We start from the raw sequence: 72,089 nt of genomic DNA on the forward strand, positions 1-72,089 counted from the left end.
TTCAGCTTTCAGTGCTCTCACATTTTGAATGACAATTACATGTCCTTTTTTTTCACACAAATAGAGCTTTCTTTTGGTGGTATTTAACCACTTAAGCCCCAGCCCTATTTCGGACACTTTTTATTTACAAGTTAAAACCAGTATTTTTTCCTAGAAAACTAGTTAGAACCCCCAAACATTATATATATATTTTTTTTAGCAAAGACTCTGGAGAATAAAATGTCGGTCATTGCAATATTTTTTGTCACGCGGTATTTGCGCAGCGGTCTTTAAAACGCCATTTTTTTGGAAAAATTTTGAAAAATCACATTTCACTGCATTTAAAAAATACTAAACAGTAAACTTAGCTCATTTTTTTTGTATATTGTGAAAGATGATGTCATGCCGAGTTACATGTTACATGTTACAGTTTAAAATTGCGCCCCCCCCCCCCGTGGGATGGCGACAAACTACTATCAATAGAGATCTCAATAGGCGACGCTTTAAATTTATTTAACGGTTACTAGTTTAGAGTTAGAGTGTAGCTCTTTTTTTTAATTATTGCCCACGCTCTGGCGATCGCGGTGATACCTCACATGTGTGGTTTGAACGGCGATTTCATTCGCGGCTCGACTTCCGTATACGTTTAAAAAAAAAAAAAAATCTGATCACTTTTATTGCTGTCACAAGCAATGTAAACATCCCTTGTGACACCAATATGTAGTGACAGGTACTCTTTATGGAGGGATCGAGGATCTAAAAGACCCTAGACCCCTCCACTACACTTCCATGTATGCAAAACGCCGAAAACGGCGTTTTTTCATACAGCCGTTTTTTAAATTTGCCGCCTTTTGCAGCACAGTAACCCGGAAGTGACATCATGGACGCCGCCTCCGTGTTACGTCATCAGAGACCCCATCGAAGCCGTTTCCGGCTTTGATCGGGACTCCACCCAGCCGGCGGATGTGCCGGCTGGGTGCTCGGGGCTCCCGGTGGGACGGGAGCCCCGAGCAAAGTCACGGAAGGCGGCGGGAGGGGGGGACGTCCCCTCCCGCTCATCCGGGTAACAATCGAGCGGCTCCCGAGCCGCATCGGTCATTACCGACGGAAAGCTGACCGTTGGCACTAAATCACGGTGCCGGGATGATGTCTCTAGCTAGAGGCATCAACCCGATATACTACCACAAAGTCTGCCAACGTAAATATACGTTAGTATGCGGTAAGTGGTTAATCGTCACCGTTGTTTTTTTTTTTTGCGCTATAAAGGAAAAAAGAACAAACATTTTGTAAAAGAAATGCATTTTTCTTAGTTTCGGTTATAACATTTTGCAAATTTAGTAATTTTTCTTTATAAATTTTGGCCAAAAGTTATACTGCTACATATTATTATAAATAAAAATTTAACATAAAAAATATGAATACATAAAATACAAAAAAGTTATTTCTCATACATTGCAAAGGCATACTTGCAACTACACCCCAAAATACATTCTGCTACTACTCCTGAGTATGGTGATACCACATGTGTAAGACTTTTACTCAGCCTGGCCACATACAGAGGCCCAACATCCAAGTAGCACCTTCAGGCGTTCTGGGAGCATAAATTACACATATAATTTCCTGACAACCTATCACACTTTTGAAGGGCCTGGAGCACCAGGGCAATGGAAATGTCCACAAAATGACCCCATTTTGGAAAGCAAACACCCCAACACATAATCTAGGAGGCATTATAAGTCTTTTAACCTTCTTAGCGGTATTCCCGAGTGTGGCTCGGGGTTAAATTTCAGAGCCAAAAGTGGTAACCCCGAGCCACACTCAGGGTACCGCCAGAAGCATCGCTGGATCCTGTAAGCAGGGTTACTTACCTTGTCACCGGGATCCAGCGATGTATCCCGGCGTTGTCTAGCGGCGGTTCTTCCTCCCAATCGTCTCTGTGCCCCAGCTTCCGTCTCCTGCGACGTGACGTTCGCAGGGGGGTGGAACCGACGGCAAATTCAAATAGTAAAACACACAAAACACACTGATACAATTCAAAATAAAATAAATTCACATTAGTTTGCCCCCCCAGTGCCCTTTCCTGCAGTTTTGCTGTACTTTTTATGTATGTATGTATATATATATATATATATATATATATATATATATAGTTATCTATATCTATATATATATATATATATATATATATATATATATATATATATATACGTATATATACGTACATATATATATGCGTATATATATACACGTATATACTGTATATATATATATATATATATATATATATATATATATATATATATGTGTATATATATATATATATATATATATATATATATATATGTATATGTATATATATATATATATATATATATATATATATATATATATATATATACAGTGCCTTGTGAAAGTATATATATATTGTGACAGGAAGTCAGGTAAATCTGGGAATGTAGTCACTGAGAGGAGACACATTCCCACCTGCTTTGAAAGTTCACTGATACTATAGGGTGTTGGCTGCAGAGAGAGCCAGCAGGAAGTTGAAAACCATTCAGCTGTTCAGAATGAGGAGATCAAGGACTCTATAATTTGTCCAGAGAAAATCTATTGAGTGCTGCCTCCTGTCGCCGTGTAGGCTGGGAGAGGAGGACAGACATACGTGTACCTCCCGACGCCGTGTGGGCATGGGAGAAGGACTGCTGCCGCCTGTCGCCGTGTGGGCTGGGAGAGGGGGACAGTCGGATGTGTGCCTCCCGACAAGCTGGTGAGCATGGGAGAAGACCCCCTAAAGCGATGTGAAGCTAAGGAGGGTAACCACGAGTGAAGACGTCTCAAAGGTGAGAAGACAAAGTGTTCCATGTGAAGAGTGTGAAGAGAAGTGTTCCATGTGAAGAGTGTGAAGAGTAAAGGGACCTGTTAAATGAACTGTGTTCCATGTGAAGAATCTGAAGAGTAAAGGATCCTGTCATAAATGAACATGTGCTGTGTGAAAGAAAACAAAGGGACATGTTCAATGGACAATGTTTGTGCTGTGTGAAAAGCAAACAAATGGACATTTGAGTGTCTGCTGTAGGATCAGCAGTGTCGGCCCAACAGTAGGTTGGAAAGACTTCTTAGGTAGGTTCCAGCTGTGAGAAGGTAGCCGCCCACAGAGGCAAGGATTTATTTTGTCTTTTATTTTATTTTGGCTGTTTTGATGCTTGCAATTGTGTTAAGTAAATTGCATGAATAAATCAGTCTTGTTTTTCAACCTCTAATCGGCTATCTCTGTGAAAACGCACCCCCAAAGGGGTCACCCATACGCCTACCACCGAGCTAATCCCTCACATATGGTGGAGGTATGCAGTGGGCATAAGCAGAGATCCCTGCAAGGAAGTGCAAATGTTTGATGAACTTTATCTGGTGCATGAGATTGCACAATCTATGTGTGCAGGAGAGAAGATCCTGACAGAAAAAAAAAAAAAAAAAGTGTTTTAAAGAGACAGCGGTCTCAAAATTTTTTGATGAACTTTGTTGTGTCTGGTGCAAGTGACTGCACAAACTGTGTGCGCAGGAAAAGAGATCCTGCAAGAGAGAGAAAAACTACATGTGTTGAAGAGACAGTGGTCTGAAAATTGTTTGCTGGACTGTGAAAAATTTGTTTGTGGAGTTATTGAAGATGGGGCGGTCCAAACGCCTGAAAAATGCAAAGATAGATGAAATGAGAGACCGGATTCTTTGGATGGAGGGGATGTTGCCGTCTGAACCAGCCCCATCCATGCCTAAAGAGAGTCTACTAAAGAGGAAGGTTGTTGTCCCTAGCAACACTGATGAAACTGCTATGGAGACGCAGTGTGCTCAGATGAAAAGTAAACTCAAAATGGAGGAGATGTTGAAACATCTGATTATATCAAATGCAGCTCAACAGCAAGCAAATGCAGCTCAACAGCAGGCAAATGCGGATTTTCAGCGGAGCTTTGCAGCTCAGCAAAAGGCTCACCAAGAGAGCATGGCAGGCTGGAAACAGAGACGCCAGCAGCCAATGGAGGCCATCGGTTTGGAAGAAACCGAGTATGTGTGCAGGGCTGAGTTGGATGCCTTGCAACGGAAAATGGAAGAAAAGGAACAAGCCTTGGAATTGCTTAAAATGGAGCATAGAAACTTGCAGGAAATGAATGAACTACTCAAGTCTCATGTGTTACAGTGGGAAGAATCCACTGCTCTTCTTTTGGTCGAGTTGCAAAAACGCAGAGAGACTATAATGGAGAAAGATACCATCCTCATGGAAAAGGAAAGTGAAATTCAGACTTTGCAGAAGCAAAGTATGGCTGATATGTTGGAGTTGCGTAATCAGCTGGAAAAAAGTCTTCAGTGTTTGGAAGTTACAAAAATAGACCTGCAGGAGTCGCAGGAACAGAATGTTGCTCTGAAAGCGACATTGTCTCTCAACGACAAAGAGAAAAGTGAAAGAGAGGCTAAATTACTGAGTACTGTGTATGAGCTCACTACTTTAAGCAATGTGGTAAATGAATGGCGTGCGGACTGTGAAAGTTGGAAAGGGGAAGCCCAACGTGTCCAGCAGCAGTTAAAGGAGAAAGAAGCCTGTGTGGCAGAATTACATTCTTATTCCCAGATGCTAGCCAATGAGGTGAAGGCTCTTATGCAGGGAAAAGAAGATTGTGAACATAAGAGGGAAAAAGTAGAGGCACAGCTTCTGGAATCGCAAGTCAAGGTGTCAGAAGGTGACCGATTGTGTGCTAAGCTGTCAGAGAAGGCAAACCGACTGCAGGTTGAGTTGGACAATGTTACAAATCAGCTTTCTCAAGCAGACAGCAAATCTAGAGAAATTGCGGAAGATTTTTCTATCTTGGAATCGCAGCTGCAAGACACGCAGGAACTCTTACAGGAAGAGAGGTGTCAAAGGCTGAGTTTTAGCACAAAGCTCAAACAAATGGAAGATGAGAAAAATGGCTTCCTGGAACAATTAAAAGAGGAGGCGGAAGCAAAGAAAAACCTATCAGAGCAAGTCGCAACATTGCAAGCTCAGATAGCGGATATGAAAAAACGCATGGAAGAAAGCGTTGGTTCATTACAGTGTGTTGAAGATGTGAAAAAGAAGTTTGATCAGATGCTTGGTGAAGAGAAGACTGTGTCTGCAAAATATGCAGAAGAACGCGCCCGTGCAGAAACGGAGGTGCGTGATAACGAGAGCAAAGCCCTGTTCTTGGCTCGCTCTTTGGAGGAAGCTCTAGAGTGTAAGGCTGAACTAGAAAGTGTTAACAAACAGCTGCGTACAGAAATGGAAGAATTGGTCAGCTCCAAGGATGATGTTGTGAAAAGAGTTCAGGAGCTAGAAAAGTCTAAGCGAGCCTTAGAACAGCAAGTAGAAGAGATGAAGATTCCGTTGCAGGAACTGGAAGAGGAATTCCAGGCAACAGAGGATCTGTCCCAAAGAGGGGATAGTGTGCCTGATGCAGTTTTTAAAAGGATCAGTGTTTTGGGGTCTGTCCTGAGTGAGCCTCAGAAATGTGATGACATGTGGCTTGAATCACCCCTTTGGAATAAACCGTTCCTTCAAAAACTTCAAGCATTGGAAAATGTATCATTAGAGCTTCAGCAAACAAAGGAGCTGAGTAAGAAATGTGATGATTTCTCAGTTCAGGCTGAAAACCTAGTGGGGAAAACTAAGGCTGTTGGTGAAAACGTGAAGCAAATGAATAAGTGCCTTTCAGGGAGTGTTTCCAAAATGGAACTGGTGAAAGACGGGTGGCAGAAGTTTGATCGTGATCTTGAGATGCATTCCATGTGGAATTCAGATAGAGAAAAAGAACTAGGTGACCTTGAGCGGTCAAATAGTTCAGCAGAAAGTGCATTGAAGAAACCTGTAAAAGAATGTGTTGCAGTTCCATGCTTCTTCACTGATGCAGAGAGGAGGTCTATAATGGATACCACCCAGATCGCTGGGTTCAACTGTGTTGTTGCCTTTAACCCCTATGTTGGTGTAAGGAAAGTTGATGATGTTCTGGTTGACTACTTCTGTGAAGAGTTTGGCAAGAAATATAAACTGAATATCAAATCAAATAGTAGGCCTTTACTGCGACTCGCTCAGGAGGGCGAAAAGTTTAAGAAGTTGATGAGTGCAAATGCTTCCGATCTGCCTATGAATATGAAATGTTTGGTGAATGATATTGATATCTCTGGGAAAAGGAACAGGGGTCACTTTGAAGAAATGTGTGACAGCCTGTTGTCTCAATTGGAAAATCCTCTGCACAGCATCTTAGAGCAAGCAAAGCTCAAGAAGGAAGATCATTCCCTTTTACAACAAAAAGTCAATGATTGTGTACAGATGTATGGAGAGGCAACTCAAGTCACAGAGGGATGTCAAGAGTCCCTACTTGGAACAAAGCTTAGTGAAGCAAAGGTTCTCAAAGTTTTGTGGAAAACATTTATGGATTGCAGAGAGAGGCGTCTTAAGAATGTTGAAGACATTAAGACTAGCCCAATTGAGTTGCCTATGGATCACGGTCCTCCATGGTGGATTGGACAGACGGTTATGAGGGACAAGCTGTCTGACATTTATGAGAAAGCTGTCAATGAAGATGACAGAAACGAGAAGGAGCAAAATGATGCCAAAAATGCAGTTGAAGAATGTGTATATGAGATGAGAGACAAACTGTGTGGCATTTATGAGAAATCTGTCAATGAAGATGACAAAACAGTTTCATCCGGAAGCTTGAGGATAATAGGAGGCTTATCAGTGAGTCAGCAGTGCCTGACACATGCGTGCCTGGAAATATGTGTCCCAACCCTAGGGTTGAAACAAGAGGGGGGGGTATGTGACAGGAAGTCAGGTAAATCTGGGAATGTAGTCACTGAGAGGAGACACATTCCCACCTGCTTTGAAAGTTCACTGATACTATAGGGTGTTGGCTGCAGAGAGAGCCAGCAGGAAGTTGAAAACCATTCAGCTGTTCAGAATGAGGAGATCAAGGACTCTATAATTTGTCCAGAGAAAATCTATTGAGTGCTGCCTCCTGTCGCCGTGTAGGCTGGGAGAGGAGGACAGACATACGTGTACCTCCCGACGCCGTGTGGGCATGGGAGAAGGACTGCTGCCGCCTGTCGCCGTGTGGGCTGGGAGAGGGGGACAGTCGGATGTGTGCCTCCCGACAAGCTGGTGAGCATGGGAGAAGACCCCCTAAAGCGATGTGAAGCTAAGGAGGGTAACCACGAGTGAAGACGTCTCAAAGGTGAGAAGACAAAGTGTTCCATGTGAAGAGTGTGAAGAGAAGTGTTCCATGTGAAGAGTGTGAAGAGTAAAGGGACCTGTTAAATGAACTGTGTTCCATGTGAAGAATCTGAAGAGTAAAGGATCCTGTCATAAATGAACATGTGCTGTGTGAAAGAAAACAAAGGGACATGTTCAATGGACAATGTTTGTGCTGTGTGAAAAGCAAACAAATGGACATTTGAGTGTCTGCTGTAGGATCAGCAGTGTCGGCCCAACAGTAGGTTGGAAAGACTTCTTAGGTAGGTTCCAGCTGTGAGAAGGTAGCCGCCCACAGAGGCAAGGATTTATTTTGTCTTTTATTTTATTTTGGCTGTTTTGATGCTTGCAATTGTGTTAAGTAAATTGCATGAATAAATCAGTCTTGTTTTTCAACCTCTAATCGGCTATCTCTGTGAAAACGCACCCCCAAAGGGGTCACCCATACGCCTACCACCGAGCTAATCCCTCACAATATATATATATATATATATATACGTATATATATATATACAGTGCCTTGTGAAAGTATTCGGCCCCCTTGAACTTCTCCACCTCCACTGGGTGGAGCCTACGGCAACGCACGCCACACGCGGAGGAGACACGGCGGCCATCTTTCCGGTGGGATGCAGCGCCTTCTTACCATTAGAGGAGAGTGACACACAACGCCCAGTACTAGCGGTGATCTTGTAAGTTATTTTTATTGTCTTTGGGCCAAATAAATTGTACAAACAGGCTACACTATGTGGAGGTGTTCTGCGTCTTATTTTTTTGGGCTCTTTGATGAGGATGTGAGGATCGCTTGCTAAATGCTGAGGAAAATGAGTGGATGATCCTTTTTTGCTTTGCTGGGAATAAGGAAGTGGAGGAGCCTATCTGCCTTTGATATACACGTTATATGACCTTTGTGATGAGGGTCATGTACATTCGGTAAGAGTCAGTGTGTACTGGTGTTTGGTGGTGGTTCTTTTCCCACTGAGGATCTTCACTCCTACCCGTACAAGGATCTTCACTTATATTGGCCACTTTGGGACTGTGGTTTTCTCTCCTGAACTTATATGAACATTATGTGCAAACATTTTTTTGATTAGCGCCACATTTATATATATATTTCAATATTATCGCTTGCACAGTGCTCCTTGGGATGTTTAAAGCTTGGGAAATCTTTGTGTATCCAAATACGGCTTTAAACTTCTCCACAACAGTATCCCGGACCTGCCTGGTGTGTTCCTAGTTCTTCATGATGCTCTCTGCGCTTTAAATGGACCTCTGAGACTATCACAGTGCAGGTGCATTTATACGGACACTGGATTACACACAGGTGGATTCTATTTATCATCATTAGTCATTTAGGTCAACATTGGATCATTCAGAGATCCTCACTGAACTTCTGGAGAGAGTTTGCTGCACTGAAAGTAAAGGGGCTGAATAATTTTGCACGCCCAATTTTTCAGTTTTTTATTTGTTAACAAAGTTTGAAATATCCAATAAATTTCGTTCCACTTCATGATTGTGTCCCACTTGTTGATTCTTCACAAAAAATTACAGTTTTATATCTTTATGATTGAAGCCTGAAATGTGGCAAAAGGTCGAAAAGTTCCAGGGGGCCGAATACTTTCGCAAGGCACTGTATATATATATATATATATATATATATATATATATATATATATATATATATATATATATATATATATATATATATATATATATAATAAATGTATACAGTTGGTTTGGGCTGCTCATTCACAAGAATTACATGCAAAATAATGGTACCGCTTTCAGCATCTAAAATCCAAGAGAATCATACCGCCAGGGAGGTTAAACGTGTAATTTTTTTCCACAAGCTTTTGGAAAATGTGTTAAAAAATAAAAAACACATTTTTTTTGCACAAAGTGCTCATCCGTGCCTCATCCATGCCACATCAGTGCTCATCCGTGCCACATCAGTGCTCTTTCATGCCACTACAGTACCACTTCAGTGCTTATCAGTGCCCTGCAGTGCCTGACAAAAGTGTAATCGGTAGTCAGGAAATTAGATTTGTAATTTTATGTCCCTAGAGCACCTGACGATGCTCCCTGAATGTTGGGGCTCTGTAAGTGGCCAGGCCAAATTAGGTCACCCTGCGCCATCCTCCAGGGCGACCTGCTTGTATACCTATCCTGCTGGTTAGTGGGAGTACCCTACTGCTATAGCTATAGGCCTCCGAGCCTGACCCATTGATCGTGACATGGCCAGAGAGTTGGATGAACTGTTAAACTAGGATGTGTGGAGGAGGGGAGGACAGTCAGAGGTATAATAAATAAGGGTCAGTAAATAAACGTCAAAGTGTCCAAGTTTTTTCTTTAAAAACAAGACTTTACAATCACTTTGAGCATGGTATACATGGTCCAAATGTCAGGTGGCAACAGCTGGTTCAATAGAAACTGGCTGACATTCGGCCCATGTGTACTGGAGTTGGCCTGAAATATGACTACCTGGAGGTGTTTTGTATATAGGTGGTGTACAGAAAGCCCCCCAGTTATGTCATTTCCTGCTTGTGTGATTGGCTCACTGATTTTCCCAGAAGTCTACAATAAGATACAAGCCAGATTTTTGGCATCCCTTGCAGCAAAATTGGCATTTTCGGTAAGATACTGTCAGGAAAGGGCTCACCTACTGGTGGCACTGAGGCTCCCAGATCTATAGGTTGCAGTTCCGGCATCCACCAGCTGGTATCTCTCAGCAGCCAGAAGCTCATATCATTTGGTGTAATCAGTCATCACCCGATGCTCGTTGCAGTATGTATATTTAAACCTTGTCTGTGCTTCTCCTGTTGCCTTGGTGATCTGTCTCCCTGTGCCCTTGACCTGCGGTCCTGCATCCCATTCCTTGACCCTGACCCTCACTCTGACCTTGCAGCCTGATCCCTTCCTGCCTGCTCTCTAGGTCTCCTGTTACCCTCTCCATGTCCTGTCTTGCTCCCGCCTCCTTCTGCTTGATCTCCCGTGTATGACCCTGGCTCTGTGACAACTATGCTTCACATTCCCAGCTTTCTGTATATACTTGGTTTGGGCAGTTGTTTATTGTGTGTCACTGTTTGTTTGGTTCTCTGGTTTGATTTACACAGTTTTGGTATATTGGAGGTGCGTTTACAATTATGTTATTCACTTATTTTTAAATAAATGATATTCTTTTAACCACTTGCCGACCGCCACATGTACATATACTGTGGCGGTCAGCCCCTCCTGGGCAAAGTGTCGTACCGGTACGTCACTCGCCCACGAGTCAATAGGGGGGAGCGCGCACTGCCGGAGGCACGCTCCCGCCCCTGCTCGTTCCCTGACATCCCCGTGCGAGTGACCGGCGGCTCCGATGTCCGCCGGTCACTCGCGATCTCCCGCTGGAGAGGGAGAAAGGCAGGTGGCTAATGTAAACAAAGCCACCTGTCATTCTCCCTGGTGTAACAGCAGAGACTATACAATCCTGCTATGTAGGATCGTATGTCTCTGTGGTTGCATCAAAAGCCACGCCCCTTGACAGTTAGAAGCACGCCCCTAGGGACACACTTAACCCCTGGATCTCTAATAAAGTTAACCCCTTCCCTGCCAGTGTAATTTTTACAGTAACAGTGCATATGTATAGCACTGATTACTGTAGTAATGTCACTGGTACCCCCAAAAGTGTAAAAAATGTCGGTCAGGGGTCCGATCTGGCCACCGCAATGTCGCAGTCCTGCAAAAAAAAAAAAAAAAAAAAACGCAGATTGCCGCCATTATTAGTTAAAAAAAAAACCAATAAAAATGACATAAATCTTTCCCGTAGTTAGTAAACGCAATAACTTTTGCGCAAACCAATCAAAATCCGCTTATTGTGATTTTTTTTTTACCAAAAATATGTAGCAGAAAACAAATTGGCCTAAAATGTTGAAAAATTTTGATTTTTACTTTTTTTTTCCGAGAATTTCATAAAAAAAATTTGAAAAATATTGTTATTTTTTCAAAATTGTCACTCTTTTTTTGTTTATAGCGCAAAAAGTAAAAATCGCACAGGTGATCAAATACCACCAAAATAAAGCTCTGTTTGTCCGTTAAAGTCACGCAGTGCCGAATCACAAAATATGCCCTGGTCTTTGAGCAGCCAAATCCTCCGGGGCTTAAGTGGTCAAACTTTACTTGTGCCTGGTATTCTCTGTGGCTGTCCACACATTTCTGGTCACACCTATGCCTGACATAACACCAACGCCAGTCCTGAATAGAAGTGGCTGCAAAGGGAAGCCATTTTTCTCTGCTGTTATTTGTGGTAAGATGCATCCTGAGGAGGTTGTATACTTACTTTCATTTGCTAGTGACAGAGGAAAAAGAATACTGCTGCCAGATATTGAAGGAGTGGGCCAGAGATCAGCTGTTAGAATGCATTTGTCTTGCTCATTCCCTAGTTGATCAGGGCAGGATGTTGTTTGGTGAGGTTCAGCCATTGATTCAAGTTTGCATAGAGTTGACTTTGACCAGTATTCCTTAAAGTAGAACAACGGGCAAAAAAAATGTTTTTATTTGGGATAGAGCAAGGGAGAGTAATAACCCCTGTCAGATTTTTTTTTTCCTGCCATCTATGTCCCATTGCGGAGATTTCACCTCACTTCCTGTCCCATAGCCAAACAGGAAATAAGAGGAAATCCCTGCAAATTAAGGGAATTCCTTGGGACCTCCAGGTCATCAGAACTACGTCCCCATTGGAAGATTTTCTCCTCTATTAATTTTCTGGAGACAACCCAAAATTTGGGATTTTCTTTTACTTTCACTTTCAATGATAAGGGTGAACAGGACAAATAGAGAGGGTGTATCTCCCTTATGGGGGCACAGACAGCAATCAAAACAGACAAGTGTTCTAATCCCTCTCCACCCTATTCAAAACCAAAAAAAAAAATGTTTTGTCTTTAGTTTTACTTTAAGGCAGTGATGACTTTTCTCCCCCCCCCCCCTTCAGTATGGCTCAGACAGAATCACTGCTATGGTTATTGGAGGATGACTCGGCTTATTTCTTTGAGCACTATTCAGCATGTTCCCAACAGGTGCTAGTGGGTTGTATTAAGGCAGTGCAGTCTCTAGTCAGACAAGCAGAGTATAAACTAAATTTTGTTCAACCATTACTACAAGCATGGTCAGATGTATTGTATTCAGCCGCAGTCAGCTTGCACTAACCTACTCCTCCTGCTAGATACCTGTCTTAGTTTTCAGGTATCTCTCTCTCCCTCACCCACAGCAACCGCAGTTTCAGCCCAGTGTACCCTGCTTCCAACTATTTGTCAGTTTCCTGTTTCCACTCGCTGCACCTACCCTGCCTTTTAGAAGATTACCTCTGCGGCAGTCCCTCAAAAATCCTTCTTAGCAAATGCTCCCTCTTTTTCACCATCCTTTAGATCTTTTCTTCCATCAGCTGCACCCCCTGTTTACAGCCCTTCATTCACATGTAGAACTTCAGTGGCTAAACCCAAGAAGAAACAAAAGTTTTTTTCCAACTTGCACAATCCTGACACTATCAATTTCCTGCCTCCATGCCAGCGGATCTTCTCCAGTCTGCCTCCACCCCAGCAGATCTGCACCAGTCTGCCTAGACACCAGCGGATCTGCTCCAGTCTGCCTCAATGCCAGCGGATCTGCTCCAGTCTGCCTTGGCGCCAGCGGATCTGTTCCAGTCTGCCTCGGCACCAGTGGATCTGCTCCAGTCTGCCTCGGCGCCAGCGGATCTGCTCCAATCTGCCTCGGTGCCAGCGGATCTGCTCCAGTCTGCTCCAGATTCGGAACCTGATGACCCACCTTACCTTGCCACTCCTGCTGCCCAGCCTGATGGTCCTCTGCCTGCTGCCCAGCCGAATGCTCTAGTGCCTGCTGCCCAGCCTGGTGGCCCAGTGCCTGGTGGTCTGGTGCCTGGTTGTCCAGTGCCTGCTGCCCAGCCTGGTGGTCTGCTGCCCGATGCCCAGCCTGGTGGTCTGGTGCCTGCTGCCCAGCCTGGTGGTCTTGTGCCTACTGCCCAGTCTGGTGCCTGCTGCAAGCTACAAAATTTTAAGGAGGCACTTTGGTGTCAGGGTTCCGATATTTTCACATGACCCCGGGGCAAAATTTGCAGACAACTCGTGGGACCCCAGCATTGGGGTAACTGCTGTTTTGAGGGACTCGGAGTATCAAAAGCTGTATATTTCAAAGAATCTGGCCAGCAAGACACCCAGCCAGTTGCTTGACCCCAGCGGTGGGGTATCCAGTCAGTCACTTGACCCAGGTGGTGTGACACTTTTCCTAATATTGGATCTTGGCAACAGGGTATCTCACTTTGTCACTTCTTCAACCTACAAGGAACTTTTACTCTGGACTTGTTTAATGAATGACTATCTTTTATAGAATCGTTCAGCTATGGCTGTTTGGAGTGTCCAGAGGTCGCTACTTAAAGGGGGGGTATTCTCAGGGAAGGGTTCACCTACTGGTGGCACTGTGGCTCCTAAATCTAGAGGCTCAGTTCTGGTGTTCATCAGCAGGTATCTCTCAGCAGCCAGAGGCTCATATAATTTCATGCAATCGGTCATCACCTGATGCTCATTGCTGGAAGTATATTTAAGCCCTGCCTGTGCTTCTCCTGTTGCCTTGGTGTTCTGTCTCCATGTGCCCCTGACCTGCATTCCTGCAACCCGTTCCTGGACCCTGACTCTCACCCAGACCCAGCAGCCTGATCCCTTCCTGCCTGCTTTCTCATCTCCTGTTACCCTCTCCCTGTCCTGTCTTGCTCCCAGCTCCCTCTGCTTGATCTCACGAGTATGACCCTGGCTCTCTTACGACTGCTTTACATTCCCTGCTTTCTGTATTTACTTGGTTTGGGCAGTTGTTCATTGTGTGTCACTATTTGTTTAGTTCTCTGGTTTGATTTACACAGTTTTGGTATATTGGAGGTGCATTTACATTTATCATTTTCACGTCACTTTTAAATAATTTATATTATTTATATTATTTGTGCCTGATATTCTCTGTGGCAGTCCACACCTTTCTGGTCACACCTGTTCCTGACAGATACTCCCAAAAGGAACGTGTCTAAAAGAATGCAGACCCAGCAATTTTCCTCATTAGAGCCCTGCAGGTGCAGCAGTTGATTGATAATTATAAACCACTTCCATACAGATTTACTTTGCACATGGTCACAGACAAACAAACAGCTACTCCTTCAGAATAACAAAATGGGTAATAGATACAATGGTTAAATTTAAACTGATCCAGGAAAGCATCCTTTTACTATGTGTAGCACCCAGGGCTCGAGTCCTGCAGGAACGCATGGGAACGGCGTCCCCACACTTTTTTCACAGCAGGAATGCCGTTCCCATTGCGCGCGGCCCTGCAGGCAGGGCCGCTGTCAAGGGGGAACCACAATCCCCCGCCGTGCAGAAAAAAAATGTCTCCGGGCCCCCCTACATTCCACGGGAGCGGGTAAAGTCAGTGGACTATTTTATCAGTTTCGGGTAGGCGGATTAATCCGCCACAGCGCGCTATTCAACTCCAGCCTGGTCACCTGCCTTCAATGTGAATAGAGGCTAGGAACGCTGTGGCGGACTAATCCGCCTACCCGAAACTGAAAAAATAGTCCACTGACTTTACCATCTCCCATGGAACACAGGGGAGCCGGGCCGGCGCTGTGGGCAGTCCAGGGCAGTGGCGTACCAGCGGCGGGGGGGCCGGGTGTCAGGCCGGTGTCCTGCACGGCGATGCCGGGCCGCCTCTCTGTGTGAAGGAAGCTACAGTGCCACTGTGACAGCTCCTTCAGTCCGCGCTGCTCGCAGGGGGTGGTGGCGGCAGCGGAAAGAAGGTAAGTGCCTGCTGTCATGCTGTGCAGCCTCCTGTGTGCTGGATAGGAGGGGGATGGGGCAACTGCATAAAGAGGAATTGATCTTTATGGAATTGATCATTCCATATTCGGCGGCTGCAGGAGGAATATGGAAAGATCAATTCCTCTTTATGCAGCTGCCCTATCCCCCTCCTATACAACTTATTTTGCTGCTCCCCCAGTGCTCTCTAGCCCCTCCTCCCAGTGCGCTCTTTAGCCCCACCCCAGTGCTCTTAACCCACCCAGTGTCTTAGCCCCCTCCTGCTCTTTAGCGCCCCCCTCAGTGCTCTTAACCCCCCCCCATGCTCTTAACCTCACCAGTGCTCTTTAACCCCCCCTGCTCTTTAACCCCCCATGCCCTTTAGCCCCCCCCCAGTGCTCTTTAGCCCCCCCCCCCAGTGATTTTCATCTCCCCCCACGCTCTCTGGCTCCTCCAGTCCCCCCCCCACCCAGTGCTCTCCAGTTCACCCCCTCCCCCAATGTTCTCCATCCCCCTGGTTCCCCCCCCCCCCAGTGCTCTCCACTCCTTGCACCTTCCAACCCCCCTGCAATGCTTTCCAAACCCCCCTTAATTCTCTCCAGTCCCCCCGTGCCCTTCAGTGCTCTCTGCTTTCCCTGGCCCCCCCTTGTGCTCCTCTATCTTCTATCATGTCTGCAGTCCCTGACCATCTTTTATATCACGTCCTCAGTCTCTGACATATCACATATATGCAATGACAGACCTCACATGTGATGTGCAGCGCACTGCTGTGCAAATCACATGTGATGTGTGTGCGATGCAAATTCAGCCATACAGATTGCATGACTGAATTCGCATCGCATTGGGACACAACTCGCACAGGACCCTTTTTTGGGTCTGCACCAGGATCGGATCGCATGGGTGTGAACACGATCCGATTCACGTTGCAACTGACAGTTCGCACTGTGATATGCGAACTGATCTGGGGATGTGGTTAACTTTGTATTGACAGCCCCAGCAATTTGTATATGGCAGTGTGAACTGCCTGCGAGTTGAATGCGATGCGGGACCCCGCAGTAGATTTGCAGGGTTCCCGCATCGCATATATGTGAACTGGGACTAATACCAAGCACATTTGGAGTGACACATCTGAGGGGCATTGCTGTAAATTAGGGTACACTAGTGTTGCCCTCTGAAGAGTGAACCACAATGGATCACTTTTCAGAGGGTGTTTGCTAGGTGGCAAGGAAGCATTATGATGCCTCCTCACCATCTAATTAAATCCTTAAAAACCCTTCACCACCTACAAAGGTTCCTCTTTATATCAGGACCCACCCCCTTCCTTAGTGCATTCGCTCTGTGGAAGGGGGTCTCTGGTCACCAGAGTCCCCCCTACATCAGAGTTCCCGGTATTCCCCTTTACATCAGTCTGCAGGATTCCCCCTTACAGTGCAAGGGGGAACTCTGTGGACGCTGATGTGAAGGGGAGCTCTGATGTAAAGGGCAATGCTGCAGACCCTGATGATATTTGCACTGTTTACCACAGAATACAGGCATTTTAGGTACTTTTTTTGCAATGTAGAGGGGGGATCCTGGGTGAGTTCCCACACTTTTTTTCCCAGGACTTGACCCCTGGTAGCACCCCTACCGTGTGCTAGCTACATTTATTGTACAGTGGCTGTGGCCAGCTGAGCTGAGATTATTTTGTCAGGTTTTTACAGGTTCTTTCTAAACCTGGTGGTTGATTAATCCTGTCTATTGGTAGAAAAATGTTCCAGAAAATAGAGGGGCAGGATTAACCACTGGATTTATGAGTCTTTATCCAACCCAGCAAATCCATGGGAGGCTAATTTAGAAGGTACAGCTTGGGAGAGGTAAGGCATATGGGAGAAGCTGATTAAAGGCTCTCTCTCCTGTGGGACTTCTCCTATAAAGGAAGCCTAAATGTATGGAAAACAGCTAATTGTACTAGGCTACAGCATGTGCTATGGGATGGAAGTTTAAGAATGAGACCCTATTTAAACTAGAATGGAGAAGGGATCCCTTACTGGGCAGGAAAGTTGGGCAGAAGCTACAACCTGGAAATTGCTGGAAGGACCCATCGACTACAGCTCCAGACATTGTGGAACTTTTTGGTTGAGGGTCAGAAACAATAAGGAGCTACAGGGGGACTGTGATTTCTCTCATAGTCACAAGTATTTTTGGCTGTTCCCTTATTATTTGTGCTATCACATGGCTGCTTCTAAGGGGTCTGTCATTGCTAGAAATGTAGGTAAGCTGTCCCCTATGTTTTGTTCTTCGGGTATCCTACACCCTAAACCCTACTCCTTCCATTTTCTCTGTGCTCAGCAATAAACAGTAAAAAGATCCCTGGACTGGAGCCTGAGTATGTCGGTGAGGTACTGCTCTTTTGAGAGTCATCGCTAGTCGCTACAATAGGCTGGCCATACATTATACAATTTTCTTGCACAATTTTCCTTTATGCCGACTGAACCAGCTTGCCTACATTTTACATGTGATTATTGCCAGCAGCTGTTATAGGCTCCAGACAGGAGAACGCAATGGCTTCACGGGAACGATTCCCCTGTAAACTCTCCATCTATGGCCAGCCTTAGATTTACCAAAACCATATAATACCAGGCCAAACCTAAAACCTTTTAATTTTTATGCAATCAGGCACGCCCTTGTACTACATGGCTGAAGGTAAATCTAAAGGAAATTGTATAAGAAAATTGTATAATGTATGGCCAGGTTAAAGCGATTGTAAAGGTAAACATTTTTTTTTTAAATAAAACATCTCTATACTTACCTGCTATCTGCAATGGAATTGCACAGAGCGCCCGCAAAACTTCTTTTCCCATGTCCCCCGATGGCACAGCCCTTCCTGTCTGTCCAGTGCCTCAATGGGAAGCAGCGGGACTTGGCCCCACCCCCCGATCCCTCATCACTGGCTTTGATTGACAGTAGTGGGAGCCAATGGCTCCCGGTGCCCCAGCAGAGCCAGCGAGTCCCAGAAGTGAGGGGAGAGAAGAGCTTTAGATGTGCACAGCGCTGGATCAAAAGAGAACTATACTTACCTGCTCTGAGCAATGGAATTTCACAGAGCACCTGCGAAACTGCTCTTCCTGGGTCCTCCAAAGGCACAGCCCCGCATGTCTGTCCAGTGCCCCCATGGGAAGCAGCGGGACTTGGCCCCACCCCCGGATCCCTCATCACTGGCTTTGATTGACAGTAGTGGGAGCTAATGGTTCCCGGTGCCCCAGCAGAGCCAGCGAGTCCCAGAAGTGAGGGGAGAGAAGAGCTTTAGATGTGCACAGCGCTGGATCAAAAGGGAACTATACTTACCTGCTCTGAGCAATGGAATTTCACAGAGCACCTGCGAAACTGCTCTTCCTGGGTCCTCCAAAGGCACAGCCCCGCATGTCTGTCCAGTGCCCCCATGGGAACCAGCAGGTCTTGGCCCCACCCCCCCGCTCCCTCATTACTGGCTTTGAATGACAGCAGTGGGAGCCAATGGCTCCCGGTGCCCCAGCAGAGCCAGCGAAACCCAGAAGTGAGGGGAAAGAAGAGTTGCAGATGTGCACAGCGCTGAATCAAATGAGGGCTCGGGTAAGTAAAAAGGGGGTGGGGGGGGGGTGAGTGGGATGCTGATGCCTACACATTTTTACCTTAATGTAGAGAATGCATTAAGCTAAGAAATGTTTAGTCTTTAGAACCACTTTGAGTATTGTAAATCCTTTAACTGAACCACTTTAAATACAGTACAACTATTACAATGACAAACAAAAGACAAAAGGAAAGGCATGGAACAGTTGAGAGTATTAAGGGTTAACCGTGTTCATTTTAACTTTCCGAGTTCATAGTAGTGTGTACATTTGATGAAAAAAGAAAGATAATAGAAACTTTGTACTTTTGGATTCTGATTCCTGCCAGTTTGGAAGAACACTGCTGTCTGAAAGGGAGAGGAGACGAGGAGGACCTCTGCCACAGATCATCTAAAACAGAGTGGTGAATATTTCTAACCAGCTTTATTTTGTGTAGGATTTCATTTATTAATATATTACTTTTTATGTATGGGGTACATACGTTTTATTCACAGTTAAGCAGCTCTCTGCCAACGTATACCTTATAAGGGCTATTCATTCCAAAGAAAACAAAATCTCTTGTTTGTTCAGACAGGAAGATATCAGATCTTGTCTTTTTGTGGGAATATGGGGACATGCCAATTGTACTGCCAACATGGCGATCATGTCCTAGACTGACAGTGCTTTTGGATTATTCTATTGGTGTGCTTTAGAAGTGTTATACAAATCCCATGAAAAACCCTTTGTTGACCTAAATAAATATCTTATGATTTTTTTTTTTTTTTTACTGGAATTGATATTTAATTTAAGAGTTATTGACCCAAAAGGAAATGTATTTTTTAGTTCATGCTAGTAGGTTCACTCCATCATATAACCTTTGGGACTCTCATGATGAGATCTGTGTGCTTGAGTTCCTGGGTCTGTGCAACTATTGTGGCCATTATGAGTTAGAAAACAGTGCTAGAAAATCTTGATGTTGAAATATCTGTTGTGGACGTTCTAAATAACCAACAAATACCAACAAATACATTTAAGAAGCAGTGGGGCTGATTTAGCCCACCAGGGTCCACCTATAACTAAAATATAATGTTTGGTTTGACAAAACCTTTTAACCTGTTTGTTTGCTGTATGTTTCACTTTATTACATAATCTATATCGTCAAACCTGCCTTTACACGCACATGAACTTTAATGGCATTCCAGTCTTAGTCGGTAGGGTTCAATATTGAGTTGGCCCTCCCTTTGCATCTATAACAGCTTCAACTCTTCTGGGAAGGCTGTCCACAACGTTTAGGTGTGTGTTCATGGGAGTGTTTGACCAGTCTTCCAGAAGTGTATTTGTGAGGTCAGGCAATGATGAGGACGAGAGTCTCTGCTCTAATTCATCCCAAAGGTGTTCTATCGGGTTGAGTTCAGGCCAGTGAAGTTCCTCCACCCCAAACTTGCTCATCCATGTCTTTATGGACCTTGCTTTGTGCACTGGTCCAAATCATTTGGTGGAGGGCGGATTATGGTGTGGGTTTTTTTCTCAGGGGTTGGGCTTGGGCTTGGACCCTTTGAAGAGAACTTTTAAGGCATACCAAGACATTAAGGACAAATTCATGCTCCCAACTTTGTGGAAACAGTTTGGGGATGACCCCTTCCTGTTCCAACATGACTGCGCACCAGTGCACAAAGCAAGCGCCATAAAGTTATAGATGAGTGATTTTGGGATGGAGGAACTTGGCTGGCCTGCACAGAGTCCTGGCCTCAACCTAAAAGAACATCTTTGGGGTGAATTATAGTGCAGACTGCGAGCTAGGTCTTATTATCCAACATCAGTGCCTGACCTCACAAATGCGCTTCTGGAAGAATGGTTAAAACATTCCCATAGACACACTCCTAAACCTTGTGGACAGCCTTCCAAGAAGAGTGGAAGCTGTTATATTTGCAAAGGGTGGGCCAACTCAATATTAAACCCTACCGACTAAGACTGGGATGCCATTAAAGTTCATGTGCCTGTAAGGGCAGGTGTCCCAATACTTTTGACAATATAGTGTATATGGAACAATGAAGGAAAAATGAATAAGAAAATAGCACAAATTATAATAAAGCTTGGTGATTTGTATTGGTATATTACAGCATCCTTAGTAGAGGCGAGTAAAGTGATTTTAGCAATATTAATTTAGAAACAAAATGATGGATTCTGTCATAGGTGAAATCTCACCTATGACAAAAGTTGTAGGTGAAATCTATGCTTCAACAGCTATGTGAACATTTTTTTAAAAAACAAAATATATCTACTTTTTTTTTTTTTAATTTAGAGGGTGTTGATTTATGTATTTATTTTTGTAGGGTGTATGTAGGGTAATTCATTTTATTTTATTTGGTGTTCATTGTATTTGTGGGTTTGTCCTTTTTGTGTATTGTCACTTTATTTTGTTGTTTTATTTTTCCTTTTTTTTCGCAGTTTGTAAAATATTGAGGCTTAGAGCCGGTTCACACTGGGGCGACTTGTCAGGCGACCTGGTCGCCTGACAAGTCGCTGTGGGTCGTCTGCCCATAGATTAGCACAGGACCCGTTCTGATAGGAGCGACACAAGTCGCTCCGACTTAGAAAAAGGGTCCTGAGCTTCTTTGGGGCGACCTGGAGCGACCTGCATTGACTTCAACGGCAAGTCGGGTCGCTGCTATGTGAACCGGCTCTAAAGGGCAAATATTTTGACATAAGAACAGGTCCTTTGTAGTCACATGTCACTTCCACTGAGTTGGGTGGGGACAAGAACCTATCCAGGACCTCATTAACATCATATTTTTTACAGACAATGGAAACAACACAAAGGAAAATAAAAATGAAACCCACAGTAGAGGGCTGAATTGGGTTTGGCTCCTGAGGGACCCAATGCAAATCTTGCGGGAGTCGGCGGTTTTACCTCTGCTGCGGGCGGTAGTGGGTGGTCAAAAAATTTTGCGGAGACCCGCGGGTAACGGTGCAATTTGGTGTAACGTATTTTCCGGCGTTTAAGACGACTTTTTTTATAATAAAAAAAATACCCCAAAAATCGGGGGTCATTTTATACGCCAGGTACTGTAGCTTCAGCTAGTTACAGAACATCCCTATTAAAAATGTTAGCCCGCTGGATGTGTATAAAGTACCTTTGGCAACTTACAGAACGTCCCTGTGCTGTAATACTCTATGTACTGTGCTGAGCCAATCACGGCAAATGGTGTATTCTATTAATGCATACAAAGCCTGCTCAGATTGGCTGAATCAGAGAGGCGGGCTTATAAAACCTTTGCCAATCCGAGCAGGCTTTGTATGCAATAATAGAATACACAGCTTGCCGTGATTGGCTCAGCATGGTACATAGAGTATTACAGCACAGGGACGTTCTGTAAGTAGCCAAAGCTTACTGTATACACATCCAGCGGGCTAAACTATTAATAATAGAGACGTTCTGTATGTAGCAGAACCTACAGTACATATTAGGGCACACCCAGCGGGCTAAAATATTTAATAGGGACGTGATGGCTCCACTGATGTTATGAAATGGTGTTGCCTCAGAAGAGGGGGTAGTCTTATACGGGGCGTATAGGGCAAAACCGCAGGAATGAACACAAACTTTGCGGGTGCGGGCGGGAGTTGACACAAATATTGCTGGTGTGGGCGGGAGTGGAACACAAACATTGCGGGTGAGGGCGGGAATGGACACAAACATTGCGGGTGCGGGCGGGAGTGGAACACAAACATTGCGGGTGCGGGTGGGAGTGGACACAAACATTGCGGGTGCGGGCGGAAGTGGAACACAAACATTGCGGGTGCGGGCGGGAGTGGAACACAAACATTGCCGGTGCGGGCAGTCCTGGTCATAAATTCAGCGAGTGCGGACGGTTGCGGGTTTAATAAAACAGTCCCGCGCAGGGCTCTAACCCACAGTACACAAATAACTAGACGTAAATATGTCCACTCTTTAAAATCACCAAAAGGCACATACAGTATTCAGTAATGTTGAACATCATTAGAGAACAAGTCCAATTGAATGTAACTTCTACTAAATATACCATAACCTGGATGAACAAGAGCCTTTACAGACACCAAACTCCCTAATTTTGACGTTTCCATTGATTCCAAATACATTTCCCCATAATGGCTAAATTTCAACAAAATCTTCTGAAAAATTCTAGATAATGTCCCCTAATCTTTGCTTGTGTTATCACTGTTTATTCCAGTCATCTTCTGCTGTCAAAAAAAACATAGCAGTAGGATAACTGTTCTTTGTTTAAAATGTAAACTACTGCCTTTTTTCAAGAAAGCAGTTCAGATTAACTTGGTAAATGTGAAAATAAGCCTAGAGCCCCACCTGCTGGTTGCCTGCATATAACCCTTACTAAGAAAAGATTGAAAATAAATAAAATAAATGGTATGGTTCAGGAAGGGGAAGCGCATGTTCGCCCCCCCCCCCTTTTCTAGCCTGCTAAGCTGCATGCATGGAAAAGGGTCTGATATGGATTTATGTTGGATCTATCACTTTTGTCTTGATTTGTGCATGCCGTTCTCCCTTAAATTAGAATTCTAGGGGGCCTCGTGCCATTTTTATTTTTTTATTTTTTTTCGTGGTGTCCACTTAAAAGTCATACCAGACCTGAAGGACCTGGTATGAATTATGGGGTAACCACACACTTTTATTCTCCAGCCATGTAAGTGAATTAGGCCAGATGGCTTCACTGGTTGTTAATGGCTCAGTGGACTAGATTCACCAGAAACTTTGGACACGTTAAGTCGCATGACAAGTCACAGCCCATTGATTTCAATGGCACCCATTCCCATCTATGCCACTTTGAAAATCAGCAACTTTGAAAAGGTGCCTGCACTACCTTGATTCGACTTTGATCCAGAGAGTATAAAGTTCTAAAGGATCTAAATCGCAACAACTTTAGAGCCACACTAGAGGAAACATAGCAACTAGGCTAGAGTGCGACTTTGGAGTCTCATCAAAAGTTGCATCAAAGTAGTGCAGGCCCCTTTTCAAAGTCCTTGATTTTCAAAGTCGCATAGATGGGAACGGGTGTCATTGATTAGTCGCACTGGTGGAAACGTAGACTTAGTGTGGTTGCCTGTAGTATGATCATTGTAGACTGTGAGCTGAGACCCCCAGAGCACTTCCAGATACACTGACAGTTCCCCCCCCCCCCTGTCCAGCTTCATTCTCCTATTGTAATCTTCATTCAAAGCCCAGCACAGCTATACTGTATATGTGCCCTCCCTCCCTCCCCCGTGTTGTGTGTGAATTTTTCTTAATTTTCTCATGAATTAGGATGTACAATGCATCCTTACTGATGAGAGAACACTGGGTGGGAACCTGTGATCAGCTCCTCCCATTCTGATATGGGAGGAGCTGGCTACACAGGAACAGTGCCTCTCACTGGAAGTGATGTCACTAGCTTTCAGTAACCACACCCACTTGCTTCTCTTGGACTCAGCAGGAAGAGGAATTGAAGTCATGTGACAGCACTGAAAACTGCAGAATTCGGGTAGAAAAACTAGGATTCATTTCATTGTATTTAATACACATTAATGATTGTAGGGGAGAATTTAAGGTATTTGGTTGGACTTCAGCTTTAAATCAGCTTTGCGATTGATTTGACTTTGGGAGCGGAGGGGGGGATTTCAATAGGGCTGACCTTCCATTTTCATGTAGGGTCCGCTTTGAATGGTGGCAACACAAAAGCTAATGGCTTTGTTTTTATAGAGCATATGACAGTGTTATTTACAGGCAGGAGATTGTGAGAGACAGAGGAAGGACATTGTAACTCCGTAACATAAAGTGCCTAAAGAAGGACCTTTATATCCGTATTACCAACTGTTATTTCGATGAAAGCTAGCAAGTAAAATAGAAATGGGCTTTCCAATTGAAATATTAAAGCTTATATGAGATTTTAGTGGTTGGGTTTGTGGGTGGGCTCATCTTCAACCAGCACACAAGGGTACCTTTCACGCATAGCACGCTCATTAATGCCCAGGACCAAATGGAGACTGCAGTCATGTGAAGAGTCTCTAACATAAAGGCAGTTTCTCTGACTTACAGATGAGCCTTCACTGTGTGCACTAACATAGCATACAGAGTTCTTCTGAAAAGTGTTGTCGCATGTCACTACACACTGTAACTTGTAGGTTGCAGGAGGAGGGACATGCAGAGCCTGTGCCCACTCCACCAGTCCAGCATACCTCTGTTACCTCACTCCCAGTAACAGAACAAGGTCTCACCGTGCACATAGCAAGGACCTCATGCATGCACTCATCAATTCCTTTCTTCCTGTTCTTTGCGCTCAGGCCACAGATCTTCTCTGCTATTGGAAACTGACCGCTAGGGAGGGAGCCAGCGTATTGACCCTCTTGCTACTGGAGAACCTGTCTTCTTACCAGGTAACATGCCTAATGATTGATTGCATTGTGTCTGGAACTATGCTTGGTTACTTATAGCAATTATACTCCTCTTTCTTTTCTTGCCGAGTTAACCCTTTTGTATTGGTGTTACTTCATGCCCCTTATGCTTTACAGACCCTGGTTCTTTAGATACGCCAGAACCAACATAAACCCCTTTAATAACTTCAGACCAGGCTCAGAACAGTTCATGTAACAGTACTGAGCAAGTTGCGGCATAACAGTTCCCTCTAAACTAGGCTGCCTAGGCTGGCTGCCTAGGTATACCTTCATGAGGTGATAGTCCATCCTGGAATTCTCCATGGCTTGGATGTCTTCTTCTAATCCCAGTGCCTCTAGAAGACTGCAAGGTGCAGCAGTTCCAGTACCTTGAGCTGTGAGCAGGAACAGAAACAACAAAACAGGCTCAGACCTCAGCCTTCCCCTTTTTATAGCACAAGTGGTCTGGCTAGGACCAAAAAGCCTGGAAACTGAGCGTACAACACTTAACCCTTTCCTTCAGCCTGGGCCAGCTGCTAACACACTAAGATCAACAGATTTTACCCTGCCTACAGGTTTACATCTACTGTAACAAACTTTGCGTGAGATTTTTGAATTGCAATGCTGGGTAACATGTTCTTATGTGCCCTACCTCTGTGTACAGATCTGCACACTCATATAATTCCTCTTAAGGGCTAATATGTGTCTGCAACAACTGAATATTGGCTAGCTCTTTAAGGCTACATTCACACTGGCAATAAAGGTCAGTCTGAGCAGGTAGGTGCGGCTGCTGGCCCCATTCACTATAATGACAGGTTACTGGCAGCCACAGCTATTCTCAGCTCTCTAAGGGGTAGGAGAAGAAAAGCAGCGCTACCTCAGTGTAGATTAAAAGGTTATTTATTACATAAAAACAACGTAGTAACTCACTCAGAGGAAATCAGCAAATGGTGATGGTTCATCTGCAACACTGCAGGGATGTTCGGGAAGTACACTGTGGCGGCCGTGGTCCTGGCTGTGCCGGTGGAGTCCGACACTTCCTGTGGTTCTGGCAGCATTCAATATCCAGGCTTACATCCAATAGTGGCAGGGGGGTGCTCGCGTTCGGAGCATGCATGCTCCTTTTCTCAGCTCTCTGCACAGCCAGTAATTACCTGTGGTGATCGCTTCTGGATGCACTTGTGTAAAGTCTTTTCTTGGCTAGCCATACATATTTCTTTTGTTCAGCCTGGAAATCGATAAATTCCTCCATCAACACCGAATGTGAATGGAGGAATTTCTCCTGCTGTCTATTGTAATCTGGCAGCTTCTAAATCACAATGGCTTCAGTCACTCTTTGTCGCAGAATTTTTCACCTGGAACCTTTAATTTTCAGGTCAAACTTTGTTGAGCTAGGAGCTGACAATGGGGCCACCGAATGCTCAACTATGGATCATTCAGCAGGAATTGGCAAACATTCAAGCTGTGTATGGCCAGCATTAGTTAAATGTATTTAACATAAATGTATTGATTTTATCAGTAACATCTACAGTGGGTGTTTGGTAGCCCTCTGTGATCCAGGTCTGATTCGCTGTATTAAAAGTCAGTTTCTCAGTCTCATTTTCCCCCCGTTGTCTTCAAGGCCCTCTCTGACATGACTTGCATGATATGCAACAGAGCAGGCTAATGCCTCTAGTGCATATTGCTCCACCTCCTTGCAGTGATTCAGTTGACATCCATTGTAATGAAAATTTGTAAGTGTTTTAGTTAAAGTATTGTCATCCCTACCCATGCTTACTTGCCCATGACAAGGATGGCCTTAGTAGACAAAAATTAAAAGAAAAGAAAATTAAAAAAAGGAATTAAACAAATAAAAAATTAAACAAATAAAAAGTAAATCTGTAAATACGGTTTAAAAAAAAAAAAAAGACAGGTGGAAAAGTTAATGCGGGGCATGCCCAGGCCAAGAACAAGAGGAAAGGGGCTGTTTTTGCCAGCTGGTATGAAAGCAGTTGAAGTAGCAAGTTGGCATTTAGATACTGGGAGTTTGAGGACAGTTTTTTTTTCTGGTCATCAAAAACATGGCATGGGAAAGGTTGTTACAGAAGATGGAGGGGTAAGTGCTGGCTGCTTTATGATGCAAGGCTTCGGTGTAGGAAAAGTTGGGTAGCCTATAGGCCTATAGGATGTATAACTGTATGCCTAATTGTTGCTGCTGCCTGCCCCTAACCTCTTGTCCCTGGAGAAAGACTCACAGCAAAAGACCAAAGGGGGCTTAAATGAGTCTACCACTAAGATGGCAGCCCCACAAATTCCAATTAAGACCCCAATCCTTGCAGTCATTATTTTTATTTTTACCCAGTATTATGGCAATCCCTAATCATGTTTGCTTGACTTAATAACATAGCATAAACGTAATAAATATGTTAATGTGGGATCACCCAGGCCACAAACTGGAATAAGCAGATTTCACCAGTTCTTCACTATATTTGATTCAGTGCCCTATTCTTCCCATACAACCTCTACCTCTACTTCTACCTCTCCTTTTAGGTTTGCTGTAATTTTATTTTCGTTGATGTTCATTATTTGGGGAAAGTTAGGTAGCCTATGGCCAAAACAATTTTTATTTTTGCTGCTTTCTGTCCTTCTCCTTGTCCGTAGAATTTCCCCCCTCTATTTCCAGCTGTCTGTCCTTCCCCCTGCATTGTTGAGGGGTAGGCAGCCAATGGATATACGTTTTTCCCCTGCAGCTATGTCTCCAGTGCCCTGACTAAAATGAAATAAGTAAAACAGTGTAATAAGTAAAACAGTGAAATTGCATTAAAAATATAAATACATATGAAAAAAAAATGCATTTTCAGAGTTAAATGGTATTCTGGGATTCTTACACTCTGGGAAAACCAAGGGCAGGAAATCTGTACTACTTTAGATAGGGGTGGGGTTGCTCCATAAACTGATTTGGACAGAGTAGTATCTAAGAGAGTAAGACATGGGAGGTGGTTAAAGTATAGTTGTTTTAGCAGCTCCAGATGCTGCTGATGCCTTCTGGAGCTGCACTGTTTAGCCACTGCATAGCATAAAACCTGTCTAATCTCTCCTTCTTAAATTACAGCCTATCCAAGCTGCTTACATACATACAGTCCAGCTGCTGTACAAAATGTGTGGCTATTGTCCCTTAAAAAATGCACTCTAATGTTTATTTCAAGATAAAATCTACCTCATCTCCCCTCTTATATAGCAGCTTAACCAATCTACCTAAACATACTGTACAGCCAGTGAAGCTATTTGTGGCATTTGTCTCACAGGTAATACACTCAAATTTTTTTTGCAAGATAAAACGTGCCTTGTCTGTTTTTATTTTCAGCCTGTTTAGGTGCTTGCATACTATCCTGTTGCTAGGGATACCGGAATAAGAGGGGGTTTGGGTTGAGGTTTCGCAGTGTTTTTGTTTACTCTGTTTCGGCATTTTATTAAACTTTTAAGACAATGCAATATGGTACTGTAAGAAAAGAAAAGATGCTCACAAATGGTATTAATAAACTGTTGTGCTGCTGGCCAATTTGTATGACGTTGAGGACTTTAGCTTTATTTTTATAAGAATACATTTTCTTTAGCTTTAAGATCTGTTGAAACTGCTATTTCCACTGGTCAGGTCAGGCCTATTACTGCTTTTTTCCAAGATGAAATTATTTAGATTGGGTAGCTGCTAATGTATTTAAGACTAGCCAAATGTAAAAGTATAAAAAGATCAAATACATATCCAATATATGTCATACCACAATACGGTGTCACTGACACTGTCTATAAAAATTGCACTGTTCTGTAACTCCACATCAACCTTAAGGACATCTCCCAAGCATGCAAATGAAAGGATTGCTGGTTTTTTTATTGTTACTTCCGAAGTTGCAAAAAAGGACCCTCTCCCCACTGTACGGTATTTACATTTTTTATTTTAATTTTTTTAGGTAATTATCCACCATGCCCCTTTTGACAACGGTTTGCCTTTTAGTCTTAAAAATTGACAGAATTTAGTATTGACATTCCTCCCTACAGACTTCCATGGGATTTGCAGCCAAGTTCGGGTTTCGCAGATTTCAAGCAGGATTTGATGAACCCTCTGCAAATCAAACCCAGCAGATTCACTCACCTCTAGTTTTGTGTTCATTTACCTGTATTCTGTTAGGCTTTTTTTTTCTTCCCTGCAGATAGCATCATGACAGTTGGAATTATTTTGCCTCTCTTGCTGGTCGCTTTGCAGGCCTCATTGACAGAACTGTCCTGCTCATCATGCAGAGTATTCACCCAGAACATAGAAAAGGCTGAGAAAGAAATACTCCTGGAAATAGCCAAACAGAACATTCTGAAAAAACTTCACTTGCATCATCGGCCAAACATCTCAATCACAGTGTCCAAGGATAATCTGGAACAGGCTCTGCAGCGGCTAGGAATTAACTCTGATAAGGACCTTTCAACAGATTTGCAAGCAGAAAATGACGTGGAAGACAAAGAAGGCCATGATCAAAGCTATGACGTTATCAGCTTTGCTGGAATAGGTATGTTTTATTGAAGTGGTATATCTCATACCAACTAATCAGCTTTCACCTCTCATTGGTTTAGAACTTTCAGAAGAAAAAAAAATAAAGATGTCTATGTGATGATTTTGGCTTCTGCATTTTCAACGTGCCTCAGTTTGTGGTACATGAGAAGGAAATTGGGCTCTTCTATTACAGCCCAATGTATATAAGATGTGATTCTAGGACAATATCCCCCCGGACAATATCCCCCCTGAACAACATCCCCCTGGACAATATCCCCCCTGGACAACATCCCCCTAGACAATATCCTCCCTGGACAATATCCCCCTAGACAATACCCCCCCCCTCTAACCCTAACCCTATGTCCAGGGGGATGTTTTCCGGGGGGATATTGTCCCGAGGATATTGCCCGGGGGGTATTGTCCCGAGGGGATATTATCCTGGGGGATGTTGTCCCGGGGGGATTATGTCCAGGGGGATGTTTTCCGGGGGGATATTGTCCCGGGGGATGATGTCCGGGGGGATATTGTCCGGGGGATATTGTCCTGATACCATAAGATGTGTTGGTTGCCTGGCAACTAAATTTCACCTTAACCCACCCCACTAAATTAGATTGCCCTTCTGGCTAGAAAGGTCAATAAAAGTGTGATCACAACTTGTGGCCAGCAATGTCTGCTTGACTATATTTGTTAGACTGTGTGTGAGTTGTGATGTACAATGCATTATGAAGAATAACAACCATATGCTTCCAGACTGAAGCTGAATTTTAGGTGGGTACAAAAACATCAATTCCTTATCTGTTTTTAAATTTAAAAAATGTATATATTGTCCATAAAACTGACATAAGTAGTTAAATTAGTCTTGAAATTAACTCTTTCCAATTCCTACACAGCAGAGCTCAGACCAGGAAAAGGTTATCATCACCCTGTAGCACAGTACTGTTACTTTAATACAATGAGACTGCTTATAAGACAGAGCAGAAGGATGACCTCATAAGTGTATGGTGTCCCTCATGATTTATTATATAGGCTGGATCAGATTATTGACCAAACTGTATTGAATAATCACTTCAAGGTCAGGATATTTCTGACACTTGCTGTTTACAAGTTAAAATCAGTATTTTTTGCTAGAAAACTATTTAAACCCCCCAAACATTATATATATTTTTTTAGCACAGACCCTAGAGAATAAAATGGCAGTGGTTGCAATATTTTATATCACACTGTATTCGCACAGTGGTTTTTCAAATGCAATTTATTTGGAAAAAATACACTTCAATAAAAAAAAAAAACTAAATAGTAAAGTTAGCTCAATTTTTTTTTGTATACAGTAATGTGAAAGATGATGTTATGCTGAGTAAAAAGATACCTAACATGTTATGCTTTAAAATTACTCACTTTTGAATGGTGACAAAGTACGGTACTTAAAAATCTCCATAGGTGCTGCTTTAAAATTTTTTAACGGTTACCTATTTAGATTTACAGAGGAGGTCCTGTTCTAAAATTGCTCTCTCTCTAACAATCACGATACCACACGTGTGATTTGAACACCGTTTACATTTGCGGGCGCTTTTATTGCTGTCAACATCCCTTGTGACAGTAATTGGTAGTGACAGGTACTCTTTATGGAGGGATCTGGAGTCTAAAAGACCCCAATCTCTACTCTGCACTTCAAAGTATTGAAAACGCCAAAATCGAAAATTTTGAATACTTCGGATTTTTTAAATCTGGAACTGTTGGCTGCCGAGTAAGTGACTTGTTGGAATGTGGCTTCCGGGTTACTACATCTGAGACCCGATCAAAGCCAATACCGGCTTTGTTCGGGTCTCTCGCCAGCCAGCCAACGTGACAGATGGTCGCTTTGGTCTCCTGGTGACGCCGCCCCCCTCCCCACTTGTAATAACAGCTGAGCGGCTGATTAGCTGGCATCGGTTGTTATCACAAGAAAGCCAACCGTCAGCTCTAAAACTGGTACCAGGGTGATGCCTTCCTGCAGCTGCAGGCATCATTCCGGTACAACCACTTCAATCAAAATCATGTACCTGCACGTCATTTTGTTGAAGTGCTTAAAGATATATTAAATGCTCATTTTTATTTTTTTATAACAAACATGTTATACAGTACTTACCTGCTCTGTGGCTCCTGGTTCCTTCCCCTTGCTGAGTGGCCCCATAGCAAGCTGCTTGCTCTGCGGACACTAATGTGTGCTCGCTCCTGAGTCTATAAGACACAGAGTGTGGCTCAGCACTGCCCCTGCTCCTTCCTCACTAACTGTGATTGACAGTATTGGCTCCCACTGCTGTGTCTCAGCCAATGAGGAGTGAGAGACCCGGGAGACCGGCTGCTCTCGTGCACATCGCTGGATGGAGATGGGGCTCAGGTAAGTATTAGAGGGGGTCTGGGGGAGGGGGGGGGAGCTGAATATAGAAGGTTTTTTTACCCTCATGTCTAGAATGTATGAAGATATAAAACCTTTAGCCTTTACAACCACTTTAACTGCAGTGGAAAAAGTGAATTCAATGACTGGCCTTGCTGACTAAACAGATATACACATCTTTTGATGAGTCAGACAGTTCAGATATAGATTCAGACAGATATTGAGATTTGCCCTGGTGTTTAGGGGGCTTTATTTGGCCTTCAGTCTTGTGCATTTATTTGTGCATTATATTTACTGTACCCAGCTGAAAATCCTAATTTCCTTTTTGTAATTTACAGAAAAGGATTAAAGTATTCCATATATTTGGTTTTTGTCTTTTATAGATAACTTCCAAGATGTTCCATTTGTTCTTCACTTTCGTCTCTCTGCTGACAAAGACAAACATGAAGAGATAAATCAGGCATATTTGTGGCTCCATATGAAAGCGACATTTCGCAATAAGATTACCATTTCAGTGACTAGTAAGCACCATCCAGATGACCCGTCAGTAGAAGGAGAAACAATCAACATGAAAGTGTTCAAAGGAGGGTGGTTTAGGGTATATCTGCCCATGCTTGCAGGTAAAGCTTTATCAGTGGGAGAAGAAAATATATACCTGGAACTGAAATGTCAGGACTGCCAGAATCTATTTATGATGGATAACGTCATTCATGACCGTCGCCCATTCCTTGCCCTAAAAGTACGCAATAAACAAGAGGAATCTCGAACTCGGAGACACGTGACTGAATGCACTGGTGACATAGATATTTGTTGTCGCAAAAGGTTTTATATTTCTTTTAAAGATATAGGCTGGAGTGACTGGATCATTAGCCCAAAGGGGTACAATATGAACCTTTGTGAAGGCAGATGTCCTGTTCATTTGGGCAGAGCACCAGGGATTTCAGCATCTAGTCATACTGCTGTCTTCAGTCTCATAAAGGCAAACAACATATATTCTAATCTCAGCCTTTGTTGTGTGCCAACGAAGCGAAGAAGTCTATCCATTCTCTACTATGATGTAAATAACACTATTGTCAAAGCAGACGTTCCTGATATGATAGTGGAGAGCTGTGGTTGTACCTAAAAACTATCTTTCTTTCTCAGTTTGTGCTTTCTCTTGTCATGTACAATTTTTTTCTTTCAACTTGTCATGTACAATTTTAAAATATCAAACTGCTTGCTAAATCTGTCTATTCTCTGCTGTACTTAGAGGAAGGGTAGCCTAATTACAATATTTTACCTAAATGGTAAAAAAAAATGAAAAAAAAAAAAAAACAGTAGCTAAATATGGTTTTCAATTTTGCCAGTAAAATGATTGTTGGTAAAGAAGGACCCTTACAAAACAATATTTAGTTTTGTAAAATATTGTAAATAAAACATAATTGTGTTTTTTTCTATATAGATATAGTTTTGCTCAAACTTTGTTCATGCATTTTCTCCCTGTCCTGTGTACATCCTATAGACTCTTTTTAGGAAAGTCCTGTGGATGTACAGTACAGTGCCTTTGCGAAAGTATTCGGCCCCCTTTAACTTTTTGACCTTTTGCCACATTTCAGGCTTCCACCATAAAGATGTAATACTGTAATTTTTTGTGAAGAATCAACAACAAGTGGGACACAATCATGAAGTGAAACGAAATGTATTGGATACTTCAAACTTTTTTAACAAATAAAAAACTGAAAAATTGGGCGTGCAAAATTATTCAGCCCCCTTAAGTTAATATTTTGTAGCGCCACCTTTTGCTGCGATTACAGCTGTAAGTTGCTTGGGGCATGTCTCTCTCAGTTTTGCACATCGAGAGACTGAAATTTTTGCCCATTCCTCATTGCAAAACAGCTCGAGCTAAGTGAGGTTGGATGGAGAGCGTTTGTGAACAGCAGTTTTCAGTCCTTTCCACAGATTCTCGATTGGATTCAGGTCTGGACTTTGACTTGGCCATTCTAACACCTGGATATGTTTATTTGTGAACCATTCCATTGTAGATGTTGCTTTATATTTTAGATCATTGTCTTGTTGGAAGACAAATCTCCGTCCCAGTCTCAGGTCTTTTGCAGACTCCATCAGGTTTTCTTCCAGAATGGTCCAGTATTTGGCTCCATCCATCTTCCCATCAATTTTAACCATCTTCCCTGTCCCTGCTGAAGAAAAGCAGGCCCAAACCATGATGCTGCCACCACCATGTTTGACAGTGGGGATGGTGTGTTCAGGGTGATGAGCTGTGTTGCTTTTATGCCAAACATAACGTTTTGCATTGTTGCCAAAAGTTTGATTTTGGTTTCATCTGACCAGAGCACCTTCTTCCACATGTTTGGTGTGTCTCCCAGATGGCTTGTGGCAAACTTTAAACGACACTTTTTATGGATATCTTTAAGAAATGGCTTTTTTCTTGCCACTCTTCCATAAAGGCCAGATTTGTGCAGTATACGACTGATTGTTGTCCTATGGACAGAGTCTCCCACCTCAGCTGTAGATCTCTGCAGTTCATCCAGAGTGTTCATGGGCCTCTTGGCTGCCTCTCTGATCAGTCTTCTCCTTGCACGAGTTGAAAGTTTAGAGGGATGGCCAGGTCTTCGTAGATTTGCAGTGGTCTGATACTCCTTTCATTTCAATATTATCGCTTGCACAGTGCTCCTTGGGATGTTTAAAGCTTGGGAAAACTTTTTGTATCCAAATCTGGCTTTAAACTTCTCCACAACAGTATCTCCGACCTGCCTGGTGTGTTCCTTGTTCTTCATGATGCTCTCTGCGCTTTAAACGGACCTCTGAGACTATCAGAGTGCCGGTGCATTCATACGGAGACTTGATTACACACAGGTGGATTCTATTTATCATCATTAGTCATTTAGGTCAACATTGGATCATTCAGAGATCCTCACTGACATTCTGGAGAGAGTTTGCTGCACTGAAAGTAAAGGGGCTGAATAATTTTGCACGCCCAATTTTTCAGTTTTTTATTTGTTAACAAAGTTTGAAATATCCAATAAATTTTGTTCCACTTCATGATTGTGTCCCACTTGTTGTTGATTCTTCACAAAAAATTACAGTTTTATATCTTTATGTTTGAAGCCTGAATTGTGGCAAAAGGTCGCAAAGTTCAAGGGGGCCGAATACTTTCGCAAGGCACTGTATATAAATTCAAGCAGCAACTGAACATCACAGTTTTACTGAGAAGACTACAGCAACCCAATAGTGCACAGGGAAGAGGAACAACACTGCATCTCTATGATTAAGAGTTGGTACTCTAGAAAAGGGAATGTCTATAAACACATCTTGCTGGTATCATAAAAAAAGGATTACACTTTTGTACTTTACAGGACCATGTGCAACAGCATATTTGGTTTAAGTGTTTAAGAACTCTTATTTTAGTGCTGCTAACCTAGCACTGATTGTTCCAGTGCACGTTTCCAGGCAAGCAGAACCAGTATAAAGAGCAGCTGGCCAACATTTCATACTGTACAATGAAACACTCCCCTACATTAATTTTCCCCATTCTGAACCAAAACCCAACACATACGAACTCCCCCCACCCGTCCAAAAGATCCGCCCAAAAGTTAAGCATTCCCTAAAACTAGCCCTTAACAGTTTTTTTTACTTCACCAATATATAACCCCTAAACCAAACCGCTAAAACCCTATCTAATCTCAAATCATGTCCTTAATGTGTAATCTCCTTCCCAACATTTAACCTCTAAAAGCAAGCTTTTACCACTTACCCCCCCCCCCCTCCAACCCTAAAACTTAACATATGCCTTTAACAAGACCAAACACCTACTTTTAAAGACAAGCCCCAATTAGTGACCAATCAACAGGCACCAGTCTTACATTACAATATGCAGAAAAGATAAAAACAGCTCATTTGCTAATTTATGTCATCTGAAACCCAAAAGACACACAAGTGATATCTGGATGAAGTCTTCAATGAGTCCTTCCAGTGTGTGGCTTATGCAACGGATACCGTTTATAACTATATTAACAAAATCACTTTTTAGGAGCACTAAGTTGCCTAAACAGGATTTTGATATGAACAGATTGCTGTTTGGTCTTCAGCTAGTTCCTGATTTTGAGGTAGAGACTATTTCACAATTTTATTCTTTTAGATGTCTGCTTGTCCTGATGGGTCTCATTGCCTGATGTTGTCCTGGTAACATAGGTACAGAAAGTAAGGAACATTGAAGTGTTTCTAAAGTCAATTTTTTTTTAATTAAAATAATAAACGTTATACTTACCTGCTCTTTGCAATGGTATTGCACAGAGCAGCCCCAAACCTCCTCTTCTGGGGTCCTTCACCAGCACTGTCTGCTCCTCCTCTACCCTGTCTGCTCTGCCCCCTTAGCAAACTGCTTGCTATTGGGACAAACATATGGACACAATCCTGAGCTGGGCTATGTGCATCCATAGACACACATATGTGACTCAGCCCAGCTCCCTCCTAATAGCAATTGATTGACAGAAGCAGAAGCCAATGGCTCCCTCTGCAACCTCAATCCCTGTGAGTAGAGAGAGAGAGGAGAGATGCAGCCACGCACAGCACTGAATCAATTGAGAACTCAGGTAAGTATTTAGGGAGGTCGGGGAGCACAGGAAGTTGTAAAAATTGGATTTTTGACTTACCATCAAATCCATTTCTCTGATGTTCATTGATGGACACAGCTCCTCCTCTTCTTCTTCACCATTGGGTTATAGTGCCCCCTACAGGAGTAGGACATTAGGCAGGAAAAAGCTTGACTATGCCTATGGGGCAGTCCCAGGGAGTATACTACTTTACAGTATACAGGAGTAAAGACCTATTTATGATGGATAACGTCATTCATGACCGTCGCCCATTCCTTGCCCTAAAAGTACGCAATAAACAAGAGGAATCTCGAACTCGGAGACACGTGACTGAATGCACTGGTCACATAGATATTTGTTGTCGCAAAAGGTTTTATATTTCGTTTAAAGATATAGGCTGGAGTGACTGGATCATTAGCCCAAAGGGGTACAATATGAACCTTTGTGAAGGCAGATGTCCTGTTCACCTGGGCAGAGCACCGGGGATTTCAGCATCTAGTCATACTGCTGTCTTTAGTCTCATAAAGGCAAACAACATATATTCTAATCTCAACCTTTGTTGTGTGCCGATGAAGCGAAGAAGTCTATCCATTCTCTACTATGATGTAAATAACACTATTGTCAAAGCAGACGTTCCTGATATGATAGTGGAAAGCTGTGGCTGTACCTAAAAACTATCTTTCTTTCTCAGTTTGTGCTTTCTCTTGTCATGTACAATTTTTTTCTTTCAACTTGTCATGTACAATTTTAAAATATCAAACTGCTTGCTAAATCTGTCTCTTCACTGCTGTACTTAGAGGAAGGGTAGCCTAATTACAATATTTTACCTAAATGGTAAAAAAAAAAAAACAGTAGCTAAATATGGTTTTCAATTTTGCCAGTAAAATGATTGTTGGTAAAGAAGGACCCTTACAAAACAATATTTCGTTTTGTAAAATATTGTAAATAAAACATAATTGCATTTTTTTTCTATATAAATATAGTTTTGCTCAAACTTTGTTCATGCATTTTCTCCCTGTCTTGTGTACATCCTATAGACTCTTTTTAGGAAAGTCCTGTGGATGTACAGTACAGTGCCTTGCGAAAGTATTCGGCCCCCTTTAACTTTTCGACCTTTTGCCACATTTCAGGCTTCCACCATAAAGATGTAAAACTGTAATTTTTTGTGAAGAATCAACAACAAGTGGGACACAATCATGAAGTGAAACTAAATTTATTGGATATTTCAAACTTTTTTAACAAATAAAAAACTGAAAAATTGGGCGTGCAAAATTATTCAGCCCCCTTAAGTTAATATTTTGTAGCGCCACCTTTTGCTGCGAGACCCAACAGGACAGGCAGACATCTAAAAGAATAAAATCGTGAAATAGTCTCTACCTCAAAATCAGGAACTAGCTGAAGACCAAACAGCAATCTGTCCATATCAAAATCCTGTTTAGGCAACTTAGTGCTCCTAAAAAGTGATTTTGTTAGTTCATTGATGGACACAGCTCCTCCTCTTCTTCTTCACCATTGGGTTATACTGCCCCCTACAGGAGTAGGACATTAGGCAGGAAAAAGCTTGACTATGCCTATGGGGCAGTCCCAGGGAGTATACTTCCACTCTCAACTATAGGCACTCTTTTTTTCTGCCTAGTCAGGAGTAAAGACCTAGTTCCTTGCTGAGATCTCTGGTTCTGGCAATTTGTTTCCTTTTAAATAGAACTTCAGCTATAGGCACTCAGTTTTTTTACAAGCAGTGTCAGAAGAAAGCCAACACCACAGAGGGGTGGGTGCTGTGTCCGTCAATGAACATCAGAGAAATGGATTTTACGATAAGTCAAAAATCCCATTTTCCCTTTCGTTCATTGATGGACGCAGCTCCTTATCTTCTTGACCATTGGGATGTCCCATGTCAAACATGAGGGGTGGGAACAGCAAGAAAAAATTCCCAAGGCTAAACAGTAGCCAACCAGGCAACATGAAGCTCAACCATAAACAACTGGAGCTCACCTGCGAAAAACAATACACCATTAAAGAGGACCAGGTCCTCTAGACAGCAGTGTGCAAAACGTTGCGGACCAAAAGAAGCATCTGCAGATGCCAAAACATCCACCTTATAAAACTTTGTGAAAGTGTGCCCAGACGACCAGGTGGATGCCTTGAAACCTGCATCACTGATGCCTGAAGGCAAAGGAGGCACTAAGCGCCCAAGTACAGTGCGCCTTAACAGGGAAAGGAGGAGCCTAAATCTTAATTGAATAGGCCAGAATCCCTGTCTGTCTGTCTGATCCATCTGGAAATGGTCGCAGCAGAATCAGCCAACCCTTTCTGAGGTCCAACCTTGAGTACAAATAGCGAGTCTGACTTTCTAAAAGACTCTGTAGCTGTCAGGTACACCCTGATTGCCCGAACCACATCCAGGGAATGCAAGGCAACTTCCTTAGGATGTTTGGGCCTGGGACATAGGAAAGGCAACACAATGTCTTCATTCATGTCTTTATTCAAATGGAAATCAGAGTCGACCTTTGGAAGGAACAATGGACAGGGACAAAGAACCACCTTATCTCTGTTAACCACCAGGTAAGGTAAATGATAAGACAACGTCGCTAGCTCCGACACCCTGCGCGCAACAGTAATAGCCACCAAAAAAAAAGGCCACCTTCTAGGACAACATAAGCAGGGAAACCCCCCGAATATTTCTGAAGGGAGGTTTCTGGATAACTGGCAACCAAACTGAGGTCCCACGGCGGCAATGGAGACTGAACTGGAGGAGCTAGGTGTCGAATTCCCCGGATAAAGGTACACACCAAGGAATGTGTGGCCAATGGACGTTGAAAAAAACCCACCAACGACGAGACCTGGCCTAAAGAGGGGGGAGGAGGGTGGGACTTTAAATGAGACGCACGGTGGGATATTTCGTGCGTCTCCATCCCTAATTGGGTACAACAAAGAAAAAAGGTCGGGACTTTGAGTGAAAGACATGACACAGCTTGCAGGAAAAAAATCCATATTTTATTAAACATGTGCATACAGATAAAAAGCATAACATGAAATGTAAAATGCTCATATGTATTGACAAGATAACAACTGGTAAGTTATCCCAATTCCAGTATTCAGGGAACCCAAACATGGCAAGTCCTAGAGTAATGGAATATTGAGGGTTACAACATCCATAATCCTCGTAATTAACAATATAAAAGTATATAGTCACAACTAGAGTTGAGCGGACACCTGGATGTCCGTGTTCGGCGGGTTCGGCCGAACTTTAAAAAAAAGTCCGGGTCCGTGTCCCGGACATTTGCCGAACTTTTCCCGGACACCGAACCCCATTGAAGTCAATGGGGACCCGAAGCATTATTGCTCTGTTTGCCAGTGAGGAGATGGGAAAGATCTCCCTCGGACCTGCTCTGCTCTATTTCTCTTTGCCAGCAGGGAGAGTAATGTATCGGGGCCATGTACATGTAGGCAAACACATGCATGTGTATTTAAACTTTGGGGTGCACACCCTAATGCAATAGGCTGCGCACACCTATGGGCGGTGTAGGTGGAAGCGGCGGTGGAGGAGGACCAGGGCCTGATTAAGAGCATCATGGGCTTGGTGCTGAGGATTTTGAAGGGCCTTAAGGGCCGTGCCTTGGCATGCACCCAGAGGAGGAAGGGTGCAGCCATGCATGCCTAATTCAACATGGGATGCTGTCTCTGAAGCCCATAAACACATCCATGCATCGGCAACTGTCCCTCCTTGTCCGGCCTTCGTGCTGTGTGGGGAGGTTCTGAGGGAGCTGCCTGGGGAAGCGAGCATAGAAGCCAGACTTCTGTGTTTACAAGTGACAGAAGAGCGGTAACAGTGAATATGGCCAACCCGGGGCCTATATAAAGGTAGGGGCCTGGAGCTGCAGCTCCAATAGCCCCTACGTTAATCTGGCCCTGAGGAGGACGAGGTAGCCAACACTGCTTCTTTTCAGAAATTTTAAATGAGGGTACACCCCAAAAGAGTGAGAAAGAGCAAAAATAGAACAATGGCTGGGTAAGGTCGGTATCCATCGCTATTCTGCACAAGGTACGGAAAAGTCCAGTGGGATCCATGCCTGCTTCATTTTAATGAACGTGAGCTTGTCCACATTGTCTCTGGACAGGCGGCTGCGCTTGCCTGTGATAACGCCCCCAGCCGTGCTAAATACCCTTTCAGATAATACACTGGCTGCAGGGCACGCCAGCACCTCCAAGGCGTAAAGGGCAAGCTCAGGCCATGTGCCCAACTTGGAGACCCAGAAGTTGAAAGGGGCAGACCCCTCATTCAGTACGTCTAGGCGTGTGCACACAAACTGCTCCACCATGTTCGTGAAATGCTGCCTCCTGCTAAGACGTTCCATATGAGCTGCTGGTGCTGCTGTTTGTTGTGGCGTACTGACAAAGCTTTTCCACATTTCGGCCATGCTAACCCTGCCTTCTGAGGTGCTGGCGGTGCCCTGGTTGCGTTGGCGACCTCTTCCTCCTCCTCCTCCTCCTCCTCCTCTGCCTTGTGATTCCACTGTGGCCCCGCTGTCAGGTGGGAATGCCAGCAGCATCGCGTCTACCAGCGTGCACTTGTACTCGCTCATCTTACGATCGCGCTCCAGTGAGTGAATTAAGGACGGTACGTTGTCCTTGTAACGGGGATCCAGCAGCGTGGCCACCCAGTAATCAGCACAAGTTAGAATGTGGGCAACTCGGCGGTCATTGTGGCGACACTGCCAGGCTGCCCAGAGGCAACGAAAGGCTGTCCTCTGTGGGAGGTGTATCGTCCGTGTCCTCTGTATCCCCCCAGCCACGCACCAGTGATGGCCATGAGCTGGCCTGGGTGCCACCCTGCTGTGAACATGGTTCCATCTCCTCCTCCAGCTCCTCCTCCTCATCCTCCAGAACTGTGCCCCTGCTGGACAATTGTGTCCCTGGCGTTTGTGTGTGCAGGAACCCACCCTCGGAGCCCCTTGTGAATGACTGCCCTGAAAGCTTTGGAAATGTTACCTCCTCCTCCTCCTCATCCTGTGCCACATCCTCTTCCATCATCGCTCGAATTGTTTTTTCAAGGAGGCATAGAAGTGGGATAGTTAAGCTGACAACGGCGTCATCGGCACTGGCCATGTTGGTGGAGTACTCAAAACAGCGCAACAAGGCACACAGGTCTCGCATGGAGGCCCAGTTATTGGTGGTGAAGTGGTGCTGTTCCGCAGAGTGACTCACGTGTGCGTGCTGCAGCTGAAACTCCACTATGGCCTGCTGCTGCTCGCACAGTCTTTGCAGCATGTGCAAGGTGGAGTTCCTTGTGGGCACGTCACATATGAGGCGGTGAGCGGGAAGGCCGAAGTTACGCTGCAGCGCTGACAGGCGAGCAGCAGCAGGGTGAGAACGCCGAAAGTGCGCACAGACGGCCCGCACTTTCTGCAGCAGCTCTGACATATCGGGGTAGTTTTTAAGGAACCTCTGCACCACTAAATTCAGCACATGCGCCAGGCAAGGGATGTGCGTCAAACCGGCTAGGCCCAGAGCTGCTATGAGATTTTGCCCGTTATCGCACACCACCAGGCCGGGCTTGAGGCTCGCTGGCAGCAATCACTCATTTGTCTGCTGTTCCATGCTCCTCCACAACTCCTGCGCGGTGTGTGGTTTTTCCCCCAAACAGGCAAGTGTTAAAACTGCCTGCTATCGTTTACCCCTGGCCGTGCTGAAGTTGGTGGTGAAGGTGTTAGGCTGTCCGGATGAGGAGGCGGTAGAGGATGAGGAAACGGAGTAGGAGGAGCTAGGAACAGGAGGCAAACTGAAGCGCCCTGCAATCCTCGGTGGTGGAAGGACATGCGCCAAATTGCTATCCGCCTCAGGCCCATCCGCCACTGCATTTACCCAGTGTGCCGTTAGGGAGATATAACGCCCCTGACCGTGCTTACTGGTCCACGTATCGGTAGTTAGGTGGACCTTGGCACAGATGGCGTTGCGCAGTGCACACCTGATTTTTTCCCCCACTTGGTTGTGCAGGGAAGGGATGGCTTGCCTGGAAAAGTAGTGGCGGCTGGGCACGACGTACTGTGGGACAGCCACCAACATAAGGTTTTTAAAACTGTGCGTCTCCACCAGACGGAATGACAGCATTTCAAAGGCCAAGAATTTTGAAATGCTGGCATTCAGGGCCAGGGATCGCGGGTGGGTAGGGGGGTACTTCCTCTTCCTCTCAAGTGTTTGGGAGATGGAAAGCTGAACGCTTCCACAGGACATTGTGGAGATGGTTGGTGACCCAGGTGGTGGTGTTGCTGACAGATCCTCTGTTTGCGGGGTGGCAGGTGCCGGTATCACTACAGATGTGGCTGGAGCGGCCGAGACTGCAGCAGAAGAGGAAGCAGGATGAGCCAGAGACGTTTCTTGGTTTTAAAGGTGTCTACTCCACTGCAGCTCGTGCTTTGCACTTAGATGCCTGATCATGCAGGTTGTGCTCAGGTCGAGAAGGTTTATGCCTCGCTTCAGGCTCTGATTGCACAGGGTGCAAACCACTCGTGTCCTGTCATCAGCACATTTTCTAAAGAACTTCCACGCTAGAGAACTCCTTTGAGCTGACTTTGGTGCGCTCGTTCCCTTGCTGCGTTGGGCAGTAGCAGGCGTAGTGTCTAGGGCACGGGCGCTCCGCTTCTGCACCCTGCTCCCTCTTCTGCTGTGCTGGTGGCTCTGTGCGACCACCGCCTCTTCCTCCAAACTACTCAGGTCACCTGCATGACGTTCATTCCATGTGGGGTCGAGGACCTCATCGTCCTCCACATCATCTTCCACCCAGTCTTCACCCCTGCCCTCCTTGTCGGTCTCCACAATTCTGAACGCCGCAGCAGTTGGCACCTGCGTTTCGTCATCATCGGAGACGTGCTGCGATGGTCCTTGCATGTACTCATCTTGAGAAATAAGTGGTTGGGCATCGCTGCACTCAATCTCTTCCACTTCTGCGGCAGCGCTAGGTGGATGGCCCTGGGAAACCCTGCTGACAGAGTCCTCAAAAAGAAGAAGAGACTGCTGTATGGCTTGGGGCTCAGACTGCTTGCCCGATTTCAAGAGGGTGAGGTGAAAGACGGTTGGACATCGGCTGCAGGTGCCCTACCAAAATACTGATGCAGGTTCTGTCGCCTACTAACACTTGAGGAAGGTGTTTCACTTGTGTGTGTAGCTGGCACAGATCGACCACGTCCTCTCCTTGCAACAGGAGCTCTACCAGTAGCACCCCGACCCAGGCCACGGCCCCTATTTGACGGTCTCCTCATATTTCTGTAATTTAAGATCTTGCCCTAGAAAGGTGTTTATTGAATAGCGGAACAAAACAACAACAGTATCGCACGGGTGTATCTCACAGTCAAATATGCAAACTAAGCCGCAATTTAATGTTTTTTACCCCAAAGGGTGTATATTGAATAGCGGAATAGGATAAAAAATGGTGTATCTCACACGTACAAACACAGACTAGGCCCCGGTGAAAATTTTTTGTACCCTAAAGGGAGGATGAGGAAGAGGAGTAGGAGGAGTTGGGAACAGGAGGCAAACTGAAGCGCCCTGCAATCCTTGGCGGAGGAAGAAGATGCGCCAAACAAATTTAAAAGGTGTATCTCACACGTACCGATACAGACTATGCCGTAATTTAATTTTTTTACACTCCAAAAGGGTGTATATTGAATAGCGGAATAGGAAAAATGTTATAATACGGTGTATCTCACACGTACAAACACAGACTAGGCCCCAATTACAATTTTTTGTACCCTAAAGGCAGGATGAGGAAGAGGAGTAGGAGGAGTTGGGAACAGGAGGCAAACTGAAGCGCCCTGCAATCCTCGGCGGTAGAAGGAGATGCGCCAAACAAATTTAAAAAGGTGTATCTCACATGTACCGATACAGACTATCCCGCAATTTAATTTTTTACACTCAAACAGGGTGTATATTGAATAGCGGAATAGGACAAATTTTACAAAACGGTGTATCTCACACGTACAAACACAAACTAGGCCCAGATTATAATTTTTTCTACCCTAAAGGCAGGATGAGGAGTAGGAGGAGTTCGGAACAGGCAGGAGGCAGACTGAAGCACCAAAAACCAATAGGGTGTGACCACCCTCCTCCTGCGCTTGGTATCCAAACCCCTCGACCACACTCCTCACGGGACTCACAACTGGCTTCTCAAATGGCTTAAGTCTTGCTGCCCATATCGGACTGGGGTAGTCCACCGGTACTAGAATCAAAGAAAACAAAAAGGGCGCACCGACCTAGCGCATTATCCTCAGTAGAAGGCTTTATTTATGTAACAATAAAAAATGGCTACTCACAGACGTCATCATATCGATTATGAACGATTGTATGGACTACACCCGGACATTGGAGCAATCTAGCTTGATATGATGTATTTTCATCTACGTCTGTGAGTAGCCATTTTTTATTGTTACATAAATAAAGCCTTCTACTGAGGATAATGCGCTAGGTCGGTGCGCCCTTTTTGTTTTCTTTGATGGCAGACTGAAGCACCCTCAAATCCTCGGCAGTATGAGATGCGCCCAAAAAATTGGAAAGGTGTATCTCACACGTACCGACACAGACTATCACGCAATTTAATTGTTTATACCCAAAGGTTTTGATTAAATAGCGGAATAGAAAATATGATCAAAAAAAGTGTATGTATCTCACACGTACAAAACCACACTAGGCCCCAATTGCTATTGTTTGTACCCCTAAAAGGCTGGATGAGGAGTAGGAGGAGTTTGGAACAGGCAGCACCCTCAAATCTTCAGAAGTATGAGATGAACCCCAAAAACTTGGAAAGGAGGATCTCACACGTACCAACACAGACTATCCCACAATTTAACCGCTTCCATACAGAGCAGTTAGACACCCTTCCTGCCCAGACCAATTTTCAGCTTTCAGCACTCTCACACTTTGAATGACAATTGCTCAGTCATGCTATACTATAACCAAACAAAATTTTTATCATTTTTTTCACACAAATAGAGCTTTCTTTTGGTGGTATTTGATCACAACTGGGGTTTTTTTTTTCGTGATATATGCAAAAAAAGAGCAAAAATTTTGAAAAAAAAACACTTTTTTTTAGTTTCAATTATGAAATTTTGCAAAAAATAAATTTTTCTTCATACATTTGGGCCAAAATGTATACTGCTACATGTCTCTGGTAAAATTAACCCAAATTAGTGTATATTATTTAGTCTGTGTGAAAGTTATTGAGTCTAGAAGCTCAATAAAATGTATACTGCTACATGTCTCTGGTAAAATGTATACTGCTACATGTCTCTGGTAAAATTAACCCAAATTAGTGTATATTATTTAGTCTGTGTGAAAGTTATTGAGTCTAGAAGCTATGGTACCAATTACTGAAAATTGATCACACCAGATGTACTGACTGCCTATTTCCTTTCTTGAGGCCCTGAAATGTCAGGACAGTACAAATACCGACCAAATGACCCCTTTTTGTAAAGTAGACAGTCCAAGGTATTTAGTAAGAGGCATGGTGAGTTTTTTGAAGTTGTAATTTTTTCCCACAATTCTTGGGAAAATGAAGAAAAAATTTTTTTTTCTTTTTTTTCCCACAAAGTTGTCAATTTATAAGCTATTTCTAACACATAGCATGTACACAGCAAAAATTACACCCAAAAATACATTCTGCTACTCCTTCCGAGTATGGCGATACCACATGTGTGAGACTTTTACACAGCCTGGCCACAAAAAGAGACTCCACGTCCAAGAAGCACATTCAGGCGTTCTAGGAGCATAAATACACATAAAACTTTCTTACTACCTATCACACTTTTCAAGGCCCTAGAGCACCAATACAATGGAAAAGTCCACAAAATGACCCCATTTTGGAAAGCAAACACTCCAACGTATATTCTATGAGGCATTATGGGTCGTTTGAACATATCATTTTTTTCCACAGGTTTTTGGAAAATGTGGGAAAAAAATGAAAACTTTTTTTTTTTACACAAAGTTGTCAATTTATAGGATATTCCTAACACATAGCATGTACACAGCAAAAATGACACCCCAAAATACATTCTGCCACTCCTCCTGAGTATGGCAATACCACATGTGTGAGACTTTTTCACAGCCTAGCCATATAGAGGGGCCTAACATCCAAGGAGCATCATCATGCATCCTAGCCACTTGCCTAGGCCTATTTTTGACATTTGGTGTTTACAAGCTAAAATCAGTTGTTTTGCTAGAAAACTGCTTAGAACCCCCAAACATTATATATTTTTTTTTAGCAGAGACCCTAGAGAATAAAATGGAGATTATTGCAATATTTTTTATCACACCGTATTTGCGTAGCGGTCTTCCAAACGCAATTTTTTTGGAAAAAATTCACTTTTTTTAATTAAAAAATAAGAAACCAGTAAAGTTAGCCCAATTTTTTTCCATAATGTGAAAGATAATGTTACGCCGAGTAAATAGATACCCAACATGTCATGTTTCAAAATTGCGCACGCTCACGGAATGGTGACAAACTTTGGTACTTAAAAATCCCCATAGGCGACAATTTAAAAATTTCTACAGGTTGCCATCTTTGAGTTACAGAGGAGGTCTAGGGCTCAAATTATTCCCCTTGCTCTAACGATCGCGGCGATACCTCACATGTGTGGTTTGAACACTGTTTACATATGTGGGCGGGGTTTCTGTATGCATTCGCTTCTGCGCGCGAGCTAACGGGGGCAGGGCGCTTTAATTTTTTTTTTTTTTACTATTTATTTTATTTATTATTTTTTATTTTTACACCGTTTAAAAAAAAAAAAAATTGATCATTTTTATTTCTATTAAAAGAAATGTAAATATTCCTCGTAATAGAAATAGGCACGACAGGACCTCTTTTTTGTGAGATCTGGGGTCAAAAAGTCCTCAGATCTCACAAGTACACTAAAAGATAGAAAAAAATAAATAAATAATAATTATAATATAAAATGAAAAAAAAAAAAAAAGGACCTTTAAACCGGTTGCTAGGCAACAACATTTTCCGTAGCTCCGGTCCTCCAAGACCATAGAGTCAAGTGAGGGCAAGCTTGCCCTCACTCGACATCCTGTCTGTGAGGATTCGGGACCGGATCGTTTTCCCCACTGCCGGCGGGTCCGGTAAGCGGGGAAAAGGACCGGAACGCGTCGGGAGGGGGGGGGGGGCGCCTCTTCCGCCATCCCGGAAGGGTGATCCCACGGCGATTCTGCCGCTGGGACCACCCTTATCGGAAAGCCAACCGTCCACCGTTTAAAAAAATACCAGGGTTATGGCAGCTATCTGCTGCCATAACACCGGTATTTAGGTTTAAACGGACGACGTATATAAACCTTTTTGGACTTGGACATGGTGGCTGTATGAAGGGTGACAGGTACTCGGGTACTTTGTTGGGCAGGTGACAGGTACTCTGGTACTGATGAGCAGGTGGCAGGTACTCGGGTACTCCGATAGGCAGGTGACAGGTACTCGGGTACTCTGATGGGCAGGTGACAGGCAGGTGATAGGTACTGATGAGTAGTACTCACTGACTGATAGGTGATAGGTGATACTGTACTGATGGGTACTGATGATCAGTACTGATACGTGATAGCTACTGATGAGTACTGATGAGTAGTGATGGGTACTGATGAGCAGGCGGCAAGTACTTGGGTACTTCAGGCGTCAGGTACTCTGATGAGCAGGTGGAAGGTACTCGGGTACTCTGATGGGTAGGTGACAGGTACTCAGGTACTCTGATGACGGGTGCTCCGTTGACAGGTACTCAAAGTACCCGAGTACCTGTCATCAGAGTACCCGAGTACCTGTCATCAGAGTACCCGAGTACCCGTCATCAGAGTACCCGAGTACCTGTCATCAGAGTACCCGAGTACCTGTCAGAGTACCCGAGTACCCATCATCAGAGTACCCGAGTACCCATCATCAGAGTACTCGAGTACCTGTCATCAGAGTACCCGAGTACCTGTCATCAGAGTACCCGAGTACCTGTCATCAGAGTACCCGAGTACCTGTCATCAGAGTACCCGAGTACCCGTCATCAGAGTACCCGAGTACCCGTCAGAGTACCCGAGTACCTGTCATCAGAGTATCCGTCATCAGAGTACCTGAGTACCTGTCATCAGAGTACCCGAATACCTGTCACCAGCCCATCAGAGTACCCGAGTACCTGTCATCTGAGTACCTGATGACAGGTACTCGGGTACTTTGATGGGCTAGTGACAGGTGCTCTTTATTGGGGGGGGGCAATCAGTGTGTTTAGGGTGCACTGTAGTTGGTAACTAGCTGTTACCACAATCTCCTCCTCACACAGGATCAGTGTGTGAGGAGGAGAACACGGTGACAGCTAGTTACCGTGTTCTCTGTTGACATTTGTGACCGGCTGTGATTGGACACAGCCGGTCACGTGGTAAAGAGCCAATTTCATTGGCTCTTTACCTAGATCGGGGATCGACTCTGTCCGAGGGACGAGCCTCGTCCCCGATCGCTGCTCTGCGCGCCCCCGGGGGCGCGCATTGCAGAGAGAACGAGCGGCTCGTGCTGGAGCCGCTCATGTGATCGGCTGTGATTGACACAGCCGATCACGTGGTAAACAGCCAATTTCTATTGGCTGTTTACCTTGATCAGTGATGGGCTATGTCCGAGGGACGAGCCTCATCCCTGATCGCGCCGCTGCGCGCCGCCGGGGGCGCGCAGTAGCAGCTAGAACGGGCCGACGTCATATGATGGCGGCCCGGATCTAGACAACCACTTTGCCGACGTCATTTTACATGACTCGGTATGGAAGTGGTTAACTGTTCCCCAAAGGTTTTTATTGAATAGCGGAATAGAAAATATGATCAAAAAAAGTGTATGTATCTCACACGTACAAAACCACACTAGGCCCCAATTACTATTGTTTGTACCCCTAAAAGGCTGGATGAGGAGTAGGAGGAGTTTGGAACAGGCAGCACCCTCAAATCTTCAGAAGTATGAGATGAACCCCAAAAATTAGAAAGGTGTATCTCACGCGTACCAACACAGACTATCCAGCAATTTAATTGTTTATACCCAAAGGTTTTTATTGAATAGCGGAATAGAAAATATTATCAAAAAAAGTGTATGTATCTCACACGTACAGAACCACACTAGGCCCCAATTACTATTTTTTGTACCCCAAAAAGGCTGGATGAGGAGTAGGAGGAGTTTGGAACAGGCAGCACCCTCAAATCTTCAGAAGTATGAGATGAACCCCAAAAACTTGGAAAGGAGGATCTCACACGTACCAACACAGACTATTCCACAATTTAACTGTTCCCCAAAGGTTTTTATTGAATAGCGGAATAGAAAATATGATCAAAAAAAGTGTATGTATCTCACACGTACAAAACCACACTAGGCCCCAATTACTATTGTTTGTACCCCTAAAAGGCTGGATGAGGAGTAGGAGGAGTTTGGAACAGGCAGCACCCTCAAATCTTCAGAAGTATGAGATGAACCCTAAAAACTTGGAAAGGTGGATCTCACACGTACCAACACAGACTATCCCGCAATTTAACTGTTCCCCAAAGGTTTTTATTGAATAGCGGAATAGAAAATATGATCAAAAAAGTGTATGTATCTCACACGTACAAAACCACACTAGGCCCCAATTACTATTGTTTGTACCCCTAAAAGGCTGGATGAGGAGTAGGAGGAGTTTGGAACAGGCAGCACCCTCAAATCTTCAGAAGTATGAGATGAACCCCAAAAACTTGGAAAGGTGGATCTCACACGTACCAACACAGACTATCCCGCAATTTAACTGTTCCCCAAAGGTTTTTATTGAATAGCGGAATAGAAAATATGATCAAAAAAAGTGTATGTATCTCACACGTACAAAACCACACTAGGCCCCAATTACTATTGTTTGTACCCCTAAAAGGCTGGATGAGGAGTAGGAGGAGTGTGGAACAGGCAGCACCCTCAAATCTTCAGAAGTATAAGATGAACCCCAAAAACTTGGAAAGGTGGATCTCACACGTACCAACACAGACTATCCCGCAATTTAATTGATCCCCAAAGGTTTTTATTGAATAGCGGAATAGAAAATATGATCAAAAAAAGTGTATGCATCTCACACATACAAAACCACACTAGGCCCCAATTACTATTGTTTGTACCCCTAAAAGGCTGGATGAGGAGTAGGAGGAGTTTGGAACAGGCAGCACCCTCAAATCTTCAGAAGTATGAGATGAACCCCAAAAATTAGAAAGGTGGATCTCACACGTACCAACACAGACTATCCCGCAATTTAACTGTTCGCCAAAGGGTTTTATTGAATAGCGGAATAGAAAATATGATCAAAAAAAGTGTATGTATCTCACACGTACAAAACCACACTAGGCCCCAATTACTATTGTTTGTACCCCTAAAAGGCTGGATGAGGAGTAGGAGGAGTTTGGAACAGGCAGCACCCTCAAATCTTCAGAAGTATGAGATGAACCCCAAAAACTTGGAAAGGTGGATCTCACACGTACCAACACAGCCTACCCTGCAATTTAATTGATCCCCAAAGGTTATTATTGAATAGCGGAATAGAAAATATGATCAAAAAAAGTGTATGTATCTCACACGTACAAAACCACACTAGGCCCCAATTACTATTGTTTGTACCCCTAAAAGGCTGGATGAGGAGTAGGTGGAGTTTGGAACAGGCAGCACCCTCAAATCTTCAGAAGTATGAGATGAACCCCAAAAACTTGAAAAGGTGGATCTCACACGTACCAACACAGACTATCCCGCAATTTAACTGTTCCCCAAAGGTTTTTATTGAATAACGGAATAGAAAATATGATCAAAAAAAGTGTATGTATCTCACACGTACAAAACCACACTAGGCCCCAATTACTATTGTTTGTACCCCTAAAAGGCTGGATGAGGAGTAGGAGGAGTACGGAACAGGCAGCACCCTCAAATCTTCAGAAGTATGAGATGAACCCCAAAAATTAGAAAGGTGTATCTCACAGGCACCAACACAGACTATCCCGCAATTTAATTGTTTATACCCAAAGGTTTTTATTGAATAGCGGAATAGAAAATATTATCAAAAAAAGTGTATGTATCTCACACGTACAGAACCACACTAGGCCCCAATTACTATTTTTTGTACCCCTAAAGGCAGGATGAGGAGTAGGAGGAGTACGGAACAGGCAGCACCCTCAAATCTTCAGAAGTATGAGATGAACCCCAAAAATTGGAAAGGTGTATCTCACACGTACCAACACAGATTATCCCGCAATTTAATTGTTTATACCCAAAGGTTTTTATTGAATAGCGGAATAGAAAATATTATCAAAAAAAGTGTATGTATCTCACACGTACAGAACCACACTAGGCCCCAATTACTATTTTTTGTACCCCTAAAGGCAGGATGAGGAGTAGGAGGAGTACGGAACAGGCAGCACCCTCAAATCTTCAGAAGTATGAGATGAACCCCAAAAATTGGAAAGGTGTATCTCACACGTACCAACACAGACTATCCCGCAATTCAATTGTTTATACCCAAAGGTTTTTATTGAATAGCGGAATAGAAAATATTATCAAAAAAAGTGTATGTATCTCACACGTACAGAACCACACTAGGCCCCAATTACTATTTGTTGTACCCCTAAAGGCTGGATGAGGAGTAGGAGGAGTACGGAACAAGCAGCACCCTCAAATCTTCAGAAGTATGAGATGAACCCCAAAAATTGGAAAGGTGTATCTCACACGTACCAACACAGACTATCCAGCAATTTAATTGTTTATACCCAAAGGTTTTTATTGAATAGCGGAATAGAAAATATTATCAAAAAAAGTGTATGTATCTCACACGTACAGAACCACACTAGGCCCCAATTACTATTTTTTGTACCCCTAAAGGCAGGATGAGGAGTAGATGGAGTACGGAACAGGCAGCACCCTCAAATCTTCAGAAGTATGAGATGAACCCCAAAAATTGGAAAGGTGTATCTCACACGTACCAACACAGACTATCCCGCAATTTAATTGTTTATACCCAAAGGTTTTTATTGAATAGCGGAATAGAAAATATTATCAAAAAAAGTGTATGTATCTCACACGTACAGAACCACACTAGGCCCCAATTACTATTTTTTGTACCCCTAAAGGCAGGATGAGGAGTAGGAGGAGTACGAAACAGGCAGCACCCTCAAATCTTCAGAAGTATGAGATGAACCCCAAAAATTGGAAAGGTGTATCTCACACGTACCAACACAGACTATCCCACAATTCAATTGTTTATACCCAAAGGTTTTTATTGAATAGTGGAATAGAAAATATTATCAAAAAAAGTGTATGTATCTCACACGTACAGAACCACACTAGGCCCCAATTACTATTTGTTGTACCCCTAAAGGCTGTATGAGGAGTAGGAGGAGTACGGAACAGGCAGCACCCTCAAATCTTCAGAAGTATGAGATGAACCCCAAAAATTGGAAAGGTGTATCTCACACGTACCAACACAGACTATCCCGCAATTTAATTGTTTATACCCAAAGGTTTTTATTGAATAGCGGAATAGAAAATATTATCAAAAAAAGTGTATGTATCTCACACGTACAGAACCACACTAGGCCCCAATTACTATTTTTTGTACCCCTAAAGGCAGGATGAGGAGTAGGAGGAGTACGGAACAGGCAGCACCCTCAAATCTTCAGAAGTATGAGATGAACCCCAAAAATTGGAAAGGTGTATCTCACACGTACCAACACAGACTATCCCGCAATTTAATTGTTTATACCCAAAGGTTTTTATTGAATAGCGGAATAGAAAATATTATCAAAAAAAGTGTATGTATCTCACACGTACAGAACCACACTAGGCCCCAATTACTATTTGTTGTACCCCTAAAGGCTGGATGAGGAGTAGGAGGAGTACGGAACAGGCAGCACCCTCAAATCTTCAGAAGTATGAGATGAACCCCAAAAATTGGAAAGGTGTATCTCACACATACCAACACAGACTATCCCGCAATTTAATTGTTTATACCCAAAGGTTTTTATTGAATAGCGGAATAGAAAATATTATCAAAAAAAAGTGTATGTATCTCACACGTACAGAACCACACTAGGCCCCAATTACTATTTTTTGTACCCCTAAAGGCAGGATGAGGAGTAGGAGGAGTACGGAACAGGCAGCACCCTCAAATCTTCAGAAGTATGAGATGAACCCCAAAAATTAGAAAGGTGTATCTCACACGTACCAACACAGACTATCCCGCAATTTAATTGTTTATACCCAAAGGTTTTTATTGAATAGCGGAATAGAAAATATTATCAAAAAAAGTGTATGTATCTCACACGTACAGAACCACACTAGGCCCCAATTACTATTTTTTGTACCCCTAAAGGCAGGATGAGGAGTAGGAGGAGTACGGAACAGGCAGCACCCTCAAATCTTCAGAAGTATGAGATGAACCCCAAAAATTGGAAAGGTGTATCTCACATGTACCAACACAGACTATCCCGCAATTTAATTGTTTATACCCAAAGGTTTTAATTGAATAGCGGAATAGAAAATATGATATAAAATTGGTGTGATTTATCAATAGCACATGTGAACAGCAGTGTCTTATATCATTCAGCTCTGCTGCAGGCTATGGAGGGAAAAAAAAAATTCCCCTTTTAAGTGTAATTTTTAACTAGATTAGTACAGACTATGCCACAATTAATTTTTTTTAACCCAAGGCTGTATATTGAATAGTGGAATAGAAAAAAGTGTATCCTCAGTGGGCAAAAAAGATTGTGTTCACTGCACCCCACACACAGCAAAATCGATGTGGACCACTGACACCTGCCTATCTCCAGCCTCTCCCTAACAGGATTGATAAGATCGGTCACTGCAAACCCCCCCCCCCACACAGCAATATCGGTTGTAGAACACTGACCCTAAAAATCAGCAGCCTCGCCCTAAAATGCCCTACAACTCACCCTGCCTAACACACTCCGACCTGTCCCGCAATTCTATCCGGACACAAATGGTTTTTGCCTATCTGTCCCTAATCAGCAGCCAGCGCGTATGATGTGTGCTCTGTCCCTGAACTAACACAGAAGAATGACGCAGCGACGCTCCGTCTCAAACTTATAAAGACTTGGTCACATGCTTCAGATGGCCAATCACAGCTACTAATACATTTGTAGGCATGGCTAGGATGGCTTAAGGCACACCAGTTAAACGCTTGTTGATTGGCTGTTGAAAGCCCGCCATGAAAAGCGCGCCAATGCATACAAAACCCGGAAATAAAATGACCGAACACAGATTTTTACCCGAATATACAGTAAAGTTTTCAGGTCCGTGTTCGGGTAACAAAAATCCAATTATTCGGTACGAACAGGAATAATACAGTCTGTGTTCGCTCAACCCTAGTGATGTTCCAAATGGTAACCGAACTGGACCCAACAATTTACCAACACACCAGTAGTACATTAAACAATGTGGTCTAACTATTGTACATTTCCTGTCTAACCATTTCCCAGTGGAACAATATAGAAGTGTTTAGAGGGTGTCTCGAGGGTGGGGCTCTTAGGAGCCTGGCAGACTGTCCTTTGCTCTCCTCCCAATACAGCAACACCCTCCTCCCTACCGTTGCCTGCCTTCCAGGGCTCTTCCACTACTCCTCTCTCTTTGCAACCTGCCTGCTTCCAGGTTCTTCTGCAAGGAGCATAAATGCCTCGGTTGAGTGGCCCCTTCAGCTTAATGGGGCCTCCAGTCAGGGCTACATATAACATCATATGTGCTGCCATTGAGGAAAGATCTGACATGTCACAGTTTTGGATTCCTTTAAGTTCACATGTCTTTCACATCAATTGGTTGAGGCCCTGAACATTTTGAAGCTTGCACCTCAAAGCTCAAAAACGCTCAACAAGCAGACATCTATTGTTTTCAAAAGCCCTTGTTCACATCAGAGCATCCTGTCACTTATAGCAAAATGTCTGTTGCTCAAAAAAGTACATGAGCTAGGTTTCAGGTAGAATTGAGCGATTTTGTCCCCCATAGACATCAATTGAAGAGCCTGAAAAGAGTGACATGGGCTTTTTTGACGCACATTTTCTGCTCAAATACAGTGCTTTGCCAAAGTATTCGGCCCCCTTGAACTTTGCGACCTTTTGCCACATTTCAGGCTTCAAACATAAAGATATAAAACTGTAATTTTTTGTGAAGAATCAACAACAAGTGGGACACAATCATGAAGTGGAACAAAATTTATTGGATATTTCAAACTTTTTTAACAAATAAAAAACTGAAAAATTGGGCGTGCAAAATTATTCAGCCCCCTTAAGTTAATACTTTGTAGCGCCACCTTTTGCTGCGCTTACAGCTGTAAGTCGCTTGGGGTATGTCTCTATCAGTTTTGCACATCGAGAGACTGAAATTTTTGCCCATTCCTCCTTGCAAAACAGCTCGAGCTCAGTGACGTTAGATGGAGAGCGTTTGTGAACAGCAGTTTTCAGTTCTTTCCACAGATTCTCGATTGGATTCAGGTCTGGACTTTGACTTGGCCATTCTAACACCTGGATATGTTCATTTGTGAACCATTCCATTGTAGGTTTTGCTTTATGTTTTGGATCATTGTCTTGTTGGAAGACAAATCTCCATCCCAGTCTCAGGTCTTTTGCACACTCCATCAGGTTTTCTTCCAGAATGGTCCTGTATTTGGCTCCATCCATCTTCCCATTAATTTTAACCATCTTCCCTGTCCCTGCTGAAGAAAAGCAGGCCCAAACCATGATGCTGCCACCACCATGTTTGACAGTGGGGATGGTGTGTTCAGGGTGATGAGCTGTGTTGCTTTTACGCCAAACATAACGTTTTGCATTGTTGCCAAAAAGTTTGATTTTGGTTTCATCTGACCAGAGCACCTTCTTCCACATGTTTGGTGTGTCTCCCAGATGGCTTGTGGCAAACTTTAAACAACACTTTTTATGGATATCTTTAAGAAATGGCTTTCTTCTTGCCACTCTTCCATAAAGGCCAAAATTGTGCAGTATACGACTGATTGTTGTCCTATGGACAGAGTCTCCCACCTCAGCTGTAGATCTCTGCAGTTCATCCAGAGTGATCATGGGCCTCTTGGCTGCATCTCTGATCAGTCTTCTCCTTGTATGAGCTGAAAGTCTAGAGAGACGGTCAGGTCTTCGTAGATTTGCAGTGGTCTGATACTCCTTCCATTTCAATATTATCGCTTGCACAGTGCTCCTTGGGATGTTTAAAGCTTGGGAAATCTTTTTGTATCCAAATCCAGCTTTAAACTTCTCCACAACAGTATCTCAGACCTGCCTGGTGTGTTCTTTGTTTTTCATGATGCTCTCTGCGCTTTAAACGGACCTCTGAGACTATCACAGTGCAGGTGTATTTATACAGAGACTTGATTACACACAGGTGGATTCTATTTATCATCATTAGTCATCTAGGTCAACATTGGATCATGCAGAGATCCTCACTGAACTTCTGGAGAGAGTTTGCTGCACTGAAAGTAAAGGAGCTGAATAATTTTGCATGCCCAATTTTTCAGTTTTTTATTTGTTAAAGCGGAGTTCCACCCTAAAATTATACTTACCTCCATCTTCTTGCTCCGGGTCACCTGAAAAACAAATGGATAATCGCAATTTTTTTTTTTTTTTTTACTTACCTTGTTTAGAAGAAAATATACTTACCTTACTTCCTCTTCCTCCCCTCGGCGGCCACGGCGATTCGTCACTTCCTGGCTTGCAATGATTCCTGGGAGCTGAATGTCATCGCTCCCAGGAATCAATGCGCCTGCACCGGCCCCGTCGTCAGTTCCGGTGCAGGCGCCGTCATACCTTGCTAAACAGCTTCTGGGCATACCCAGAAGCTGTGCAGGGATGACGTTGCGGCACCGGAAGTGACGGCGGGGCCGGTGCAGTGCATGGTGGGACCGAAGAAGATGGAAGAGGACACAGAAGAGGATCGCGCTGGCTTCAAGCTGCCCACACCTGAGATGGCAGCGCTGGACAATACATTTTCAAGGTAAGTATTTCTTCTAAAAGGTAAGTGCAACCCGGGACAGATCAGAGGCTAGCCATTGTGGAATGCACTAGCCCTGACTGTCCCGGGGGTATTTTTATTAAAAAAAAACTTTCCCAGGGTGGAACTCCGCTTTAACACACACAGGTGGATTCTATTTATCATCATTAGTCATTTAGGTCAACATTGGATCATTCAGAGATCCTCACTGACATTCTGGAGAGAGTTTGCTGCACTGAAGGTAAAGGGGCTGAATAATTTTGCACGCCCAATTTTTCAGTTTTTTATTTGTTAACAAAGTTTGAAATATCCAATACATTTCGTTCCACTTCATGATTGTGTCCCACTTGTTGTTGATTCTTCACAAAAAATTACAGTTTTATATCTTTATGTTTGAAGCCTGAAATGTGGCAAAAGGTCGCAAAGTTCAAGGGGGCCGAATAATTTCGCAAGGCACTGTAGAAGCTCTCTGCCCCTTTTTCAGCAACACTCCACATCTTTTAGTTAAAAAAACGCCTTGAAAAATGCCAGAAAAAAGCTTGAAAAATTGTGCAAAACCTCTTGAAAACATAACGCTTAGGTGTGAATGTAGCCTAAATGAGACCCTTTAAACACAGTGCAGAATGTTTAAAAATGAATGGCAACATATACTAGCACAGGTCACGTGTTATAGTGTGAAGAAACCTGATAGGGAAGGTAGACTAAGATATTTTTGACAGAAAATCATACCTTTAATAAAATGGTATAAAGTTAATTGTGTGCATATTTCTAAAATAAACTGATGAGTTTTTGTGCCCCTTATGAGGATATTCAACCTTTGCAATTTACATTTTGCATTTAGACAATTGACTGTGAACCTGGGTGAATGAGGGGGAGTTTGATGAGTCATGAGAAATTTAGAAACTGGAAGAGGACAGGGCATCCCTGTAGTGAAGATTTCTCCAGGATACAGCCGCCTGCACTATGTGGGACATACTTCTTCACATGTAAATTAGCTCACTAAAGTAATACAGATTCTTTTTATGGCTAAATTCGAATGTATTCCTTAATAGCCACAAAGGATACAAATTTAAACTTTCTATTCTCCACAGTGAAAAAAAAAAAACAGTGACATCATCATTGTGCTGCACAGTGCACTACAGGAAGGCAGATACAAGACCAGTCACCCTACTCAAGAAAAGGGAGGAGCAGTGACAGGTCTTGATTAGAGGAAGCTCCTGCACAAAGAAAAACTTTCACTCCAAAATACTGCACAGTTCTGGAAAACATATACAAAGCAAACTATGATTCTCACAGCAAGTTAGACTGCATTCTGTATTTAGACAATATTTGCTTATCATGGAGTTCAGCTTTAATACTTATAATTTTTAAAGGATAATTTCAAAAAATAATAAATATAAAACACGGTGTTACATGTAAAATTGAAAATAATATATATATATATATATATATATGTATATATATTAATAAAAAATATATGAATATCCAATATGTGAATTAATCAGCAAATGTATACAAAGTGTCTAATACATAAACAGAAAACAATATATACAGTAAGTTCAGGCATTTAAAAGAGTGAAAGGAAAAGTCCCCAAAACAAATTATTCAATAAAAAAAGTCTACTGAAATGTGAATCCCAAAGAAAAAAAATCTTAACCTCCAAGGAAAAGTGCCATTATCAATCCTGAACCTTCACCAAAAAAGGGGCAAGATACACGCTTACCAAAAGGATATGAACCTCTATTTAAAGAGATGTTGCAAACAGCATAGTCAGTATTTTTAGGTACTAATGGCCCTGGAAGATGCCTGTTTATAACGAACTGTGTAGGGCGGAGCCATTTGTTGATGCCAACGTCCATTAGAAGTGATCCAGAAGTTATTGTGTATACCAGCCGGAGTAGAATTTCTTTAATGCACAATTGCTTATTTAATATACAGTATGTGAGGGCAATTCTTTAAGAAATAAAGGTACCAAGAGATTATAACACTATGTGGGGTGTTTAATTCTCTGTTTCTCCCCTGAGTTAATGCGGTTGGAGACTGGAGTTGAATGCCTAGATGACAGTGGGTATTTGGTGGCTCTGCAAAGGAGGGGAGGAGACACCATTGATACCTAACAAACTGGCTATGCTGGCTTATTATACCCTTTTGGAGTGGGTCACATTCACACATACATATGTGAGGCTGTGGCATGACAACATAAAAAAAAAAAATAATTAAACAGTTAATTGGTCAATAACTAAATACAGTTAATTGGTCAGTAAAGTAACAAGTTAATTGGTCAATAGTAATACTTACCTTTAATTGGTCAAAATTGACAGAATTAGCCACCTAGACACGAGAGGTTTCCCTATAAAAAGAAGGAAAAATCAGTTAGATTAGTTAGTCAGCGGGAGCAGATGACAGAAGATTCGTCCCTCCCTCCCACCCTTAATTCTTGTCGCGGTCCTGGTTATGTGTTTTGGGGATAAAATTTGTGGGTAATTCAAGCTTTTTGGCTGAACTACAATTATAAGTTATTAATTGTTTAAAAATGGTTAGTTTGAGCTTTCCCTTTTTTATATGCCTGATTTTATATATATATATATATATATTTATATATTGATTTCTGTTTGTGTATTAGACACTTTGTATACATTTGCTGATTAATTCACAGATTAAATATTCATATCATTTTTTCAAAATTGTATTTTTTACTTTTAAGTGCAACACAGTGTTTAGATTCTTGTTGCTCACTTTATTTTGTACACACTTGTGAAGTTTTCTTTCCACTATAATAAAGAATAATAAAAACACCTGATTTTGCATGTAAACAAAATGTCTATTTTTTATTATTATATATATTTTTTTATAGGAGCCTGCAAAGCATTGCACCCTTAATCAGTGGATCGCAGGTACAATATCAATAATAAAATATGCCCTGATGCACCCCGTGACGCACCTCCATCCCTCAATAACATAGAAAGTTGCAAAGATTTGCTCTTGGAACTTTAAATGAGGTGCAACACGCCCAATTATACAGTGTAAAAAGCAAGTTTATTAGAACATACAGCAAGTAAACACAGATGACAGGCACCATATTATGAAACAGATTTGTGATGTTATACATAGTATATTAATATTCATAGTCAAGTTCAGTATTCCATAGAGCAATCCATGAAAGGTCTAAAAATGCATCCTGATAACCCGACGCATTTCATGAACAACCGTTCCCTTCGTCAGGGGTTGATGCAATACAGGGTTTCTGAGAAATTAAAAATTTGTAGCGTGTAATAAAGATAGTAGATAACATTATGCTGATGCGAAACACTAAGGGGCCACCAAGGAGCTCATACTTACAAATCTGTTAAAAGAAATCGCATGCTCATGATCTATTGGCTACCGCTGGGAATGTCTATCCCGGGAGCTGTGGGCCTGGGATCCATGAGGGCCCAGCAGGACAAACAGGGCCAAACACAAGCACAGATCAACAAGGTGTGGCATCCACGATGATGGCTAGAGGAGACATCTATGTATCAGACTTATATCTAAAGTGTATATGAATAGTAATATCAGCAATCAGTACAAGGGGTATAATACTGTGAAGTAAGTAGGGGTATCAATTGGTAACACTGAGAGTGAGCCTGAGTTCAAAAAGTATGTATCTGATGCTCAGATTAAATGCTAAAAGTGGATGGGGTTGGATGGGGACTGACGTTGGGTGGGGTCCAAGGGGGCTTGTTACAGGTACAGATAAGAGAGCCCAGCCCTGCACTTGCCTTCAGTGGCTCCACAATGTTTGGTGATGACTAGTGTTGAGCGAACACGGACTGTATTATTCGTGTTCGTACCGAATAATTGGATTTTTGTTACCCGAACACGGACCCGAAAACTTTACTGTATGTTCGGGTTTAAAATCCGTGTTCGGTCATTTTATTTCCTGTTTTGTATGTAATGGCGCGCTTTTAATGGCGGGCTTTCAACAGCCAATCAACAAGCGTTTAACTGGTGTGCCTTAAGCCATCCCAGCCATGCCTACTAATGTATTAGTAGCTGTGATTGGCCATCTGAAGCATGTGACCATGTTTTTATAAGTTCGAGAGCCCCAGCGCGCTGCGTCATTCTGCTGTAGTTTAGGGACAGAGCACACGGCATAGTCTGTATCGGTACATGTGAGATACACCTTTTTAAATTTGTTTGGCGCATCTCCTTCCACCGCCGAGGATTGCAGGGCGCTTCAGTTTGCCTCCTGTTCCGAACTCCTCCTACTCATCATCCTCATCCTGCCTTTAGGGTACAAAAAATTGTAATCGGGGCCTAGTCTGCATTTGTACGTGTGAGATACACCGTTTTATATCCTTTTTTCTATTCCGCTATTCAATATACACCCTTTTGGGGTGAAAAAAATTAAATTTGCGTCATACTTTGCATATTTGACTGTGAGATACACCCATTGTATTTGTATACTGTTTTTCTATTCTGCTATTTAATAAACATCCTTTTGGGGTAAAAAAAATTAAATTGCGGCATAGTTTGCATATTTGACTGTGAAATACACCCGTGCGATACTGTAGTTGTTTTGTTCCGCTATTCAATAAACACCTTTCTAGGGCAAGATCATAAATTACAGAAATATGAGGAGACCGTCAAATAGGGGCCGTGGCCTGGGTCGTGGTGCTGCTGGTAGAGCTCCTGTTGCAAGGAGAGGACGTGGTCGATCTGTGCCAGCTACACGCACAAGTGAAACACCTTCCTCAAGTGTGAGTAGGAGACAGAACCTGCAGCAGTATTTGGTAGGGCATCATGCGCCTCTACAAGTGTTGAGGCCAGAACAAGTAGAGGCGATAGTAGATTGGTTTGCTGCTGACAGTGCCTCCAGTTCCTTCACATTGTCTCCCACCCAGTCTACTGCAGAAAGGTCAGGGTTGGCACCTGCAGCCGATGTCCAACCATCTTTCACCTCACCCCCTTGCAAATCAGGCAAGCAGTCTGAGCCCCAAGTCATGCAGCAGTCTCTTCCTCTTTTTGATGACTTTGTCAGCAGGGTTTCCCAGGGCCATCCACCTAGCCCTGCCCCAGAAGTAGAAGAGATTGAGTGCAGCGATGCCCAACCACTTATTTCTCAAGATGAGTACATGGAAGGACCATCGCAGCACGTCTCCGATGATGACAAAACGCAGGTGCCAACTGCTGCGGCACTCAGAATTGTGGAGACAGACAAGGAGGGCAGGGGTGAAGACTGGGTGGAAGATGATGTGGAGGACGATGAAGTCCTCGACCCCACATGGAATGAAGGTCATGCAGGTGACCTGAGTAGTTTGGAGGAAGAGGCGGTGGTCGCACAGAGCCACCAGCACAGCAGAAGAGGGAGCAGGGTGCAGAAGCGGAGCAGCCGTGCCCTAGACACTACGCCTGCTACTGCCCAACGCAGCAAGGGAACGAGCGCACCAAAGCCAGCTCAAAGGAGTTCTCTAGCGTGGAAGTTCTTCAGAAAGTGTGCTGATGACAGGACACAAGTGGTTTGCACCCTGTGCAATCAGAGCCTGAAGCGAGGCATAAACCTTCTCAACCTGAGCACAACCTGCATGATCAGGCATCTAAGCGCAAAGCACGAGCTGCAGTGGAGTAGACACCTTCAAAACCAAGAAAGGTCTCTGGCTCCTCCTGCTTCCTCTTCTGCTGCAGTCTCGGCCTCTTCATCCACCTCTGTAGTGATACCGGCACCTGCCACCCCGCAAACAGAGGATCTGTCGGCAACACCACCACCTGGGTCACCAACCATCTCCACAATGTCCCGTGGAAGCGTTCAGCTTTCCATCTCCCAAACACTTGAGAGGAAGAGGAAGTACCCCCCTACCCACCCGCGATCCCTGGCCCTGAATGCCAGCATTTCAAAATTCTTGGCCTTTGAAATGCTGTCATTCCGTCTGGTGGAGACGCACAGTCTTAAAAGCTTTATGTCGGTGGCTGTCCCACAGTACGTCGTGCCCAGCCGCCACTACTTTTCCAGGCAAGCCATCCCTTCCCTGCACAACCAAGTGGGGGAAAAAATCAGGTGTGCACTGTGCAACGCCATCTGTGCCAAGGTCCACCTAACCGATGCGTGGACCAGTAAGCACGGTCAGGGGCGTTATATCTCCCTAATGGCACAATGGGTAAATGCAGTGGCGGATGGGCCTGAGGCGGATAGCAATTTGGCGCATGTCCTTCAACCACCGAGGATTGCAGGGCGCTTCAGTTTGCCTCCTGTTCCTAACTCCTCCTACTCCGCTTTCTCATCCTCTACCGCCTCCTCATCCGGTCAGCGTAACACCTTCACCACCAACTTCAGCACAGCCAGGGGTAAACGACAGCAGACAGTTTTAAAACTTGCCTGTTTGGGGGAAAAACCACACACCGCGCAGGAGTTGTGGAAGAGCATGGAACAGCAGACAAATGAGTGGTTGCTGCCAGCGAGCCTAAAGCCCGGCCTGGTGGTGTGCGATAACGGGTGAAATCTCATAGCAGCTCTGGGCCTAGCCGGTTTGACGCACATCCCTTGCCTGGCGCATGTGCTGAATTTGGTGGTGCAGAGGTTCCTTAAAAATTACCCCGATATGTCAGAGCTGCTGCAGAAAGTGCGGGCCGTCTGTGCGCACTTTCGACGTTCTCACCCTGCTGCTGCTCGCCTGTCAGCGCTGCAGCTTAACTTCGGCCTTCTCGCTCACTGCCTCATATGTGATGTGCCCACAAGGTGGAACTCCACCTTGCACATGCTGGAAAGACTGTGCGAGCAGCAGCAAGCCATAGTGGAGTATCAGCTGCAGCACGCACGCGTGAGTCACTCTGCGGAACAGCACCACTTCACCACCAATAACTGGGCCTCCATGCGAGACCTGTGTGCCTTGTTGCGCTTTTTTGAGTACTCCACCAACATGGCCAGTGCCGATGACGCCGTTGTCAGCTTAACTATCCCACTTCTATGCCTCCTTCAAAAAACGATTCGGGCGATGATGGAAGAGGATGTGGCACAGGATGAGGAGGAGGATGAAGAGGTAACATTTCCAAGGCTTTCAGGGCAGTCATTCGCAAGTGGCTCCGAGGGTGGGATCCTGCACCCACAAACGCCAGGGACACAATTGTCCAGCAGGGGCACAGTTCTGGAGGATGAGGAGGATGAGAAGGAGGAGATGGAGGAGGAGATGGAACCATGTTCACAGCAGGGTGGCATCCAGGCCAGCTCATGGCCATCACTGGTGCGTGGCTGGGGGGATACAGAGGACACAGACGATACACCTCCCACAGAGGACAGCCTTTCGTTGCCTCTGGGCAGCCTGGCACACATGAGCGATTACATGCTGCAGTGTCTCCACAACGACCGCCGAGTTGCCCACATTCTAACTTGTGCTGATTACTGGGTGGCCACGCTGCTGGATCCCTGTTACAAGGACAACGTACCGTCCTTAATTCACTCACTGGAGCGCGATCGCAAGATGCGCGAGTACAAGCGCACGCTGGTAGACGCGATGCTGCTGGCATTCCCACCTGGCAGCGGGGCCACAGTGGAAGCACAAGGCCAAGGCAGAGGAGGAGGAGGAAGAGGTCGCCAACGCAACCAGGGCACCGCCAGCACCTCAGAAGGCAGGGTTAGCATGGCCGAAATGTGGAAAAGCTTTGTCAGCATGCCACAACAAACAGCAGCACCAGCAGCTCATATGGAACGTCTTAGCAGGAGGCAGCATTTCACCAACATGGTGGAGCAGTATGTGTGCACACGCCTACATGTAGTGAATGACGGGTCTGCCCCCTTCAACTTCTGAGTCTCCAAATTGGGCACATGGCCTGAGCTTGCCCTTTACGCCTTGGAGGTGCTGGCATGCCCTGCAGCCAGTGTATTATCTGAACGTGTATTTAGCACAGCTGGGGGCGTTATCACAGACAAGCGCAGCCGCCTGTCCAGAGACAATGTGGACAAGCTCACGTTCATTAAAATGAACCAGGCATGGATCCCACAGGACTTTTCCGTACCTTGTGCAGAATAGAGATGGATACCGACCTTACCCAGACATTGTTATATTTTTGATCTTTCTCACTCTTTTGGGGTGTACCCTCATTTAAAATGACTGAAAAAAAGCAGTGTTGGCAACCTCGTCCTCCTCCACCGCCGCTTCCACCTACCCTGCCACATCCACCACCACCTCAACCTCCCTCCTACTCCATATGGGCCTCGTCCTTCACAGATGAAGAAATTGTTTTATTTTTCTGTTTTTTTTTTGTTGTTTTAAGTTATTTCCCTATCCACATTTGTTTGCAGAGCACTTGCCATTTGCAGCACTCTAGCCCTTTCCATTGGCGTTTTAGAGCCATTTTAGTGCCTGAAAGTTGGGGTCCCCATTGACTTCAATGGGGTTCGGTGTCCGGGTAAAGTTCGGAAAAAGTCCGGGACACGGACCCGGACTTTTTTTTCAAGTTCGGACGAACCCGCCGAACACGGACATCCAGGTGTCCGCTCAACTCTAGTGATGACACATACAACCTCATGCCAGAGTATTGCTTCAGCATGGTAGGTCACATTCATCCACTTTTTTTGCCTTTCAGACTGGGGATTTGATGGCTGTGTATCCTCCTTTTTTTTCTTCCTTATCACATGCACTAGGATTTCATTTTCATTCTCACTCTCTCTCCAATTCTCCTTCACCCTTACATTATAAAGTATGTCATATCCTTCCTATGCACTTAGGGAGCCGTGTTTATTTCACTTTGATTGCACAATATAGTACACTGTTGCTACATATTCCCACTTAGGTAGGTCACTTCAATTCACTATCCTTTCCTTTATGAGGCCTCTGGGGCTATTGGGTTTACTTCTTGTTTTGTCATTTCATTCAACTTCAATTGCATGTAATTGATACTCTTTTGCTTTATTACTCACTTTTAGCTATTAATCTGAGCATCAGATACATACTTTTTGAACTCAGGCTCACTCTCAGTGTTACCAGTTGATACCCCTACTTACTGCACAGTATTATACCCCTTGTACTGATTGCTGATATTACAATTCATATACATTCTAGATAAGAATCTGATACATAGATATGTCTCTTCTAGCCATCACCGTGGATGCCACATCATGTTGGTCTGTGCTTGTGTTTGGCCCTGTTTGTCCTGCCGGGCCCTCGTGGATCCCAGGCCCACAGCTCCTGAAATAGACATTACCAGTGGCAGTCAATGGATCATGAGCATGCAATTTCTTTTAACAGATTTGTAAGTATGGCCCCCTTGGTGAACCCTTAGTGTTTTGCATCAGCATAACGCTATCTACTATCTTTATTACATGCTACAAATTGTTTATTTCTTAGAAACCATGTATCGCATCAACCCCTGACGAAGGGAACGGTTCATGAAATGCGTAGGGTTATCAGGATGCATTTTTATACCTAACATGGATTGCTCTATGGAATACTGAACTTGACTATGAATATTAATATACTATGTATAACATCACAAATCTGTTTCATAATATGGTATCTGTCTGTGTTTACTTGCTGACATTCTATGTTCCAATAAACTTGCTTTTTACACTGTATCATGTGCCACCTCATTTAAAGTCCCAAGGGCAAATCTTTGCAACTTTCGCAGGTACAATGTCATGCCCCTGTACACTCTCCCTCCAACCTTTTGCCCTTATCTCTGCTTTTAGTTGAAAAAATGGAGGGGGAAGTGAATGGTCTATAGAAAATGACAAGCTAGGCTGCCAGGGTGGAACAGGAATTGTAGTTTATTCAGTCACAAATGTCTGCGGTGCCCCGCTCAGCCAAGCTGAGCCAAGTTTTAAATGTGACAGTGGATGAAAACCCCCAACTGCTCCCATGGTGGCACAGAGGGTGAGGGGGGGGGGGTATGATAGTGCTTAGGAACATTTTACATGTTACACCCTAAATATGGTCCTAACCTGTAACATGTTCCTAAATGTGTAAACAACAAACAAACAAACACAGGGGCGCACAGGCCTAGTGCATTATCCTTTGGTTGGTTTATTTAAAAGTAAGAAGATTAAAAATACTCACAAACGAGTTTCTTGGTTAAAAGCATATCATGTAAGGAACGCAGTCCTCAGTAGTATGATCCGAGGGTAAGTTGTCCCTTGAGTTTGTAGTGGCTAACGCGTTTCGAGGTTTAGCCTCTTCCTCAGAGCCTAAAAAAGCATGTCTAAGCCCTTGCTTAAAAATGTTCCTAAATGTGAACTTACCCTGCAGGAAGCCGAAGCTCTGCTATATTTCTGTGCAAGGGTGTAAGAAGGCATACAATTCACTGTTGCAATGGAACCCCCTAAATCACCCCCCCCCCCCCACACTGCAAGGGTTAAATGTTCATTATGTCAAGGGGTTCAGAGAGAGGGAGTACTTACCTTTCCCCTAACTCCAGTAGGGCCCCCCTAGTGCTGTGACTGGCCCCCTGCAACATGCTCTGTAAGCTGTGACTGGTTCCTGTCGTACTTCTGCGTCCACAGTGTACAATATACAGGGTTAATGTGCCTGTATTACAACTGAAGCCAATGCTGTGCCCACAGATCAAAGTTTTGGAGGCAGAAAGAGGGCGCTAGAGAATGCCAGAGCGGAGTATAAGGTGTGTGATAGAATCTGCACTGTGCACCTCTTGACATAATCAGCATTTAACTCTTGCAGTGCAGGAGACCCCACTGCAAAGGTGAATTTTTTTAAAATTCACCAAATTGAGTTTTAACAACATTAATAGCTAATAGCTTACTGTATATGCAAGGGAGCAAACAGGAGAATAAGCAAGGGGGCCAGTTCCTTGTTGAGATGCTGAAGAAAAATCCTATTACTCTTTCCCCAGTGGAAGGCTGCTTAAAAAGAAAAGGAATTTTACCTACCAGATCTTCATAGAAAATGCCTGCATGGAAGTAATACAAATTATGGACCTTTAAACATGACACCAAGCAACTAACCAGACCCTTCCTCTACACATACTGTAGATGTATCTCAGTCTGTTGGCATAATAATAATAATAATAATAATAATAATAATAATAATAATAGTAATAATATCATATATTATTGTTTCATAAATGCAATAAAAATGCAATTGATGTGTTGCCGCAGTATAGAAAATTGCCACTAGGGAGAGCTCAAAGTATACAACTCATACTATAATCTGTACTGGATCAGGCACAAACAGCTTTCCCAGTATATAGCAATTTCAAAACATTAGTAACATGCCTAGCAGCCTAAGTATTATATGCAATGCCTAGGGAAAGTATATAGCATATTCAACCTAACACAGACTATTCATGCTTTGCCTAAAAGCATTCTACAGATTGCCTAGTCGTTCTATAGAAAGCCTAATTTCATACCTGTAACATACATAAACAAAGTTCCAGAGTACTTGTACCTGATGAGTAATCCTGACAGCCCAGTATGCTGCTGGAAGGTGTTACAAATATCTATACAGAAATATACAGCAACATGTTCGGCTGTGCTTACAGATGTGAGTCTCCTGGGCTGAATTTGTTCCAGCTGTGCACATATGGATCCTGCCCCTGATGATACCCTTTTGGGTAAAATGTGTTGGAACTTGGCAGAGCTGAAAGGATTGACATTGGAAGCTACACCTTAGTAAAGGTTGTAAATGAGCTTTAAAATACACTCTAACTGACCTATTCAGCTGCATGCAATTAGAGAAATTCATCCTCAAACAATATAACAAAAGGCGTCTTAGAATCATAACGTGGTAATTTAAAGAGGTCCCTATAGTATGTAGTGTATGTAGAGGAGCTATATTAGATGTAGACTTTACAATTTCATGGGATGCATTCCCCTTGAAGGAAAGCTGTGACCAGGCAATGAACATTTACATATTCTGAAGTTAGGCCCCTTTCACACAGGCGGACTGTTTACATCAGAGTCTGTCCGTTGTTCAGGAGGATCTGAATGGATGCCCCATGAATCTCTATGGGGCATCGGATGTCAGCGAGACATGTCCGCTGACATCCGATCCGTCAAATCTGGATGGATGGAAACCCTATTTTCCATCTGTCTAGCGGATCGGATGGGATCTGATGAGAACGGACAGACGGTCCATTCCCATCCGATTCCCCCATAGAGAACAGCAGGACCTGACAGCTATGTCTCCGCACACAGCACAGAGACACAGCTGTCATCCACCTGCTCAGCGGGGGATTGACGGATCGATCCCCCGCTGAGAAAAACGGAGTCCGCCTGACAGACTCCCTGTAGGAAAGGGGCCTAAATGAGCTTTAAAACAAGCTCTCATTGACCTCTGCAGCTGCATGCACTTAGAGAAATAAATCCTCAAAGTTCACAGCAGAAGGCCTCTCAGCACCTCAGTTTAACCTGTTATCCTTTTTAAGAGCACTTGCTCTGTGTGTACTTTAAACAGTTAACTCACGTTTTTTAAAAAAAAAAAAACCCACACAGTCCTTAATTACATAACCATATACTAATTAGAATCACGCTTCCCCCGTGCTCCTTGGGGCGCCCACACAGAAGTGTCCGTGATCGCTGGATCCATTAGACCCGGCCCATCATGGATTGTGGTAAGGGGGCAATGACAGCGGCCCTTTACCACGTGATCGCTCCATCCAATGACAGAGCGATCATAATGTAAACAAACAGGGGTCATTCAGGGGTTCAAGCCCTCTCCTCTCCTCACACTGATACAGCGTGTGTGGAGAGGAGAGAGATTGTGTTCAGAACTGTAAGTCCAGCAATTGTTACAGTGCCCAGCAGTGCCACACCAGTGCCACACCAGTGCCACTAAAGTAAGGTGAACAGATTTTTTAAAATGAAATCTGGGCACATATTTATTTATTTTTTTTATTGGCAAATGGCACAGGACTGCATAATACACAAAACGCTGGGCACAGGACTGCATACTACACAGAGCGCTGGGCACAGGACTACATAATATACAGAGCACTGGGCACAGGACTACATAATACACAGAGCGCTTAGTACAGGACTGCATAATACACAGAGCGCTGGGTACAGGACCACATAATACACAGAGCACTGGGCACAGGACTGCATAATACACAGAGCGCTGGGTACAGGACTACATAATACACAGAGCACTGGGCACAGGACTGCATAATACACAGAGCGCTGAGTACAGGACCACATAATACACAGAGCACTGGGCACAGGACTTCAGAATACCCAGAGCGCTGGGTACAGGACTGCATAATACACAGAGCCCTAAGTACAGGACTACATTATACACAGAGAGCTGGGCACAGGACTACATAATATTCAGTAGGTTTTTAGGCATAGAGTACAGTGTTCAGAGGTTTGCTATGCGCAGAGGACACTTCTGCCCCACATCCATAGCTCACCTCTGCACCTTCTCTCACAGATTATCTCTGCAGCCACCTCTTAGCCCTTCCCTAACAGTTAAACTCGCCATCTCTCCATGCAGCTGCATCAGCTCTGACCCCTGCTCCCCCACTGCCCTAACCTGTGCACAAACAGACCCCCCCCATTTACTCATCTCCCGTTCTCAGCCCTCCACACAGTCAATTTTTGGCTCTGCCTCTCCTCCACTGAACAGCTGCAGGAACGGAAGTGAGATCGTCCAGCAGGGGGCGTCTGCATCTGAGCCACCAGGCTGTTTCTCAGCCAGCATGGGATGCCCTGCCTATATTAATCCAGCCCTGAATCTGGGGACAAAACCGGCAGACAGACTTGGACCAGGGATAGTGTTCTCAATCCAGGGACCGTCCCCGGAAACCAGGGACGTCTGATCACCCTACACTGAAGTGCTAATCTGTGCCACATCAGTGCCACCAGTGCCACATCAGTGCCACCTGTGCTGCTAAAGTGCCACATCAGTGCCACCTGTGCCACTACAGTGTCAATCAGTGCTACAACAGTGCCACTACAGTGCTCACTTGTGCCATCAGTGCCACTACAGTGCCCAGCAATGCCAACTGTGTCACTAAAGTGCCCGCCAGGGCCACTACAGTGCCCATCAGTGCCACATCAGTGCCACTTCAGAGCTCATCAGTGCCACTACAGTAGCCATCAGTGCCAAATTAATGCAACTACAGTGCTCATTTGTGCCCTACAGTGCCACTACAGTGCTCTACAGTGCCACTACAATGCTAATCTGCACCACTACAGTGTTCTACAGTGCCAACAGTGCCACTACAGTGCCCATCCGTGCCACATTAGTGCCATTACAGTGCTCATCTGTGCCACTGCAGTGCCCAATAGTGCACATCATTGCCCATAAGTGAGTGCCCTACAGTGCCACTACAGTGACATCAGTTCTAATCTGCACCTCTACAGTGCCATCAGTGCCACTACAGTGACCATCAGTGCCACATCAGTGCCACTACAGTGCTCAACAGTGCCACTACAGTGTCCAATAGTGCTCATTAGTGCCCATAAGTGAGTGCTCATCTGTGCCACTCTATCAGTGGATCCCCATCAGCATCCGTCAGTGCCACTTCATCAGTGCACATCAGTGCCACCTCATCAGCACATCTGCACCAGCTAATCAGTGCAGCCTCAGTGCAGTGCATTAGTGCACATCAGTGCACCCTCATCAGCACCCATCAGTGTACCCTCATTAGAATCCATCAGTGCAGCCTCTGCAGCACCCAGCAGTGC

General features: G+C 44.0%; 1 protein-coding gene across 1 annotated transcript; it reads left to right on the forward strand.

Annotated features, from left to right (window-relative positions):
- The first annotated feature begins 18,908 nt into the window (after positions 1-18,908).
- Positions 18,909-33,050, forward strand: LOC309546385 (inhibin beta C chain-like). The gene is made up of 3 exons (XM_082246043.1): positions 18,909-19,035; positions 29,195-29,542; positions 32,284-33,050. Exons 2-3 carry the CDS (start codon positions 29,203-29,205, stop codon positions 33,021-33,023), a joined length of 1,080 nt encoding a protein of 359 aa, XP_082102169.1. The 5' UTR covers positions 18,909-19,035; positions 29,195-29,202; the 3' UTR covers positions 33,024-33,050.
- The last annotated feature ends 39,039 nt before the right edge of the window (positions 33,051-72,089 follow it).

This window comes from Pelophylax lessonae (assembly GCF_965119305.1).
Source record: "Pelophylax lessonae genome assembly, chromosome: 2".
Classification (NCBI taxonomy): Eukaryota; Metazoa; Chordata; class Amphibia; order Anura; family Ranidae; genus Pelophylax; species Pelophylax lessonae.

Bases quoted from the DNA above. Each gene is read 5' to 3' on its own strand.
- LOC309546385 (XM_082246043.1), top strand. From the start codon at position 29,203: ATGACAGTTGGAATTATTTTGCCTCTCTTGCTGGTCGCTTTGCAGGCC. The intron at 29,543-32,283 runs GTATGTTTTATT...TGTCTTTTATAG, and splicing joins TATCAGCTTTGCTGGAATAG to ATAACTTCCAAGATGTTCCA.